This window comes from Zootoca vivipara, chromosome 9 (assembly GCF_963506605.1).
Source record: "Zootoca vivipara chromosome 9, rZooViv1.1, whole genome shotgun sequence".
Classification (NCBI taxonomy): domain Eukaryota; kingdom Metazoa; phylum Chordata; class Lepidosauria; order Squamata; family Lacertidae; genus Zootoca; species Zootoca vivipara.
Genome location: NC_083284.1, coordinates 20,761,310 through 20,815,289, shown reverse-complemented (window position 1 = coordinate 20,815,289; position 53,980 = coordinate 20,761,310). Strand labels below are relative to the sequence as shown.

The 53,980-nt window shown below is 43.7% G+C and overlaps 2 protein-coding genes across 4 annotated transcripts; one reads left to right on the top strand and one right to left on the bottom strand.

Annotated features, from left to right (window-relative positions):
• Positions 1-9,530: 9,530 nt before the first annotated feature.
• LAMTOR3 (late endosomal/lysosomal adaptor, MAPK and MTOR activator 3) lies at positions 9,531-16,944 on the top strand. Of its 3 annotated transcripts, none has more exons than XM_035112011.2 (7): positions 9,531-9,632; positions 12,179-12,221; positions 12,473-12,507; positions 13,962-14,020; positions 15,151-15,284; positions 15,748-15,811; positions 16,586-16,944. In XM_035112011.2, the coding sequence occupies exons 2-7, from the start codon at positions 12,213-12,215 to the stop codon at positions 16,657-16,659; spliced, it is 375 nt and encodes a 124-aa protein (XP_034967902.1). In that variant the 5' UTR covers positions 9,531-9,632; positions 12,179-12,212; the 3' UTR covers positions 16,660-16,944. The 3 variants fall into 3 exon arrangements, with proteins under 3 accessions (XP_034967902.1, XP_034967900.1, XP_034967901.1); XM_035112009.2 differs by having other exon boundaries at positions 9,541-9,675; XM_035112010.2 differs by lacking the exon at positions 9,531-9,632 and adding an exon at positions 9,690-9,796.
• Positions 16,945-18,419: 1,475 nt separating this feature from the next.
• Positions 18,420-49,635, bottom strand: DAPP1 (dual adaptor of phosphotyrosine and 3-phosphoinositides 1). Its single transcript, XM_035112008.2, has 9 exons — positions 49,353-49,635; positions 31,693-31,815; positions 30,607-30,740; positions 25,078-25,208; positions 23,224-23,271; positions 22,422-22,484; positions 21,922-22,007; positions 20,588-20,675; positions 18,420-19,420 (listed from the first exon to the last, which is right to left on the bottom strand). The coding sequence occupies exons 1-9, from the start codon at positions 49,454-49,456 to the stop codon at positions 19,367-19,369; spliced, it is 831 nt and encodes a 276-aa protein (XP_034967899.1). The 5' UTR covers positions 49,457-49,635; the 3' UTR covers positions 18,420-19,366.
• Between the last annotated feature and the right edge of the window lie 4,345 nt (positions 49,636-53,980).

The window sequence follows — 53,980 nt, the reverse complement described above, 5'->3', positions numbered from 1 at the left end:
GGCTGCCTTGAAGTATAAGAGGACATGCAAGATGTTTCATTTTTATGAATGGTGTACAGCTTCATATTATACATTGTAGGTTCTGTGTTTTTTTCTGTAAGTAAACCAGGTATATATTTATTTATTATTTGCAAAAGTTTCTATACCACCAATATTAAATAAAAACATGGCAGTGAACATCATAAAATCGACAATAAAATGGCATCCATAAAACAAATACAAAATACATAAAAAAATCAGTAGATCAGGTTCATACATCGACATATCTGAAACCCTTCTTAAAGCCTGAGTGAGGAGCTGAGTTTTGAGCAGAAGACTAAATGTCAGTACTGTAGCTGTAAAGAATAAATCTTGTCCCTGAGCTGGAAGCCTAACATAGATGCTTTGCTTCTCTATTCAAAAATCCTTTTTGTGCTCTGCATAGACATTTCATTTTTATAACTGACTGTGTAGTTGGCCAGTGAATGCATTTACAAGATACAGCAGAACTCAGTTCAGACCGTTTCTCAACTACTGAGACAAAATTGTGTCCATGCTAATGGACACCTTTGTATCTGTCTGTCCTTTAGCTCCCCTATTATTTAAAGCAAGTTATTTTGAGGGACTTGGAGGCAGCTATGATACAGCAGATGGGACCCAGGTGGCTCTGTGGGTTAAACCACAGAGTCTAGGGCTTGCTGATCAGAAGGTCGGCGGTTCGAATCCCTGCAACGGGGTGAGCTCCCGTTGTTCGGTCCCAGCTCCTGCCAACCTAGCAGTTCGAAAGCATCTCAAAGTGCAAGTAGATAAATAGGGACCGCTCCGGCGGGAAGGTAAACGGCGTTTCCGTGCGCTGCTCTGGTTCGCCAGAAGCAGCTTTGTCATGCTGGCCACATGACCCGGAAGCTGTCTGCGGACAAACGCCGGCTCCCTAGGCCTATAGAGCGAGATGAGCGCCGCAACCCCAGAGTCAGACACGACTGGAGGGCCATTCCATTGTCACGGGTGGGACACTTGGACCATGTTTTTTGGTATTCACACATGTGTAAGAATGTAAATATACATAAAAATTAACAACCAAAATTTGAACTATGTTCTTAATAAGATACTGAACATTTTACTAATTTTTTATTATTTTTATGGATATTTTTGACAATTTTATTAAATGTTAAAGTATTGTCACGGGTGGGACAAAAAAAGGACATGGAGCTTGAGATAAGTTTGATTTATGGAAAAACTCTGTGAGTTGGGAGGTGAATCAATTATAAACTCAGCATATCTGTTTAAATCAATGTTTATTGGTTACAACTATGCAATCAGAAATTTAGGTTAAGAAATTTAATGATACAAAATTAAGGAAAAAATGCTGTCACGGGTGGGACAATGAAATGTCACGGGTGGGACGCGTCTGGCATACACTTGATTTAACATACAATTAAGGTTGTTAAAAATGGAATAATTACAAAAAAACCTTTTGCTATTACTATACTTACTATCTACTATAGCCTACAAAGTATAATGTTGTATTTACTAAAATTAAAATCTATTTAAAAAATATTTTCTTCTAGTCCATCTCTGGGCCAATCAACCACTTTCAAACACATCTACATTTTCAGTAAATTCATAAAAAATGCTCCTTCTGACTCGTTTAACATTAGGTTGGGGTAAGATACTAAGAATATGTTCAAACTGCACATATGATATGTCTTTTTCATCAACTTGAAACAGCTTTCCAGAATTGTTAACTGCTCGCATACACATCACCTTGACTTCTCCATCATCTTCAACATTACTTTGGCATATTGCAGCATATCTATATTTAGTAGGCCTGGTTCTTTGTCTTTTTGTAGTTGTTTCAAATTCAACTAAAACATATGTCCCAATAGTCACTCCATCAACGAACGGCTTCACTCCAACCACCGGCACATCTGTTTCATTTGTACAACTTGCTACACCATCTTGTTTTTCTGTGTCACTATCAGAATCTCTGTAAACATCAGAAACTTTTAACTTGAACAGTTCTGTGAAGACTACGTGGGTGGACTTTTGAAAAGAAGGTCCATAAACTAAACTTCTTTTGTCTTTAGCTTTAAAAAAATGGTTGGACTGCACATTTGGAATCTTCCTCACCAAAGTCCAGCGCTCATCTAGCATCGCCATATTTGCACTGATATCAGTAGGCATTAAAAGGACAAACTTCACTCTCGGTACTGCTTTTTCAGCACATTTAACAAAATCTGAGGCTGAATTGATTACTACTCTCCTTTGTTTCACTGCATTCCAAACTGCTTGCTTAGTTAATCCACCAATCCCATCCACGGCACCCTTGCCGTGGGATGTAGCAAAAAAAAAAAACCCATTCCCCATCAACACCAAAGTCTTCAGGCATAAAACACAGATTGGACAGTGTGTACTTATTTTTGAACTGACCAGCACACCCATCAGAAAAGATTTTGACCTTTGTCAGTCTGTTAAATTCTTTCTTAAGTTCTTCAATTATGGCTTTTAGGCATGCATATACTGAGTATTTGTCGTGGGTTAAGTGATCCGAAACCACGGCAAAAGAACGTACTTTGCCTTGAGTCCAAGCGCAACCAGTAAATACTGTGATTTGGTTGTGGGTCCAGTGTGCACTTTGGATTTCATCTTGCGATGTTGCCAAATAGTTTTCAGCAAAATCCACTTGAAGAATCACCTCATCATCAGCTACTGTGTCCTTCATATTTTTGAAAGCTTTAGCTTGTAATTGCTTTACAAAGAAGTGCTTCTTAAATTTACTAAATTGATTTTGTAGCTCATTGACAGCTTCTTCTATGGTTCCTTTTGCTTCAAAAACCTTAGGCCGGCTAGAACAGTCATCTTTCCATTGCTTCCAGAAAATCTCAGACGACATGTTTAAGTCTTCATCAATTAGGGTGTGCAAATTAAGTACACACTTTTTGCATTCACCATTCATGCACTTTTCATTTTCCAAATCACAACAAGTAAGGCTCAAAAGATCAGAATGTGTGGAAGGGAAAAAATGTCTTTCCTACTTATGGCTTCAATTAGGAAATTGAAATTAGCGTGGTATTTGCAAACGCAAACATTGTGTGGCATTTGAGAAGCAAAGTCAATATTTTTAGGCCTCAGTTCATAAAATTTTGATTTGCTGATTTCAACTGTTGGGTTATCAATCTTAAATAAGGCATAGGCCTCTTGGACTGTCATATTCATATGCCGCTTTTGGATTTTGATTCTTTTTCCACTTGTTGGATCTTTAATAGATTTGACATCCTTAATTCCTGGTGCCTGCCTGTTAATCTCATCTGAATTATAAAACTCATGGACCTTTGAGATATTATCTTGTGAAATAATAGAACTTTTGGTGTTCTGTTTAGGGCTTTTATCAAATAGTGTTTTTGGCACTTGAGGTGAACTCTCATACACAAGCTTTCGTAACACGGCTATTCTTTTCCGTGGACTTAATGGCAACACTCTTTTAACTTTGGTAACAGCCTTTCCAAGAGATTGTGGGCATTTAAATGACCCAATCTCTGGAATAGTAGTGTCGCCAATTGGCCTAGATTCTTTTTCTTTTATCTTTTGTCTGTACTTTCTTTTGCACTCAGTTTCTTTCCGTCTGTATTCCATAAGTGATTTTGCAGACAAATTCTTTACCAACTTCATCTTTTCTCGCCTCTTCTTATCTCTGACCCTCTCCTTTTCTTTGAAGCTTTCACATTTGTTTTTATCTTGTTTTAGTTTTTCACGCAGCTTTCTCATACGTTCTGCAGATGTAGTCTTTCCCATTTTGTGTATTGATTCAAAGGTTATATTATCTGTATTACTGTATGTATTCGCATTAGGGTAAAGTAACGGTAACTGCCTTTATGTTCCAGAGGGAACAGCTACTATTGGTTCATTCAAGCAGCTGCATTTGGCTCCTTAGTCTTATTGGTTTCCACCAAAAGGCAGCTTTGTGATTGCTTGAGATTGTTCCCTCCAAAATGTATCCCTTTCTAGCTAGTTCCCCTCTCCTCAGTCCCTCAGTCTTGTTTGCCAGAATAAAGAATTGTTACATGAGGAATCTGTCTCCTGTCTGCAGAGAGCTGAAATCACTTGCTGAAATCACTAACTCAAGCTACAACATTGAAAACTGTCACGGGTGGGACAGAAAAAGAATTATTAAAATTTCATGGTGTTTACATTAATTAACTGCATTTTTATTATTGATAGGTGTGTTATACTCTAATACATACTCCCACAATAAAACAAACATAACCTATAAATTAGTTTTATCACAAAATAAACTTTTGTACCTTTTGCTGTCACGGGTGGGACACTGAAACAGCATCCCATTCAATAATAAAAATAAAATAGAAATAACTTACCTATTTAAAATTTTTCAAGTCCAATGTGTAGACAAAGTTCTTCACTTTAATAATATACTAACAATGACAACCACAATTTTTGTTTATCTTTAAAAAATAATGCCAACCTAAATGAACAAAATTAAGCTACACAATCAGAAAAGTGATACTGAAACTTCAAGCTCAAATTTCTCATGAAAAAAATAATTTCAAATTCTTTTTTCCTTTGGAATATTGAACTTTAATATGTTTAGTTAATGAAACTATAAGTAAAATAAGTATATTTTAAAAATAATTTTTTTCTTATCAGGCTCATTTTTCACGGAATGGCCCTGGACCTGATGGTCAGGGGCCCCTTTACCTTTATGATACAGCGGCTAGAGGAAAGAAAAAGTACACACTCCTCAGAAAATTATTGGCTGGCATATCAAGATAATTGTGAATGAGAAGGAGGCTAGTGCGTGCTCCTATTTCATTCTGCCCTGCTCGGAGTAATAAACTAGTAGCCTTGGCTTAACAATGTGTGAACCACTGCTTGTTCTTAGGGGGAAACAAGCCTTGATTGCTGGTTTGTATGCCACTAAGCCAAGGCTTTGTTACCTCCAGGCAGAGCGGGACAAAACGAGCAAGTCAGCAATACATGTTTGCACTCTGCTCAATCACATCTTACCATAGGTGAAACAGCAGGTGAAACAGTTGTTGTCTTTCTAACTTTTATAATGCTGGCACTGTAGATCCCAAACTATGTCAGTTTTGCAAAGACAGCCCACTTTATAAAGCAGACATTATAAGACCTTGAGGATCTCTCCTAAGTGTTCTGTGCCATCGATGCTTCTTCCTCCGCTTCAAAAAAAATGCTGCCTTCTTTTCCCCTTCTCTGCTGCAAAAAATTGTGGGATGACAACAGCAGCAAATGTTGCATGGTTTTAGCAGGTAGTTAGGACTCACTGAGCCACTATCCACAGGATGAGTTCATAAGCAAAAGCAGGCTGCCTCTTCTTGGAATAAGATTCATTTAGAGCAGATTAGAATATTTCTTCTAATTTGAAAAGAGACGGGGGGCAATGTAGTTGAGGTGCAGCTGATTATTCATACATAACTATTGCCTCAACCATATTTAAGGGAGTTTTTGCAGAGGTGGCGTATGTTAGGTGGGGCAAGAAAGTTCCATTAACAGCAAACTTTTGTGCAAGTTCAGTTAGCGCTGATGCAATCCATTGGCAGGTCAACCTCATTCACCTCAGTAAGGCTTGTGAGGGTTTTTAGGCAAGCACTATTGAACAAACGAAAGTTGTCCTGTTGAAGTGCCTAGCATATTGGGCCCCATAGATTTAAAGAGCATGTGAATCGTCTAGTTATACTGCAACTACAAATTTAATAAATAAAAAACTTTTTTTTAAAAAAAATTGAAAGGCAGCAGTATGTTCAATGGTCAATTGCCAGTTTAGGTTTTTTATATAAAAATAAATCTTGGAAAAATGTATACCTTATGTTAAGGATTATTTCAAAGTTCCGGGTGGTCTTGAAAAATAATTTGGGAAAGCATCTTGGGATGTGTATTTTGTCCCTCACTTTATTTTCACTCTGCACTAAAGTCTATTGGTTTAACGACTACTGTGTTTGCAAATTACTGTGTGGGACCATTTGTGTGTGTAGATGTGTGCATTGTCCAGCTTCATGCCTCAAACTTGGGTGTAATATTTTACTACTGTATGTTTGCACAGAGTACCACAGGCAGTTGGGATTTGGGTGTCATAATGACAAAAAGCATTTTTGCCTGCATTTCTCTCCCCCCCCCTCCACCTCCCATTATGGCCCAGTGCAGTCATAACAGTTAATTGTGATTAGCAGCAGCCTTTGTTTGTTGCCTGAACTTTAGTTACAATTCCACATAAAATGAAACCCTGGATGTATACAAGAAAAGACAAGCAAGCCGCCTGATAAGAGCTTGGAGAAGGGAGATTATATGTACCTATAGAGATTAACACCAGGGATTTTCAGATAATGGTTTTGTTATTCCAGATACAACTTTGTTTAAATACTATGTCTGCACAGGGCCTGTGTGAGAGGACAATCAAGTTTTCACAGGGTCAAGATTTCAAGGAAAATCCCATGTACTGTTTTCCCCTAGAGTGCGAAGATAAACAGAAGCATTCCTCCACTAAACTGTGAAATAGCATTTGAAATGTCCTAAGGACCAAACAATGTTTCCAAACCAGTTGCTGACCTTGGATGTTCTTCTGATAGGAACCACTGATTTTTTTTCAGACCTTTCGTAAGTTGATGTCAAAAGCCTACAAGCTTAACTTGGAAGTAAGCTCTATTGGCATCAATAAGTTATTTTTAAATAAATGTGCTTAGGGCAGAACTGCCAGACATGTCTTTTGCTAGCTTTAAAAATCTGAAGGAACTTCAGTGTTGGCTCCTGAAGGGCTAAGAGGAGAGCTTTGATGTTTGTGAATCATGCTTTTAAAAAAAATGAATGCAAAGAAAATTCAACTAAATTTACGGTGGCATCTTAAAGAAGATCCTATTTTATTTAACTGTAGATTTAATGGTTAGGTTTTAGAAAAGATCTGATTTGTAATGTACCTAATGTAATATCAAACTTATATCAAAATAAAATTATTTTCAATGTGAATAAAAGACTTTTTACCTGATTATATACCGTAGCCCTATTGCATTCAGGAACTGGCATGTTAAAAGGAAGCATCTACAGCAGGCATAGGAAATCTTTTTTAACCAGAGGGCCACATTTCCTTCCAGGCAAACCTCTGGGGGCCACATACCAGCAGTGGGCAGGCCTAGAGGCAAAAGTGAGCAGAACAAACATAGCTTTTCCCATTGTACTACAGATTAGTTTCTACATACATCCCTCTCTATTCTCCATCCAGGCAAGCAAGAGTTTTAGGATTCATTACAGTCAAGCAAGAACACTCAAAGGCTGCAGAGTATGACTGGGGAGAGTTTCAAGGATCAGACAGATCCCTGCAACCCTTGCTCAGGACTCTCTTCTTATCATCTTATACCCAGTTATCCCGGCAACCTTCCAAATGTCACAGTTGGAATAAGACATATTTTCATTGCACTCTCATAGGAAAAAACTTATAGGTTTGACAGTACCAGTGTAATGTAATATATTTGGGTACATTCAAGTCCTTCACAAACAGATTGAGTACCGCACAAGAGACAAAGTCAGCTTTGCAATGTCTAGTCTTTAGCTTTGACGCCATCTTACCTTCCTGCCATTGTAACAACAGCCATCGTATCCTTGGCCATGTAATTTTCCTATACTCGAGCCAATAATTGTAACGGTAAAGGTACCCCTGACCGTTAGGTCCAGTCGCGGACGACTGCAGTTGCATGCTCATCTCACTCTATAGGCCAAGGCATTTGTCCGCATACAGCTTCTGGGTCATGTGGCCTGCAGCGCACGGAAACACCATTTACCTTCCCACTGGAGCGGTACCTATTTATCTACTGTACTTGCACTTTTGGTGTGCTTTCGAACTGCTAGGTTGGCAGGAGCTGGGACCAAGCAATGGGAGCTCACTCCGTTGCGGGGATTCGAACCACCAACCTTCTGATTGCATACCCACCAATAATTATATAGCATCAAACTCATTTAGTATTTCAAAGCTAATAAATTCTTCCCACATAATATTTTCAGTACCACCTGCATCAACAGACACCAGGCAACAATTACAAATACAGTACACAGAAGAAATTCAATAGAACAGAATCCCTTAGTGTTCATTTTTCTCTACTAGATGCTTCACAGCACTTGTCAGTTTGACACACATGGTTACTCAGGTTTGCTTCTGATGGCCAACAAATTACCGGTAGTTGCATGCACTTGAGCACTTCTGTCCAAGTACTTTAAGTATGATTTTTTGCACTTTCATGAAATACGTTTTGGCATCATAAAAGGCATAGTGGTGAAGTCTGTGCATGTTGAAGGAACAATGTTCAGCTTCCCACATAATGAAAAATCAAGTGCCCCTTAGGCACCATCTTTTTGCACAAGAGTCAAAGTAAGTTAATTTGCATCTACAGTATTAGGAAGTAATCTCCATTGAGTTCAATGGGGCTGACTTCCAGGTAAGTATTTACAGGACTGCAACCTAAGCAGCTCCTTAAAGCACTGCAGTGGAAATTATTTCTAGAGGCAGTGACTGTGTCAGTGCCTCTTCTGGTTGATTGAGTTGACTTATATACTGCTTTCCCACAAATAGCTGTGCCCAAACTGGTTTACAGCGAATGTTCAAAACATCAAAATACGAATATACAAAATATGCCAGTAAATTAAAAAATGACACCCAAAAATGTTAAGTCACGACGAAAGAAGAATGTATACAAAAACTTATGCAGAAATGGCAAAACTTACAAAAAAATAAGAAATCAATATAAACTTTTAAAGAAAAGAATGGGAATAGTTTATTGAATATTTACAAATAAGCTGTAAACAGATAAGAACATCGGCAGGATTATTGTAATAACCTGCAGTTTTTTAAGAGTATACATTTAAAGTAGATGAATTAATGATTAAGTTAATTTGGAATATGCATAAAATACAAAAAATAAATTTAAGGAACCTCAGAAAGAGGGGGAAGGAAGTAGAGTTTAATGTTAAAATGATTGTGACATTATTGAAATGTATAAAATTGAAAATCATAAAAAGTAAATTCAAAAATGACAAAACTCAAGCAATTTTACAATAAATTCAATTATTACCAAAATAATAGTAATCTAGGTTTAAGTACATAAAGACCAAATAAAAATTAGCCGACATTGCAGTTGTCTGGTACCAGTCTTTCTGCACCCCAAGGAGCCTGGCATAAAACACAGTTCAGGGCGGAGGGATCCTCTCACCAGGCTAGACGACATACCGCTGGCTCCCATCTTCTTATTCTAGACGAGGCAAATCCGGGGACGGCAATGCCAGCAACACTCCTCAGCAGCCTGATCGAAATGCACTTCAGAGCGGGAGCCTAGACCACACACAGCTGGAGCCTCGACGCTTTGCGCGCGCACCCACGCAAGACGCACCTGACGCAGCAGCAACCACGCGTGCGCAGCAGCGGACGCCTCCCCGACTTCGAATCAGACACTCTCCCGCCCAACCCCCGTTCCCTCTCCAGACCGGAAGTGGCGCGTGCGTCTGCCTTCCCGCGTCCTCGGCGCCGAAGCGGAAACGACCCGGAGAAGTTGCTCTGCCTCACGCTTGGCAGTCACGCGACCGGGTAGACGGGAGGGGGAGGAGCTCACTTAAAGGGAGACGACGCAGCTGCTCGTTTAAAGGTAGGGCGGCCGTTAAAGGCGTTGAACCCGGAAGGAAGCGGAGGTGCGTATGGGGGAAGGGGGACCCGACAGTTAAGAGGCCTTCGGGAGAGCTGCAAGGGGAAGGGAGGGAAGGCAGGAAGGCGCCGGGTGTTGCCCCTCGCTTGTCGCTGTGGGACCAACAAGTGGGTTACTATCATTATTATAACTATTATTATTAGGGGACGTTTAGTTCATTCCGTATTCAAAAGAGGAGGTGGCGATAAGCCGGCTGCGCTGTCCTCTCCCTTTCCTAATAATTTCGGAGCTGAAGCCGAGAGCCATCGGTCCTTGTTTCCGCAACTGGGTCTGGGCGGCGGCGGGCTTCTGTGACAACTTGAATACAATACTGGGAGGGGAGCTGGGGTTGGGCGAGTAAGCCCCCCCCCCGGATTACCCACCACACCATTTGAATGGCAATACCCGTCAACTTCGAGGGGGCCCGAGCCCTTCAAATATTTGATTGAGGGGGCTGAAGGGACCTTTGCCCTAGAAGAGTCGGCTCCTATGTAGGGAGATAATGATGGGCGGCGATTGAGTCATCAGCGCTGCTGCTGCTGACATCCTCTGCTTCTCTCCCCCCACCTCTCCCCCCCCCCAAATATATAAGTGCCAAATGGTGTGTATTTGGTACATTTTTGCTTTCACCTTTTTCTCTTCGCGTGGGCGAAGTCACAGCCCCACCTTGGTACAGTTACAGGGAAAACAACTACCAGACTTTTAGAAGACATCTGAAGGCAGCCCTGTTTAGGGAAGCTTTTAATGTTTAATAGATTATTGTATTTTAATATTCTGTTGTAAGCTGCCCAGACTGGCTGGGGAAACCCAGCCAGATGGCTGGGGTATAAATAATAAATTTATTATTATTATAATTATTGGTAGACCGCAATAAGATACTGCTGGTGTTGTATCACCATTGACACTTGAGAGAGACAGTGAGATTTTGGTTTCATATTGCTGGTGGTGCACATGACTCCTCCATAAGCCGCAGGAGCACACATTATTATGATTATGATTATTAGCCTTTCACCTGCAGGTTCCAGGGCGGGTTATGACAATTTAGAATTAAAAACAGCTAAAGCAGATTACAATCACAAGAATGGGGTAGGCCAAAGGGTGGGTGGTGAAGCAGAGGAGGTCTAAAGGAAATGACTGAGCTTATCTCCAGCAACTGAAGGGCGGATCTATCTTAAGGTTGCAAAATTAGAAAATATAGTATATGTATCCTGCAATGTAATGTAAAGCACTGAGTCATTTCAAAGGCAGAGTAGCTGTTGCCTGATGGCCCTTTTTTTCTTTTTGCACCAGATGGGGTCAATCCAATTAAGCCCATGTATAAACTCTTCCGCACCACTGGACGTTTCATCCAGCCCAACATTATCTCCCACCAACCCCTTTGGAGTGGGGTTTAGCATTTGCCTGAAGAAGGGTTCTTTTTAGTTGCTCCAAATAAAGGCTTTGGGTAGTAAACAAGTTTTACTTAGAATAGGCCCATTTAAATCAATGGACTTAATAATGTAAATTACTTTCAATGGGTCCAAGTAAAACTTAGTTCAATGCTACACATACTACTACTCTTGCTATATGAATAGGTTCCCCTAATAGATCAGCACAGTAACCCTGGGGTTTTTTTTCTTTTTGTGTGGGAGGGGGCTGTTGAAGTCCTGTAACTCTGTACGTTTTGTGTTGTCTGACTTTTGTTTACCATTCAGAATGGGTTCTAATTACAATACAATGGTGCCTCGCTAGACGAATTTAATTCGTTCCACGGGTCTTTTCTTATAACAAAAAATTCGTCTAGTGAATCCCATAGGAATGCATTGAATTTTTTTGAAAAAGTTTTTTGCCCATAGGAACACATTAATTGATTTTCAATCCATTCCTATGGGAAACCGCGATTTGCTAGACGAATTTTTCGTAAAACGAATTCGTCTAGCGAGGCAACCTCCACTAGAAAAATCCTTCCGTTAAGCGGAAATTTCGTTAAGCGAGGCACCACTGTATAGATTTTCCTCCTCCTGTGTCTGTAGGATCCCTGTCATATAGTACATTAGCACTCCAGACAAATAAGTGGGTATACCTTGCTACTCAGAATCATAGCTGTCAAGTTCTCCCTTTTTTAAAGGGAAATTCCCTTATGCTGAATAGGCTTCCTCGCGAGAAAAGGGAAAACTTGACAGCTATGCTCAGAATTTTTGTGGCTACAGGAGAAACTAAGTCATTTAAAATCATTGCCTTCAGCTTTTCACATACTCTTTTTGGGAGAGTTCTGTTGTCTAGAAAGCCATGGTCCCATGCCTGGGTGTTGGGCTTCACAGATTTGGCTTGTCATGGGTTGGAATTGCTATGGGTTGACATTTGCCAATAGCAACTCTGCATTGGGTGACTTTGAGAAGAAGCTTTGCTATGCAAGGCAAAGCACTGTGAGTGCTAAGTGTAGCAGGGGTGGCGTTGTAGAAACTTGTTCTCTGCTATATTCACATAGAAGGGCAAATCGTTTTGTCACAAAAACTTTTTCTCCTCCAAAGGGTTTGGACTGTTCATTTGAACACTTCTGACAACATGGCAGATGTAAGTATAATTAGCACTATAATGCACATTTTGAAGTGGCTTGTTGAATGTGACAGAGAGCTGTGTACCAAAGTATTATGCCTAACAGAATGGCTATTTCCCCTGCTTTCAGGGAAAGCTTATGGTGTAATGGAGGGTTCCAGTGAGTGATGAGTGTGAATGGAAGAGGTAGTTAATTGTCTAGTACATAACCTCTTAATGTGTGCTGTAAGTGACTAAGGTAAACAGTTTCCTTTTCTTTCCTCTTCTAGGAATTGAAAAGGTTCCTGTACAAAAAGCTCCCAAGGTAAGGGATTTACATTCTGTAGATTTACATTCTGAACTTTTGAGTTTCACATATCAGGAAACCTGTGTTGACATTTCAAACCCAGTGCTAAACCTATTCTCTAAATGAGACTTGGGAATAATTCTCATTTATCTCAGTGCAATGTCCTTCTAAGTCAGTAATGCTTATGGAGTTAGTAGGATTTAATGTGTTCGCGGGTGGCGCTGTGGGCTAAACCACTGAGCCTAGGGCTTGCTGATCAGAAGGTCAGCGGTTCAAATGTGCAATTAGATAAATAGGTGCCGCTACAGCGGGGAGGTAAATGCCGTTTCCATGCGCTGCTCTGGTTCGCCAGAAGCGGCTTTGTCATGCTGGCCACATGACCTGGAAGCTGTACGTCGGCTCCCTCGGCCAATAACGCAAGATGAGTGCCGCAACCCCAGAGTCGGTCACGACTGGACCTAATGGTGAGGGGTCCCTTTACCTTATGAATATTGTACCTTGAAAAATTGTTGCTTTTGGGTACCTAAATTGGAAAGCGTGGGGGGGGCTGTGCCCCTCCACTTATTGAGGAACTTCATACTGAGGGCTGTAGGAGATTGCATGGAGGTACACAGCTTAAGACAGGGAAACTTGCAACACATACCATGTCAGCAGGAAACTAATGTTATCTCCTCCCCCCCCCCTCTCACACACGTGTCTGTGGCTCCCAGCCTTGTCCAGTTGCGAACGACTCTGGGGTTGCAGTGCTCATCTCTGACTGACAGAGGGAGCTGGCATTTGTCCACAGACAGTTTTTCCTGGTCATGTGCCAGCATGACTAAGCCACTTCTGGCGAAACCAGAGCAGCGCACAGAAACGCCATTTACCTTCCTGCCAGAGCGTTACCTATTTATCTACTTGCACTTTGACATGCTTTTGAACTGCTAGGTTGGCAGGAGCTGGGACCGAGCAACGGGAGCTCACCCCCTCGAGGGGATTTGAACCTCCAACTTTCCGATCAGCAAGCCCTAGGCTCAGTGGTTTAGACCACAGTGCCACCCGTGTCCCAGCCTTGATTTAGTAACCTAATAATTAGGTAACCTAATATCAATATTAAATGGTTCCAAAGTTTTGACACTACAAACCAAGACATAATACTTCATTAGACTTTTATCATCCTTTATCCAAGTAGTTTCAAGTAGAATATATGCATCTGCTTCGCTTAAAAGTTAGGTCTGTATTTCCCATCAAATTCTTTTTTGGACAAAGAATGGGAATAATTTTTTGAACCCTTAAATTCTTCACATGGATTTGAGAATGTTGCAGGTTTTGATTGAGGCATTAATACAGTACATTACTGCTGTAATTGTTAAATTGATTAGTTGATTAGCAGAGTAAGGCTAAAAAAAGATGCAGCTGGCACCATCAATGTGAAATAGTTGACAGTATTACTGGTTAGGTTGCTAAAAATTCTACCTATTTTACTTTTCCAGTGTTGAGGGACTCCATGCTATTGTAGTGTCAGACAGAGATGGTGTACCTGTTATCAAAGGTAAGAGATAACCTGTGTATTTATCTGGATAGGATATTTGCATCAATTTAATGGCAATATAAAATCCTTGTTTGCTCAGAAGCAAGACATATCCTCCTACCTTGAAACAGACAAAAACATGAAATCATTTTCACCTTTTAAACTCTTCTCTTGTGCATCCTGATTCCTAAGGGGAAATTTTAAATATAACTAAGCACACATATCCACTCCCTTTCACCCTAGTCTTCTGTTGGCTTCCAGTGTAAACATGAGTCAGCAGAGATCACAATGCCTATTCGTCAGCTGTGATGCACTTTCCTGGATAAAATAAGTGGAAGAAAATAATAACTGTTTGGGGAAGCTGTGTGTGTTAACCACTTTCTTGGTGCTTTGATCTTTGGTAACGGTGTGAACTGGTTTCCTCCCGAATTACATTAGAAGAAAAAGCTGCATTCAGAGCTATGTGCACTCAGTCCTCAAAACTGCAGTCTTTATTGCCATACTATACTGCATTAACCAGTGTAAAATGGCAAATGGTTGCTTGATGTTTACATGCTTTGTATATTTGTGCCTTTACAAATATAGTTGGTCTAGAACTTCCATCATCCCGGACCATTAGCCAGTGGTGTGGGATAATGTAGTCCAACATCTTATTTGGTCCCAAGCTTCAAAAAGGCTGGTATATTGCTTGATGATTTAATTTGTATACTGCCTTCAATTCTATTTTGGGGTGGGGAGTGGGGGAAGTACAGTTTAGGCAAGGAAAGGATGGGTATCGGATTTGCTCTTGGGTAGTTAGAAGAGATGGAATTCAGGAAATTCTGCCTGAAGCAGATGGATAGTTGACCTTGGAGGGCACTTTAACTCCACTTGCTGAGCATTAAGAACCCACTTGAACACACCTTGGCTTTGTCAAAAAGTTCTTTCTTTCACAGTCATGACTGTTGACTATTTTTCTTTTAAAAATGTTAACTGTGCCATAGTATTGCAATATCTTTTGGAATTGCACTGTGCTTCAATCTCACTACACTTGCGAGGACTAGTCCCTTGAGTTTGGGCTGCTGGTTCAACTAATAAAATGCCTGTTATCTGTGCAAAATGTGTCTGTTAAAATATTTGGAGACCGGCTACAGAGTGTCCTCTTGTTCTAGTTGCCAATGATAATGCTCCAGAGCATGCTCTTCGACCAGGTTTCTTGTCAACCTTTGCACTCGCAACAGACCAGGGCAGCAAACTTGGGCTTTCAAAAAACAAAAGCATCATTTGTTACTACAACACATACCAGGTAAGATGTATTGCCTTCCTTCAAGAATTGGCAAAGGAATGGATTTTGCAAGTAATGTAATGAAGCATTGTATTGGAATGGGAGGAGTGGTGTTCTGTTTCAGCAAGCAATCTGTTTGTGCCTAGCTGTTTTGGCTAGTATTCAAAATCTGGCAGGATGTTTCCTTTACCTTTTTAATTAGTCTAGAAAATTATTGTTAACAGCACTACATTGCTGATGCATTGTGTGCAAGTGTCTTGTAAAAATCTATTCTCATCCTTACCCCACCAATGGCTGCCAGTAATGTTCTGTAATGATGGGCTCCAACTGCCATCAGCCCCAAGCAACATGGCCAATGGTAAGGGCTGATAGGAGTTCAGCAACAAATGGAACCTGGTTAGAACCATAAGAGGCTAGTGAACCCCCTGCCAGAAAACATTTACTGTGTGCTGGATTCTGAAATGAAATGTCTTGCTTCTTGTAGGTGGTTCAGTTCAACAGGTTGCCTTTGGTTGTGAGTTTCATCGCTAGCAGCAATGCCAACACAGGTACGTCTTCAGGACTGAGAGGCTTTGCTGCCTTCAGCACCCATTCTGCTAGATTTAAGTTGTAATATGTGGGTACACTTGTGGTTTTTCAAAAAGCTCTCTACTTGCTTAAAAGAAAAAGGCCAGTTGCATGAAATTGGCAGGCAGTTTCCTCTCCAACTCCCAAATTGTGGATAATATGATAGCAGAGCTTTACACCAAAAGTCACAGTGACAGGACAGCTCAGCTCCACTAGTCCCCTCACCTTGAAAAAGCCACATGAGATTTTCCTAGGGCAGGGGATGGGCCAACTGGGAGCAAGGCACCCCTCTTTCTCTCTTCCTCCTTGCCCTGTGGGCTGTGTGGGAGTGAGGAGGGACAGTTTGCCCTTGACAGAGGTCTAGGTTTCCCCCACCTGCATAAAATTATGCAGGAACACAGGTTCTCCACTCCTGTTAAGGGATGGCTCAGCAGAGGTGATTGTGTATACTGCTGCTTTGGCGCAAGGAGCAGAGTGTGGTCTCAGCACTGGAGCAAAGGGAATGAAAGCTCTTATGGGCCGGGACCAGACCCTGTGTTGCCTCTGCAAGTATCTAGTTTATAGTCAGTGGCAGTGAGAATGTCCTCTCCTTTGGTGCTTGCTCCTGTGCCAAAATGTTGGCATGAAGTTCAGTTTCCCCAAATAATTTATTGACAGGTGATCAGTTTGCGTTTACAAATGGATCCCTCTAGTATGATATATAAACTTTGTTTTTCTATCTCTTCCCTTCCCACTTTATATATGTGTTTGTGTAGGGCTGATCGTAAGCTTGGAAAAAGAGCTTGCTCCCTTATTTGAAGAGCTATGGCAAGTAGTGGAAGTCTCTTAACCTGGCACTTTATCTCCAGAGTGAAGCATCTCTTGAATGCTGGACAGGAGAGGTTGATTTCTTTTTTCCAACCCACTGCCGTGTAACAAGTGTCTTGGAGCAAATGCTACTTTCTCTTGTTTTAAATAATTTAAACAAGTTGCATATAGAGCAAAATATAGAATACGATGGGGAGAAGGGGGTTCTGGCTGCAGGTTTATTTGTTAAAACTACAGGGTATTGTGGAGACCAGCTGATGACTCCCATGGAGTTATATTCTGCATGCCTGAAGTTATTTCATAGGGGGGGAAATTACTGTTTGTTCAGAATTGGCCACCCCCAGCTCACTTGCTGTACAAGTAACGGGTGTGCCTGTCTTTGAACTACCACTATATGAACCGTGCAAAAATATGTTTTCCTTTCCCAGTCTTGCAATGAAGACTTCCTAATATTTGCTCACATTGTGAGGGGAAGCTTTTCTAGCATTGATGTGCAATCTGACTCATGGTTTGTTTGGATAGAGAAATACTAATGGCCTGGAAGTTTTTATAAAAAACAGGTACATGCTAGTTCTCTTCAGTACAGCTACAGCTGAGCTCGCATCAATCAGTGTTCGTTTGCATATATTTGTAAAACAGAAGGATGAAATTTCTTGTTTTATCCCATTTCTATTTGAGTTCATGTAATTATGTTGCTTTGCTGCTTCATTTTACCTTTTTGCATGTCCCTAAACAGATTGAAATAAAAGTGTGTGAATAAGATATGTAGCCTGATTATTACCAGCGAGAAGAATCTTGCAAAACAGCATTCTGGCTAGCTTCCTTAGATTTGGATAGTGTTGTTTCTTTGGTGCAGATGTGGAGAGAACTTTGGCCTTCCATATGATGTAGAATTACAACTTGCTGGGGCTGATGGGACTTATTGTTCAACAGCATCTGGAGAACCCTCCTGCTTTGATGAGGTAAAATAAAAACCCGGGCAAGGGTGAACTTAGTTGGACACTGTGCAGAGAGAATAACAGCACGATCCCTGTTTATTTCAGTGTTGCTCATTCTTAGCCCAGGTATGCAGTTGTAACCCCACTTAGCTGTGAGTAAGTCCTGTTGAATTCAATCGGGCTTCTGAATAGGCAATGATAGGATTGTACTGCTATTATCTCTTTGCACTGTACTACCTGTGTCCCAGGGGGAGAAGTGTGTCTCAAATTCCAGGAAAGGAAGGAAATGCTGCAAGTATCTGAGCATTGCACAAACATTTGAGACATCTGACATTTCCCGCTAAAAGATGCTTTAAAAAAAACAACAGGTCCCTACTTGCGAAGCTGTACCCTGTTACTCTAGAATACAGACAGGATGTTCTCTTTTCTTTTTATTAGAAATTTTACAAGAGATACAAAATGCATGAAATTGTTCCAGATACAGCCTTGAAAAGCCTTCATTCGTGTGGTCCTGTTCTCTACACCTACCCTGATTCCCAGCACTCACAGTATATTTTGAAATGTTCCTGCTGCTAACACAGAATAATATTAAATAATAGAACACACAGAGAATAAAAATGGTTGCGTTACAGGGTTAAAAAACAGTAACAACTAGTACAGTAGGCTGGTCCCAAGTTATCTTACCTTACAGTAATTAGAAGAGCACTTTGAATGCTGTTGGTACTTATGCTCATTAACACACACATATAAAAAGGACATTTCACTAAAATATATTGGCAGTCTGCTTTTGCATGCCTCCATGGTAATTTTCTCCAAACCAAGTGTTGTGACTTTATGTATTGAGCTTGGTTTCTAAAGAGCATGTGGGAGAGGCTTAGAATTATTGGCATTGTATGCTGAACACATCCCCCCCCCTCACGCTGCTGCTGGTGTGTTTCCATAAGATTTGGCTGGCCACCATGGAAGATAAAAAGCTGGACTAGATGGGTGTCTTGTCCGATGCATTTGCCATGATCCAGCAAGTGAGAGAAATAACTTCCTAATGTGGTTTTCCCTGCTAGACCAAACACTGCATACGTGTTAAATGTATGCAGATTTTATTGCTGGGTGCACATTCCGACACACAAGTTCCATTTGAATTAGCCAATGTCGATGGAGATGAATCTTTCCATCTGTGGTGCAATGCACATGGGAGCAAACATTCTCAGACACGGTCATGGGTCACTAACAAATTGCAGAAGTCTGTGTGGGACCAGAAGTCCACTTATGCTATAGTACATGGTGTAAATGGCTGAGAAAACAGTCCATGCCAGATGTGTAAGGATGAACATCTTCAGAGGTAACACAATGACCCATGCTGTGAGAAGATCCAAGACATTTAAGCTGAAAGTTCATTCATTTGGTGCAGCAGGTGTGTGGAAATCACACCATAGGAAGTAGAACCTTAGACATCAGCGTATGAGGATCAGCTGTTAGTGAATACGTATGATGGCTTTTAAAGAGGGTTAGACAAATTCATGGAGCATAGGCCTTCAGTAGCCATTAGCCACAATAGCTAAAAGCTGAATATCCATCTTTAAAGGTCGCATTCTTCTAGTTATCAAATGCTGGGAACAAAGATTGGCATCTCCAACATGCCACCTTTGTAGGTTTTCTTTGGGCATCTGGATGGGCTTGATGGGTTTTTGCTTTTAACCAGTGCAGAAGATCTTATGTTCGCAATGACAGTTTTGATGGAGCATTAATTTGAACCAACCTGGGCCTTTGTGGCAGATCTTGCTGAAGAAATAGCTACGGCCTGAATGTGCCTGAGTCACGCTGGCGTGCTTGTCTCCTTATCTGCGACTACAAAAAGAAAAACCTGGTATTTATATAACACAGATGAGCTTATCAAATGGGATATTTTTTTCTTTATATTAATCTCCATTAAGGTGATGTTCTTTTTGATTGTCCCCTAATCATCCAGCTTGGTAGGCCTGCACTGGCAGGTATCAGAAGTTAACTGGTGGCTGCGGTGCAGATAGTTGGCCTGGTTTGTTTATCACACTAAACCAAACCATAGCTTATTGCAAGTATGTGGGTTCCCGGAAGGAAGGTCCATGGCCTCTCTGGGCATTCTGCTTCTGGGCTGAGCTGTCAAGTTTTGGCTTAGAGTGACATGCAAAACAGGCTACTGTTTCCGTTATGTGCTGCACAAGAAATAACTGAGCCTAAACATGTGCAAATACTAGGCTTGTAATCCTTTCCTCTGGTCCACTGCTGCCGCCACCCATCGCCTCCAGGGCTGAACAGCTATGTCCTCCATGCCTTGTCCAAGGAAGCCCCCTCACTTCTGTTGCCCTCCTTCCTCAGTACAGTATAGCTATGCCCCATCACCTCAGTGCAGCGGGACTAGATGCCCACACCCTAGTGCACACTAACAAAGAAACCGTGGCTACAATTCAGCCTGTGGAGCAGGGATTCAGAGTTATTTCCTCTCTTGTGGTTTTGTCCCCCTTCACCAATGAAGCTCGGGGGGGGGGGGTGACTATGGAAATCCTCTCTGATGCAGTGCAAAATAACAGCAAATAGAATGGAAAACTGGGTCTCTGCTGCACAGAAGCATCATGACTTCTGCACTGGCTTTCGGATAAGAAAATAGGAAGTTGCCTTACCCTGAATCAGAACATTGGCCCATCTAGCTAACTCAGTGTTGTCTAAACTTTATGCTCTCTGACAGTGGCTCTCCAGGATCGCAGACTCACTCCTCTGTGTGGAGAGGCTGGGTACAAAATGATATTGTTTAGGTAAAAGTATGTGCTCTATATCTCTGAGCTACAGACCTTCTTAGTTTATATACTTGTTTAAAGGCTAGGGATACCACTTTCTCTTTTTACATGCATAGTAAGGCCAGTGAGGAAATAAAGGGTTCGGCATTACACATTTTTAACATGAAATGTTTCCTTTTATCTTAAATGCACCAAGCAAAAGTTCAAACACTCATCTGATCTTGAGGGATAGGCACTTCCTTACCAGTTTCCATTGCAGTATTTTAATCCATTCGTCTGCTTCTACTCCAGTCTTTGCATAAAGGTAATATGTTCTCAGTGGGAATACTAAACTGTAAAAAAGAAAAATTGTAAAAATACTTTGTATCACAAGCATAAGCAATACTAGCTGCAGCCAACACCCATACCACATTTTACCAAATAAGAATTGAAGCTAAAGGGAGGTTTTAGTTTTGGTTTGTTTTATAAACAAACAAAAACCGAATCCACTTTTACTCCAAGTAAGAATTCAAAGCAGCTAACATTAAAAAAACTGAAAAAACTGAAAAGAAGGGTCAAAATGCTACCGTAAAACACAGAGCCAGTGGCAAAATAAAAGCAGCTGAAAAAGACATTTCCCCTCTGTCACTTCATCAGCATACAGAATTAACTTAGGGTCTTCGGCAGCAATGCTGGCTGGCTACATACACACAACCAGTTTAAAATGCTGCTAGGTCATTCTCTTTTCTCAGTTTGGATCAAAGCTGGTTTGTGGAAAAACATGTAAAAATACAGTATATTTGCTAAGAAATTACAGGATAGATACAGGATATAGATTCTGGATAATGTAGATTCAATATACTGCTATCCCAGACCCACAATGGGAACACACTGGATGCAGAGTAAACAGAGGGTGTACACACAGCCTTGAAGGAGAACTGGAGATTTCTCATGTGTAAAATGCTGGAGGAGGGTATGAGTGGTTAAAAAAAATAAGAACATTTTAAAGTACAAGTATTATTAGCATATTAATCAACAGAATTTTGTAAGGGTATGTGCTTTGGGGCATTCTTGAATAGCCAAGGTTCTGCATGCAGAAAACAACAAATGTGGACCTCAAAGGCTGCCTTGGTTAAGAATAAGCTCATTCATAGACACAAAGGAAGTTGCCTTATACCCAGTTGAACCACTGGTCCATCTTGCTCAGCATTATCTGCACTGACAGTGGCAGCTCTCCAGGGCTTCAAGCAAGCGTCTACCTGGAGATACCCTCTGCTAGCAAAACAGATGCTCTGCCACTGAGGGATGCCCATTCCCCCATGCTAAGCCACAGTAAGACAGAAAGCAAGAAGGAAAGAATAAAGTCAAGGAAAGGGCAGCTGTAGTGTAAAGCTGTTGAGACGAGACATCAAGGACAGCAGGAAAATCACTCTGTGAAGTTCAGAGGTGAGGCTTGTAAATTGGAAGAGTGGGCATTCACTGGGCTGCTGAGAAGACAGACTAATAATTTTATTGTCTTCATTCATGATAGTTCACGAGTATTCAGAGCCATTTGAAGTAATTTTACAAACGGTAATTTTTATCTAGGTCTCAACTTACCAAAAACAATTGACTTTGTCCTGTGAATAGTCGAACTGCACAGCTGAGCATTCTGTTAGGTCAAGCGCTCTGATTGGCTCTGTGGACTTAAAAGTAAGTTATCTTTGAAACAATCATTCTTTCCCCTCCCCCTGTAATGAGCAGAACCCCCAACTCCCCAGATAAAGATGCTGAGGAATAAGTGAGGCCCTGTCTGCACAAGCACTATTACCCACATATGTACTGGCACCCACCTATATAATAAAGAAGCGGTGCTTGCGTCATCCACCCACTCCCCATGTTGACTGAACTGACAAGCCACCGGTAGAAATGATTAAGACTTCCACAGGGTAATGTGGAGCGTGTGGGAACCACTGGGAGCCATTAGCAGGAGGGCGTTTGCTTAGAGAAATTGCCTTCCTTTGGCCCACATGGTTTGGAAGGATCTCAACACTCATGTCCATATGCAGCAAACTCAAGGGATTGAAACATGGTCGCCCAAGTTCAACTTGCCAACTCACCGTCTGGTCTTTGTAATATTTCAGCTCATTCCTGTGCAGTGTAAACCACCTGGTTTTCCAATTCTGAAAGAATAAAGTTGATATTAGAGGAACTTAGACATTTGAAAAAATATAAGAATGAAAATGGCAACACATGGTATCTAAAGTAAAACTTTATTTGCGTGGCCTACAGGCCATTGCAACAAAGGATTCATATTACATAACCTGGTAAAAAAAGGAAAGAAAAAAGAAAAATGCTATATATAACAATAAAATGTGCTGTCTCGGAATTCAGCACAACACAATTAAAATGAAACAGATGAGATCTTAATTAGATGTTCACACAGGAGGGGCTATTGTCCTTCAGCTGGCGGCCCTCAGTCTCATGGCCCTCTCAGTAAATCTGCACATGGTATCTGAAGAAGTGTGCATGCACACGAAAACTCATATCAAGAACAAACTTAGTTGGCCTCTAAGGTGCCACTGGATATATTATATATATCTAATGGCAACACAGGCATTGAAAATGAGCTCCCTTTCTTCTCTTCTGCTTCAGAACATTTATACAGTACTGACAACCCTATATTTGTTGCTGTGCAGATCAAATATATATTATTTTATTATTATTACTAGGGCTTTTTTCAGCCAGAACTCACTGGAAGTCAGTTCTGGCACCTCTCAAGTGGGCTCCATTGCCATTTTATGAGAACAAGAGAGGTGTTCCTAGTGAATTCCGGCACCTCTTTTTCAAGAAAAATAGCATGGATTATTACTATTATTTATTACATTTGCATTGGAATGCAAGGAGAGGCACACTTCTTACCTTAACTATTCTGCCTTGTTTCGTCAAATATCCTTCTTTTGTGCCTAACTGCAATAAAAAGAGGTGAAGGTTAACCCAAACGTGTGGGGGGGGGATGAAGGCAGGAACAAGTAGGCTACACATTCGTTTTGATCATCGTCATTACACAAGCTGGTGAAACGAAACACAGCAGTAGCTTTTATGACCTCATAGCTGTCTGTTCATTTTATCCTTAAAACTGGGCCACTGTGTTCTCTGCCAAACGTATGGGCCCCTGTCTACACCTTGTGGGAATGTTAGGGATGTGGATTAGGATATATTATTAGATCCTATCCAAGCTTGTGTTATCAGGCTTCCAATATCAGCAGAGTGACATTCCCCTTTTGTGCACAGCAAAAGTGAGTGTTAGGTTCATTAGAACCTATACAACAATATTATACTTCCTGACAAATCCCCTTTGTCCCTCTTAAAAGAAATACACAACACAGTGTTCTTTACTTACAGGTTCATCCTGAGTTAACAGCATAATCTCAGAAAGGCAGGCTTACGTAGAAAAGTTACAAATATGTACATCTGGAGTCTACTTAGTAAAGTGAGGCTCCATCTGGTCTCTCTCTTGGCAGCAAGCCGAGAGGGAGAACCATCCTAACTGTAGATTCTCTTGAGATGTGTTACCATTGAAGAAGAGATGGCTAAGAGAGAGAATGGCTGCTGGCTAGGGGCTTTTCTCTGCCAGCTAACCCATCTCATCTGCATGTCTGGAGGAACAGGAAGCTGAACTTAGTCAGGTGTCCCTCCAGGTGAGTTCCTCTTGGTGGACACTCTAGGAACTGTTGTGACTTGTCTTAATTCTGTTGGTTCTGATGAAATGACACCCTCTTGTATCACAGATTAAACCAGCCACTTGTCATGTTCTTTGAGGTATATGCTGTCAAAGGGCACAGAGGGTCAAATTTAAAATAAATCCTACGGCAATTCAGCATTGTTTGACTTCCAACAATGTGTTTATTGAATATGTGCAGTAATGTGGCACTAAAATGCTGAACTAGGCCTTGATGGCTAACAGCATGATGTGTCTCAGATGGTCAAAGACCATTAATGACACAGGCAAGAAAGCAGAAGTGGGTTTTTTAAAAAGCAAACAAACAAACCCTTCCAGGAAATGACAGCCCTTGTTCTCTACAAAGACTATTATTAATTATTATTATTATTCACTTTCATTGGTTTCCTCTATGAAGCTTAAGGCAGCATACATGGTCCTTCTCCATTTTTTCCCTTCACAACAACCCTGTGAGGTAGGTTACACTGATAAGACTCTGACTGAAGGTCACCCCATGAGATTCATGGCTGAGTGGGGATTTGAACACTGGTCCCACGAGTCCTAGTCCAACACTCTAACAACGACACCACACATAGCCAAGCTCAAAGAAAGAAAGAAAATACTGTGCTTTTAGTAGGGTTGCCATATTTTCAAGAGCAAAAAAAGAGGACACATTTGCCAACTTCTACTTTTAACTTTGGATCGCTATGACAACTCTACCCATGAAAAGGAGGGTGTGTCTTGGAAAAAGAGGCAACCCTACTATGCATTATTTATAATACCTCAAGGATCCTAGAATGAACCTATCAGCAGCCTGAGTCTGGGATCACTTAATGAACTAATGACTGAGATAAGATTCGAACCAGGAACCCCTGACTCACTCCACACACCCTAAGGGCCAATCTAGATGCAATGACAAAGATGCTTTTTGCAAATTGGGAGGAGAGGTGACTAGATACAATCAGGACCCAGATTGCAGACCTGGAGGAAAACTATAAATCTCCCCCAAGCTGCTGCTACTGAACAGGGAGTAACACTTAAAAGCAGTGACTCACTGACGGCGCGTTGGGGACAAGGTCAATTTCCGTCTTTCCGGTCTGCATTGCCGTGTGAACCCGCACAGATTCGTAAATGGAAGGCTCTTCCACCATCTTCGGATATGGGTTCTTCAATATAATCAGGGTGCCTAAAAGAAAGTGAAAGCTAAGTCACCTGTACAGAAAAGGGAAATGCAGCCACTACCCTGCAGGAAGCACTCAAAAAACCCAAATGGCAGATGAGCTGGCAGAAGATCAAGCAATAGTTTAAAAAAGCCACAGAATCAAACCAATTGAGAGACCTAAATGGATCATATAGTCTAGACCCTTACCCTTGACACAGGATATTTATTAGAGTACAGTAGGCACACAACTTACGTGGGGATCAGGGGGGGGGGGTTGTGTGCAAAGGCAGAATTGAGCAAAGTCATGAAGACCCCCGGAACCATAGAATCATAGAGTTGGAAGAGACCACAAGGGCCATCCAGTCCAACCCCCTGCCAAGCAGGAAACACCTTCAAAGCATTCTTGACATATGTCTGTCAAACCTCTGCTTAAAGACCTCCAAAGAAGGAGACTCCACCACACTCCCTGGCAGCAAATTCCACTGTCGAACAGCTCTTACTGTCAGGAAGTTCTTCCTAATGTTTAGGTGGAATCTTCTTTCTTGTAGTTTGAATTGAAGCAGCCCTGTGTGACTAACCCTACCTCATTGGGCTCTGGGAAGGGAGTGCGAGGCCTCTGCAAAGCCTTCCAGAACTTTGATGTGTGCCTCGGAAAGAAAGAGGTGGTTTCATAAGCTGGGTATCACAATGGAAAAGGACCAGCTCCAGGTTGTCGTAAGATGGGCCTCAGCAAGCTGTGGCACAACCAAAGACCTTAGCTCATGGGCAGATGAGGTCTATGTGTCCCAGCACATCTTGGAGCGCCACACCCTGAGATTACGTACCACTTTTTTGGTACCTTTAAAAACATTGCCCCCCTCAAGCAGACCTTCGGCTGAACCAGCCACTGATCTGCCAATGTGGTGCAATCTTCGGTCAGGCAGTTCAGTGGCGGAGGAAGTTTCTCGGGCACCTGGTGCGATGTGCCGGGGGGGGGGCGAACCGTTCGGCAGTGCGCGCAACACCCAATACTGATGCACAGGCGACACGCAGGGTGCCCAGTATGAATGCACAGACAGTGCCGCCGGGCCTCAGCCACCCTACAGCTGGGGGGAAGGCAGCAGGCGGACAGCGTGGAGCCTACGGGCACCCGAGATGCATGCCTGCCATTTTGTTCCCCCCCCTCAGGGTGATGCCTGGGGTGAACCGCACCCCCCTTCCTACACCCCTAAGGCAATTTCTCCTCTTTGTGGCTGTTATGACAGGCAGCAGCCACATTACCCTGAGTGTGACCTGCTTCACCTTCCACGAGGCAACAAGAGCTTCACAGAATTTTAATTGGGCAAAGGAAGGTTTGAGATTTGTAATCTATTGAGCCGTTTTTTAAATCTCCCAGGCTTTGTGGAATTTGGATTGCTTGCGTTATGAACTTGGGAATTATTTAGCTCAAGTGTCAACCTTCTGTTCCTGAGTATTGTTTCACAGACGCAAGCAAGGTGGAAGTGGTGCTGTGAAGTTCAACGCCTGTTTTCCAGCTGGTGGCACTGTCCATTTTAGGCACATGAAAGGAGCTTCACAGAGCTCGCAGAATCTGATTAGGGGAGCTGGTAAGCCACTAGGCAAGTCTGTCATTCAACACTGGAGATCAGATTCACTGATCTCAGGTAGCATTAACTCCTTAACTGTTAATGGATCTAGCAGATGGCTGGGGAGTTGGTGGTGGGGAAAGGATGGAAGAACAATCGTGTGCAAGGTTAATCAGAAAAGAATTAGGGTGTATAAGTGGGATAGGCATTCATTCTGTTGTATTTTTAACAGCTTACAGTGAAGGTGGGATGAAGGATTTACATTGGGCAGGGAAGTATCATTTTTCTGTTTCTTTTTGTGTATATATATTTGTTTGCTGAATACTGTATACTGAAATGATTGTTCGTTCTATTTATATTGTGGTGACCTATGGGTTTCAGCAATAAAGTTTTATTCAGTCATAAAATAAACCAATTATAAACTTTACAACTTTTAAAATAATAATGATTGGGGGGTGTTATATATTTTAAACATTTGTTGGCCACCAAATCAACACGGTACAAGTGGTTCTCACAGGGTTCAAACAATATACAATTAAAGCACTGAAATATGCTCTAAAACATTTCTTTTAAGCATTGTGTAATCCAGCTTTTAAAATCAAGCTGAAATCAACAGCTCCAAGATAAAATAACATAGTTCTAAAAGGCCTGGGAGATTAAATGCATCTTCACCTGATGCTAAAAGCATCTTAATGCAAGCACAAGACAAGTTTCATTGGGGAGGGCATTCTATAATCTGGGCACAATCAGCAAAAAGGCCCTCTGCTAATAGTCATCCACTTCACCTCTTTAGGTAGGGAAAACTGGAGAAGGGCCTTTTATGTCCAGGCAAGTATAATAGGGGCTGGTGTTCTATCATCCACCCACAACGGGTTGTATCCGAAGTAGTCCCAACTGCACAAAGACTTGTGCAATTGAATTTACCCTCCCTCTCCTTTCCCAGCATAACCCCCAAATCTGTTTGAGACTTGGGGGAAATCCCAGAACATGATTTGGGGTTGGGTGGGGGAAGCAGGGAGAGAGAAGTTCCACTGTGCAAGCAGAACTCCTGTGAATAGGATGACTTTGATGGATACTATGCAAGTCTTTTATTTGACCATTGATATCCCATCTTTCATCCACGGAGCTCAAGGCAGTATCTACAAGATTCCCAGCTGGTCTCTCACCCAGATACTGTCCAGACTCACAGCTACAAACAGCAAAGATAATGTTGCACTGATTTCTGGCCATGTCCTGAGTCTCTTTGGTTTTATTTCTGGAAGCAATAAACTTGGGAAGCTTTGAGAAAGGGACTCATAGTTGTATTGTTGATTGTTCTTCCTCTCCAGCAAAGAAAAGGATAAATGACAGGAAGGTGAAATCACTCCTTACACATAGGACTTATGGTGGTCCAGACCATGCAAAGTCAGGAAAAGACAGGGCTGAGTAGAGGACTGGAGTAGAGTTAGGGCATGCTAAAGCAGGTCATTGGTTTGTATATGTCCCACATCCACCAACCTCTCACCAAGCAAAGGAATACTTAGATAGATCTTTCCTTGAACCCCAAAATCTGAACAAAAGTAATGCGGGCATGTAGGGAGCTGATTCAGAAAAGGATACCCCTGAACAAAGGCCACAGGGGCAGGATTCTGTCAAAGTATGAATTAGAGCCCAGGACTGCTCATAGTCCATGACCAGCACTGCTTCTTTCAGGTTAGCCAGATATTTTAGTGCTCTTGAATTTCAGTCCCCATAAATCTTATTTGCCAGCTAATCAGTTGATAATTGGAGCCTTTATTTTCCATCTGGACCAATACCAAACATTGGAGGGGGGGGGAAGAGGACCTCGGTCACCTCTTGTGTTAAATAACAAACCTATTTAGGAGCTGTTTAACAACACAGCTCAAGTTTCAGGGCACTGAGTCAGTCGGGGCCAAGTCAATGGGGGTTTAACACTCATGTCAGGAAATAGATATGACACTTCAAAGAGATTAAACCCTTTCTGGCCTGGAAAGCAGTAGCTCTTTAAAACAGCACCAACACCAAACCCACGGGCTACTCTTGCTTCTCTATTACCCCTTTCATCACTAATCTGATAAGATCTATTGAAATGTGAATATTAAGTAAGGAGGATAAATTATTGATCCAAAATGCAATACATACAACAATGCTTGTAAAAAAAAACATCAAAAAAATAAATAAAATCAGACCAACTGTTGCATCAGGAATATACTGGCAGCACAATCCTATACTTCTTTCTTCTTCTTTGGTGATCACTCGTATCCAAGTAAGATTGTCTTTCATAAACACAGTTTTAACTGTGGAGGCCAATTCTGGATCCACACATCCTTCCACAGTGGGGACATTGGTTTCCGGGCGGGGGTTGATCACGGTGTGGATTTCCCAAGTGCTCTTAGCACGTTTCTCCCTTGTGTCCTGAGATTGAGTGTCTTCAAAGCCCATGACACCTTTGGTAAAAGCTGATCTCCAACTGGAGCGCTCGCAGGCCAATGTTTCCCAGCTGTCAGTGTTTATACTACATTTTTTTTAGATTTGCCTTGAGACAGTCTTTAAACCTCTTTTGTTGACCACCAGCATTACGCTTTCCATTTTTAAGTTTGGAATAGAGTACCCTGTTTCTCATATTTTAAGACATACCCATAAAATAAGCCATAGCAGGATTTTTAAGCATTCAAGGAATATAAGCCATACCCCGAAAATAAGACATAGTGATAGGCGCAGCAGCAATGCTGGCCACGGCAGGAGGAGGAGGAAAAAAATAAGACATCCCTTGAAAATAAGCCATAGTGTGTGTTTTTGAGGAAAAAATAAATATAAGACATGTCTTATAATATGAGAAACACGGTAGTTGCTTTGGAAGATGATCATCAGGCATCTGCACAACATGACCAGTCCAACGAAGTTGATGTTGATATTGAAGAATCATTGCTTTAACACTGGTGATCTTTGCTTCTTTCAGTACACTGATATTAGTTCACCTGTCTTGCCACTAAGAAAAAAACCTATGCCGACGCTAAAGCTGAGGTTCAAAGAAGAACCAGAGAACTAAAAAACACCTGGTGGATAAAAAAAAAGCTCAAGAGATCCAGCACTTAGCAGACAATCCTATACATTGTGAAGTGAACCCCATAAGAAAACCCCATTGATAGGAATGGAAATAAACCCCATTGATGTCAATGAGATTTGTTCCCAGGCAAATGTGCATAGGGTTGAAGCCTTCAGAAAACTCCCCCACCCACTGCAGTGCAGTGTCTACTATTTTATTTTTTCATCTCATTTCATTTCATTTTTGATGCCACCACCGAATTAGTAGGATCTTGGGGTGTCAGAAAAAATGAATGCTTGACCTGGCCCCCAGGGTGGACCTTAGCCACCCCAGCTTCAATGCCTAATCGATTATTTCTTACTCTACTGTGCAAAATAATATCACTAGTGCAATGCCTGAACACCAAATGCAGTCTAATATAATGTAAAACAGAGATAGCCCATGTGATTTTGGGCTGCAACTCCCATCAGCCTCAGCTAGAGCAGAGATGGAAAGGGATGGTGGACATTGCAGTCCAAAATACCTGTTGGCTATACCCTGATATACAACATAAGGAAGCACAATCGGTGGATTCTGTCATATCCTAAAAGAGGGAAGAAGAACAGAACTAATAAAACAAAGGAACATCCAAGTGTATAAAAAGGTACTGAGCTCCTACTCAGAATTGAACTCTTGAAATTAATGGACATGACTAACTGAAATCCATTCATTTCCATAGATCTTCTCTTAACTTAGGTCAGACACAACCCAGGTAAACAAATATCTAAAATATTTTAACAGCTAGATGGATAGATAAGCAAATGTAAGTTACCTGTCTCGCTGCCAATTAAAGGCTGATTTGCAAAGTGCATGATCAGGTCTCTCAAGCTTAGAAACTCGTTAAAACCAAACTTGTATGAAGACCCAGTGTACTCCACATGAAAATGTTTCACAGAATCCCTTGCTCTGAAACAAAAATAAGACTGTTGAAACATGAAATGTGCATTCTTCTTAGCTCAGGAAGGATGGTAAATTTTATGGAGATGTCAAGACACCAGGTGAGCTATCAGAGAAGACAACCCTTTGTATGCATGAGCAGCTTGTTCCTACTCTGTCTTTACAGCCTCCCTCCATCTGCCCATTGCATCCCACCAATCACAAGAGTTTGTTAGTTGCCCATTCTCAGCAAGTCCAGTTTCATTTTCTGTTGTCCCTTTATTGCTGTTCCCATGGCATACAGAGCAACCACAGTGGAAAGTAGATGGGGGCTAGATGGGGGTAGATACAGAAGCGATAGGTATATATGGGCAGGCAGGCAGGTAGGTAGATGGATGATATCAATATCACACCAGGCTCTCAAAGCTACCCAGCGCAACACTGAGCATTCAATGATGGTATCAGGCAGATCTCATTTGGAAGTACAGTGGTACCTCTACTTACGAATGTTTCTACTTACGAATGTTTCTACTTACGAATGGAGCTCTGTCCGCCATCTTGGATGCGGTTTAGATAGGATTTTTTCTACTTACGAATTTTTTCTCCCAATGCATGCCTATGGGATTCGACTTGCAATTTTTTTCTACTTACGAATGTGTGTTTGGAACGCATTAAATTCGTAAGTAGAGGTACCACTGTATATTGAATAGTCACATGCCATTACGGTAAACCCAGACACCAAATATACAATAGAGATGGGACATCATCATCATATTAACAACAACAACAAATAAATTTCTTATATCCTTTCCATCTGACTGGGTTGCCCCAGCCACTCTTGGCAGCTTCCAACAAAATTACAGGAAAAACAGCAGCAGCAGCAGCAGCAGCAGGAGGAGGAAGAAGAGGAGGAGGAGAGGAAGGTCACAACTGTTGATCTCAACAGTATGGGATGACGTGAGGGATAGTGAAGATACTGTACCTTACTGAGAGAGAGTAAAGATCAGCCTTGCCATCGCTCTTCCTTAGGAGGTAGCTTCCATCACTACCATTGGAAAGAAGAAGCGCCTCCGCTGCATGGCGAGTAAGACTGTCATGGTACCACCTAACAAAACATCAAAGTTCAGCATCCATTAGCTGCTGTATTGTAAGCTATAGTGGCGGGGGGAAACTTTTCTCTTATGAAAATCTCATAAGATCATATTTCCAGGGGGATAGCTGTGTTACTCTGTTACAGCAAAAAGCAACAGAGACTTGAGGAAGATTATTAATAGCATTTATTATGCCATAGGTTTTCATGAGCCAGTGCCTGGGAAACCCAGCCAGATGGGCGGGGTATAAAAAATAAATTATTGTTATTATTAGGCATGGAATGTGATCTGAAATAGATAGATAAACAGATAAGGGGAGGAGAACAGGATCTGACTGGGCTGAATCCTGAACTTCACCAACTCCCCTACACACACACACACACACCGTGGTGACTTGGCATCACCATAACATCTAAAGAACTTCAAAAGAAAGCATTGGGAGCACATTCTAAGTGCGCTCCTAATTGCTCATTGCATGGGCAGCTTGTGAGCTGTGTCTGCAGTGGAAGATTCTGCCCCCCCCCTTTGTAGTTTCTGCTGCCCTTCATTCCAACCCTCCCCCCCCCAAAAAAATATATATATAGGCAAGCATTGGAACACCGGGAACATCTCTCACCGCTTGGAGATTGGGCTGGTGTGTAGAAATGTCTACCATATAGACACTACTGAGCAACTACACAAAGGACATCTAAGGACAGGGGTCAGCAAACTTTTTCAGCAGTGGGCCGGTCCACTGTCCCTCAGACCTTGTGGGGGGGCCGGACTATATTTTGGAAAAAAATATGAATGAATTCCTATGCCCCACAAATAACCCAGAGATGCATTTTAAATAAAAAGACACATTCTACTCATGTAAAAACACCAGGCAGGCCCCACAAATAACCTAGAGATGCATTTTAAATAAAAGGACACATCCTACTCATGTAAAAATATGCTGATTCCGGGACCGACCGCGGGCCAGATTTAGAAGGCGATTGGGCCGCATTCGGCCCCCGGGCCTTAGTTTGGGGACCCCTGTCTAAGGATCACTTTAAAGGAGAAACCTGCCAACCGCTCCACCTGGTGCATCTTCCACCCATCCACTATAAAATCTATTGTTTACAGCCAACAAATTGTACAGTACGATGACATCTGTGTGCCTGACCCATCCAACAGAGACTTCCACCTTAATGATTTATACCAGGGATTTCTTAAACTACCGTACAAAACCTACCCCAATGAAGTGGAGAAGCTGGTCGGCAAACCCAGACTGGTACCCAGGAATACCGATACTAATAATTTTATCTTTGTATTCATTATTCATCCTCCCCATGAGCCCCCCCAAAATTTATACAAAATAATATACTTTTCCTGACACATAATATAATAATATACTTTTCCTGAATGTCTGAATGCCCTTTTTGCAGGCAGTGGAGGAGTAAGAGATTAGATATATAGATACACAGAGAGACTTTATGATATCCCTGTCCAATATTGTTCTGTTCGCCCCACCACCACCACCCCATGGGTATGCTTTTCCATGTGCAAAGTTCACTATCATTCTTATGTCGCTTATTTTATCAGGTGGGTTAGGCTGAAAGAAAAGGAATCTGCCAAGAATAGTGTTAAGAATTTGTTCAAGGCATTTTGCTGCCCGAAGCACATCCTGCTACTCGCCTCCCCACCCCCACCCCAAGGGAAGCTGTGTGATGCCCAAGACTGACCAAGTCATTTTGGCACCTGAGACAGAAAACCCTACAAGCGACTCCCCAGCCCACATATGTATTTTCCTGGCTGCAAAATGACAACAAATACCTAACAACCTGCTACCTTTTCAAGACACCCTAAATCAGCTGCCTGGTACAGCCACCTTTCTCTCTGCAACGCTTGGGCCGCTCCTGGTTTTAATTATTATTATTATTATTATTATTATTATTATTATTATTATTATTATTTATTTATTTATTTATTTATTTATACCCCGCCCATCTGGCTGGGTTTCCCCAGCCACTCTGGGCAGCATCCAACAGAAAAATGAAATAAAGTAATCTATTAAACATTAAAAGCCTCCCTAAACAGGGCTGCCTACTTATTCATATGTTTCCTTATCTACCCCAGTAACTCCAAGGCAGGTTACAGCAATGGAAGATACAATTATAGAAAGAGATAAAACTGTTATAATGATAAAAACCAGTACTGTATGGTTCGGTGATTAGAGTGTTGGCCTAAGACCAGGGAGATCAGAGTCCAACTCCCCATTCGGCCGCGAAGCTTGCTGGGTCAGTCACAACCACTCAGCCCTCCCTCCCAGGGTTGTTGTGAAGATAAAATGGAGAGGAGCAGAACCACGTATGGAAGCTTGAGCTCCTTGAAGGAATGGTAGGATACAACTACAACAATAAATAAATAAATAAATAAATAAATAAATAAATAAATAAGCAAGCAGGGCTTTTTTTCAGCCAGAACTCACTGGACCCCAGGTGAGTTCTGGCGCCTCTCTCTCAGGTGGGCGCCATTGTCATTATAAGAGAACAAGTTCATAGTGAGTTTCGGCACCTCTTTTTCTAGAAAAATAGCACTGGTAATAAGTAAATTTGTCCCAAGCGGAACCCAATAGTATAAACTTGGAAAAAGAGGTGGAGATGAACGAAACAAAAATGTTTTACCTGTCAAAGGTCGGGTTAAAGCGCCTTCTGTGCATCCATGTGTAAACCAGTGGTTTCGACTGCACAAGACATTCTCGAGTTTCTAAATCTGCATTTCCTGAAGTCTTTTTTTTCCAGGAAGCCATCTTATTGTTACACTTCCCCTTTTCGACAGATGAAGCATGCCATAAATGCTGCTGTGCTGAGCTACATATATACTTCACACGCGCCTCTGCATGCAGCCAACCTCAATATCACCTCAATCATCTACTACTTATTACATGTACAGTGGTACCTCAGTTTAAGTACACAATTGGTTCCAGAAGTCTGTACTTAACGTGAAGGGTACTTAACCTGAAGCAAACTTTCCCATTGAAAGGAATGGAAAGTGGATTAATCCGTTCCAGGCGGGTCCGTGGAGTACTTAAACTGAAAGTACTCAAACCGAAGCGTACTTAAACCGAGGTGTGACTGTAGTAGACATCTAGTGACCCAAGCTAGGCATTTAATGCAAGATGTTTTAGATATAAAACCAGTGTAATTGAGCTGTAGAAACAGAAGGAGGGACCAAAGTTGCAGTAGTGCTCATAAATATCAATCTTTTGCACAGGGCATTAGCAATCTGAGGAAGATCTTTACAAATATTGGTATCTTATATACAGTGGTACCTCTACTTACAAATAACTCTACTTATGAATGTTTCTACTTACGAATGGAGCTCCATCCGTCATCTTGGATGCTGTTTAGATAGGATTTTTTTCTACTTACGAATTTTTTCTCCCAATGCATTCCTATAGGATTCGACTTACAATTTTTTTCGACTTATGAATGTGCATTCGGAACGCATTAAATTCGTAAGTAGAGGTACCACTGTAGATATATAATAACCCCTTGGTCAGGGGTTCTGGTTCTGGCTCGTGTTCCGAGGCTGCTGGCTGTGCCAGGGCTGTCTGGTCTGGCGCCACTGAACCACTAGGTTGTAGCTCTGGTTCCGGTGTCCTTCCAGCCTCGGGGCGCCCCTCTGTGCCTACTGCTTCTGCTTCCCCTGCCCACCCCTCTCGCTCTACAGGCCTCACTGCCCTGCTGTCCCCTTGGGACCCCTCTGTCCCGCTCTCCTCCTGGGTTCCTCCTGGGAATCGTCGCCGTAGCTGGTCGCAGTGGCGGCGCCAACATTGCCCCCCTTCCGTTAGTACCTCGTACGACACGGGACTGGTCACCTTGGTGACTGTTGCGGGTACCCATGCTGGGCCTGCCCCAAAATTCTTTGCATACACTGGGTCCTGGGCCACAAATGTCCGGGGGTTCCTGCCTTTCCCCACCACTACCTCATCCTGAGCTCTGTCGGGGTGAAGTCGGTCCAGTCTAGTTGCAAGGCGCCGGCCCATTAGTAATTCAGCTGGGCTCCGGCCCGTCGTTGTGCTTGGGGTGCTGTGCTGTGCTAGAAGAAATGCGGCAAGGCGGTATTCCCAGTCCCCTTGTGTCATGCGGCGGAGGCTGTCCTTGGTGGTCCGCACCATGCGCTCCGCTTGGCCATTGGTGGCAGGGTGGAATGGTGCTGAGCGGATGTGGCGGATGGCGTTCTGCGCTGTGAAGGTCTGGAACTCCTCTGACGTGAATGCGGTTCCATTGTCCGAGACGAGGGTGTCAGGGAGCCCGTGGGTCGCAAACAGCTTACGTAGTACCCGGATGGCTGCCGCCGTAGAAGTGGATGGTACCAGTGCGACCTCCAGCCATTTGGTGTAGGAATCCACCACTATGAAGAATGTTTTTCCCTGGAAGGGGCCAGCGAAGTCCACGTGCAAGCGTGACCATGGATGTCGGGCGGACTCCCAGGGCTGGACTGGGGCCCTTGGGGGATCCGGGCGGGATTCTTGGCAGGTCTGGCAGTGTTGGACCCAGGCCTCTATCTCTCTATCCCAATCCAATGGGTCGGTCGGGAAGCAGCTCCAGGGTCATAACCTCTTGCGCAGGCGCTGGGTCGGGGCCTGTTTCTGGTAGTGGTAGCCTGCTGAGGGCGTCTGCGTGGCCCATCGCCTTCCCAGGGCGGTGGATTAGTGCATACTGGTAGCCGGCAAGGAAAATTGACCACCTGAGGACACGTGGAGACAACACTTGGGGGGTCTGCTTCTCAGGGGCAAACAGGCCAAGCAACGGCTTGTGGTCAGTCACTATGGTAAAGGGCCGCCCGTACAAGAAATCATGGAATTTTTTTACGCCCTTCACGATTGCCAGACCCTCCTTGTCAATCTGTGAGTAGTTTCGTTCGGCTGCAGCAAGCGTCTGGGAGAAGTATGCCACCGGCACCTCTCTTCCATCCGGGAGTTGGTGTCCCAGGACAGCGCCGATGCCATAGGGAGAGGCGTCGCATGCCAGCACCACTGGCAGCCTCTCGTCGAAGTGTGCTAAGACCGAGTTCGAGACGAGCAAGTCTTTGACTGCCTGGAATGCGGCCCTTTGTCGCTGGCCCCACACCCAAGGGGCCCTTTTATCTAGGAGTCTGTGTAGGGGCTCCGCTACCGCTGCCTTATGGGGAAGGAAGGCATGGTAAAAGTTCAATAGTCCCAAGAATGACTGAAGTTCGGGCTTGCTCTTGGGCGCTGGGGCCTCACAAATGGCCCGTACCTTGTCACCGGTTGGATGGACCCCTTCTGCGTCCACCTTAAATCCCAGAAAGTCCACCTGCGGCACTCCCAGTAAACACTTTTCCCGCTTCACCTTGAGGCCCGCCGTCTGGAAACGGTGCAGGACGGAGCGGAGGCGATCCTCAAATTCCTCTGGTGTGGGCCCGGCGATCAGTACATCATCGAAGAAGGGGGTGACGCCAGGAATCCCTTTAAGGAGAGAGTCCATTAGATTCTGGAATATGCCTGGTGCCACGCTAACGCCAAATTGCAGCCGCTTAACTCTGAATGCCCCTCTGTGCGTCACAATCGTCTGAGCCTCTGCTGTGGCTTCGTCCACAGGCAACTGTTGATACGCTTGGGCCAAGTCCAGTTTGCCAAAGATTTTTGACCCAGCCAGGGTGGCGAGGACATGGCTGACCACTGGCACTGGGTATGCATGGGCCGTGAGAGCCTTGTTTATGGTGCATTTGTAGTCTGCACAGATGCGGACCGAACCGTTAGGCTTGACGGGTGTGACAATTGGAGTTTCCCAGGGGGCGTTGGGCACCGGCTCCAGCACTCCTTGCTCCACGAGCCGGTCCAATTCCTCGTCTATGCGGGGTTTCAGGGCGAACGGGACCCGGCGGGCCTTGTGCCTGATGGGTCGTACAGCGGGGTCCAGCTGTAGGGCAATGGGGGGTCCTGTATATCGTCCCAATGCCCCATCGAAAACCCCTGGAAACTCTTTGCATATGGCGTCCACGTCCACTTGTAAGCTAGTGCGGTTCACCCCGGTAATGGCTAGCCCCAGAGGTCCAAACCATGCCAGTCCCAGTAAGCTAACGTAGGGGCCCTTAACTACCAGCAAGTCCAATTGTTGCTTTCGCCCTCGATATTGCACCCTGAAGGTCCCCACCCCCATAGTAGGGACCTTACGTTTCTGGAAGTCCCGGAGGGTGAATGGGGCCGGCCTTAGTTTGGGACCCCCATTAGGGCACAGTTCCCTTAATGTTCGGGCCGAGATTATGGATAGAGTTGAACCCGTGTCCAGCTCCATGCGGCATGGGGCTCCCTCTATCTGTACCTCTATATAAATTTTCTCTGTGCTGGGATGGGGCAACTGGAATACCTGGTAGTCCGTGATCTCCGTCGAGTTGCCTTGGTGCATGGTGCCGTGTGACCTGGGGCTCCTGGGTCGGTCATCTGATGCTTGTCGACGGGTGAGTCGAGCCCGACACACCCGGGCGATGTGTCCCAATTTTCTGCACTGCCTGCACTCTGCGTTGCGGAAACGACAGGTCCTCCTCTCGTGGTTCTCCCCGCAGCTTGCACAGTTCCCTCCTTCTCGTCGAGGCTGCTGTGGTGTGTGTGCTGCTTGAGTGCGCCGCTGTACTCGGTGTACTTCCTCCCTGTCAGATTCGGATTCGTCGGTGAGGTCTTCGTGGTAGACCCTCGGTTGGGATGGCGGGGCCGGTCGTGCCTCTTGCGTTGACCTCTCGGCGGCTTCGGTTGCCAGGGCTTCCTCCAGAGCAATCTGGAACGTGAGGTCTTTTTTGGCGTAGAGGCGTCGTTGCAACATCTCGTCCCTCAGGCCACCGACGAGGCGGTCACGAAGCATGTTCTCCAATTCTGAGAAGTTGCATAACCGGGCGGCTTGGCGGAGGGAGGTCACAAACCCAGTTATGGTTTCCCCCGGGGCTTGCCGCTTTGCGTAGAAGGCATTTCGGCAAGCTACCACCGAGGGCTGTGGTGAAAAGTGCTCCTTCAGCCGTTCCATTATTGTTTTGTAAGAGACGGTAGCGACATCTCTAGGTGCAAGGAGAGCCCGGGCGATTTCAAACGTCTCCTCTCCACAGACGCTGAAGAATGTCGCCCTCTTCATGGCATCGTTGGTGACTTCTTTCGCTTGCAGGAGGAAGTTGAAACGGGCGGCGTACCCTTCCCAGTCTCCTGATGCTGGTTTGAATGGCGAGAAGCTGCTGTCGGTTGCCATTCTGGGTTCCTTGGGTCCTGGAGCTGAAGCCTGGATGCACGGTGCGGTGCAGCGGTGCAGCAGGTGGCGGTGCTGCGGTGCAGTGCGTGGTGGCGGTCAGCTCAGCAGGATCCCATCCTCGTCGCCAGTGAAATATACTCAGAGTCAAGAGTGAATTTCATGCTCTTTATTCAGCTCATAGTCATCAAGGAGGAGAAGAGAAGACGAATCGCTCTTTTCCCCAAACCATCTGCTTATATACATTATTTACACAATGGGCCTTGCGTGATTGGCTACTTCAGGGCTACACCTGTGGGCCAATTATATTATGGATTGACTTCTGCCTGCAGCCTGATTGGCTGCTCCTACAGGCCAATCAGGTAGCAGATTCACTTCTGCCAGCCGCCTGATTGGCTGCTCCAGCAGGCCAATCAGGTTGCGGATTCACTTCCACCTGGAGTTGGATTGGGTAGCTCCCGCTAATTCTGAATCCTATTGTTCTAGGATTCAGCTCAGTACATAACAGCCACCTCATGAGAAGAGAAGACTCTCTGGAAAAGACCCCGATGTTGGGAAAGATTGAGGGCACAAGGAGAAGGGGACGACAGAGGACAAGATGATTGGACAGTGTTCTCGAAGCTACGAACATGAGTTTGACCAAACTGCGGGAGGCAGTGGAAGACAGGAGTGCCTGGCGTGCTATGGTCCATGGGGTCACAAAGAGTCGGACACGACTAAACGACTAAACAACAACAACAACAACAATTTGAAATGATGAAAATAGAGTGAGAGTTATTAAAGTAATAGTGAATTGGGAATTACAAGACGAAGTTATAGAGTAGGGGAATCTCCAGAAGTGGTTGATGGAAGTCAAAAACAATGTATAAAATATGGAAGATTGTTAAATGTTTAATGGATATATATGTTTAAAAAAACCAATAAAAATATTTTTTTATATATAATTTATTCCAAAAATGAAAACTTCCTCTGGTTGTAAATATTAAGATTATACCAGCAAGTATGAGTCTTTCGGGGGGGGGGGAGAGATTTAAATCAAGTCTTACTGACTAGTGATTTAAATCGTGATTTAAATAGATTTGATTTAAATCAAATCCACTCTGTAGGAAATGCAAAGGGACAACACATTCTTGCAAAAACAAGTGCCCAAAACATATAATGTTGCAGTCATAAGCATATTTATGTGGGAGTAAGTAAGCACCAGTAAACACACAGTGGAGCTTTGCACTGAATAAACATGCATTGTCAGGAACATTGCCAGCAGAGTGGTGCCACCTTAGGCTATATATGTGGGACATAGGTACACCCAAGTATGTGCATTGGATCGCAACCTTATACAAGCTGGCACATGCATTTGAATCTATCCAGCTCCTTTGGAGAGGGCATGCAACTGGGGAGCTGCCTAGGCCAAAATTATCAACTTCTTTCACACAGTAACAATGTACAAATTAGAAAACAGGTATACAGTGGTACCTCGGTTTACAAACACAATTGGTTCTGGAAGTCTGTGCTTAACCTGAAGCGTACTTAACCTGAAGCGAACTTTCCCATTGAAAGGAATGGAAAGTGGATTAATCCGTTCCAGACGGGTCCGCGGAGTACTTAAACTGAAAGTACTCAAACCGAAGCGTACTTAAACCGAGGTATGACTGTACATAACCCAAAATAAAATTCGACAAAAGGAAAACAGGAGCAGAATTGGCCAGTTCTCTCTGGACAGCTATTCTGATAAAACAAAGGTCATCCTTCTTCTCAGTACAAATCAGCCACAAAATGCATTCAACAATACAGTGTTTACTTGCACTTGGCAACTTCGCTAAGCCTTATTGCAGCTTTAAAAGGAAGACCAATAAGGTGTCTGATGATGCAACTTATTGGCATCAGGTCACATCAATTTACACCGATACCAGTAAGTTAGATCAGGCACCTGACTGGAGAATGCAGTAAGTGTTGGTGTGGAATTGAGATTGCTAGGAAAGTGAGCCACTTTGCCCCTTTAGAAGGAAAACGCCTGGAAGAAGAGTTTCAAAGTAACAACAACAACAATTTCTTATTTGTACCCCACCCATCCGGCTGGGTTTCCCCAGCCACTCTGGGCGGCTTCCAGCAAAGATTAAAATACATTAAAATGTCACACATTAAAAACTTCCCTAAACAGGGCTGCCTTCAGATGCTTTCTAAATGTCAGGCAGTTGTTTATCTCTTTGACCTCTGGTGGGAGGGTGCCACTACCGAGAAGGCCCTCTGTCTGGTTCCCTGTAACTTGGCTTCTCGTAGCAAGGGAACCGCCAGAAGGCCCTCGGAGCTGGACCTCAGTGTCTGGGCAGAATGATGGAGGTGGAGATACTCCTTCAGGTATACTGGACCGAGGCCCTTTAGGGCAGGCACCCCCAAACTGCGGCCCTCCAGATGTTTTGGCCTACAACTCCCATGATCCCTAGCTAACAGGACCAGTGGTCAGGGATGATGGGAATTGTAGTCCAAAACATCTGGAGAGCCGAAGTTTGGGGATGCCTGGCTTAGGGCTTTAAAGGTCAGCACCAACACAGAGACAAGTAGAAATTGTGTGTCAACAGAGCTGTTCTAAAATACCAACATAGAACATGGAAGATGGGAACATAGAAAGCTGCCTCATACAGAGTCAGAGCATTGGTCCATGCAGCTCTGCACTCTGTATAGACATACAGACTGGCATTGGCTCTCTGGAGTTTCCAACTGGGGACACCCACAATCAGCCACTGTAGACTGAAACAGATCTTCTGCATGCAACGTATGTGTTCTATAGCCATTATGTCATGGACAAGGCCTATATATACCAGGTCAGAATTTTACTCCACCTAGCCAAGTATTGCCTGTCACTGATGACTCCAGATCTTTGGGCAGGTATTTCCTAAACGCGATCTTTTAAACTGGAGATGCCAGGGCTTTAACTTGGGGCATTCTAGAAGTAAAGCTTGTACTCTACCACTGAGTACACTGTACTCTACCACCCCTCTGCACAAGTTGTGATGCTGTGTGGGGAAAACTTAAAGGATTTCTCTCCCCACCCCCACCCCAAGCATTCTGTGTTCCCCATGGAAATTTTTCCATTGCATAAGTTCATTGGTAACAACGAATGGATGCCAACTGCAGATACGCTATTAGGCAAGCTCGGCAGCTTCCAGGTTTTTTGCTTCGTTCGCTGAATACAAGTAAAAGCACGCCAAGCTAGGTCACCCTTTAGGGCAATAGAAAATTTTCCCAGTCCAAACAGAACATTTTCTGATGCAAATTAGCCTGTTTCCCAGGAAACCCACATCACTGAAATTGCGTGATCGTTTTTGACCAGGATAGATGGGGCAATCCTGGAGTATCTTGGGCTCCTTGTGGCAGGAACTCTAGGGCTTAAATCAGAAAATCTGGAGTTTGAGGCTGGTCCTAATGAGCTACCAGAGGCTGTAGTCACATCCATTTAAAGCGCATGACTTCTCTCAAAGAATATTGGGAAGTGTTTGTTAAGGTTGCTAGGAACTGGAACTGTGTGAGGGGTGAACTACAGTTCTTAGATTTCTTTGGGGGAGCCATTGCTTTAAATGGATGGTGTGAGTATGACCAAAGTAGGTTCAGGCGCTTCTAAGATCCCTTCTAAGGTGTAGACAGAATTAAGACCCTCAACATCTTCCCTGCAAATGGCAGGTATTGTGAAGCTTCTAGATTGGTGAGGCCTTCTCCTCGTGACTAGTCAACAAAGAGTACTTTCTGCATACCAGAGTTTAGCCCCCAAAATCAGGGACCCTGAGCTGGAAAACACACTCCCAGATCTATATTTGGATATAGCCATGCCCTGATATTCTGTGGAATTTAATTGTATCTAAAAGAGACACGTGCATGTTAGATTCTGCAAACATCATAGTTTGAGCAGCCAGATTTCTGAGCCTCTTGGACCTGCCGGTTGGAAGGTCAGCGATTCAAATCCCCGCGACAGAGTGAGCTCCTGTTGCTCTGTTCCAGCTCCTGCCAACCTAGCAGTTCGAAAGCATACCAGTGTATGGTAAGTAGATAAATAGGTACCACTGTGGCGGGAAGGTAAACAGCATTTCTGTGTGCTCTGGCTTCAGTCACAGTGTTCCGTTGCGCCAGAAGCGGTTTAATCATGCTGGCCACATGACCCAGAAAGCTGTCTGTGGACAATCACCGGCTCCCTCGGCCTGAAAGCGAGATGAGCACCACAACCCCATAGTCGCCTTTGACTGGACTTAACCATCCACGGGTCCTTTACCTAGGTGATAAATATATGGTGTTGAGTTGAACCATTTCTTATGGTCCAGTTGAGTGGTTCCCAAACTTCCCCCCTGCCATGGGCTAATGGAAAATAATGATGGACAACTTAATGCTTTCTTTCTGCTTGTTGCAGAAATTGCAGTTTCATGAGATTCAGATTGTAATGCAACACAATACAACATAAAAGTGAGAAGCAATTAAAAAGCAATTAAAAAATCAACATGACTGTTCAATGCAATTGATGTGCTGTCTCCCATCTTCAACCACAAATCCACAGACATGCCACGGACCACCTGAATTAAGCTCACTGATGGTCCATGGAGCACAGCTTGGGGACCCCTGATCTAGTTTTATGGTGCAATGACAAGAGAAGTAATTGATTGAGGGTAGGCATATCGCCAGACTCTATCAAGTATCTTCATTACATATGATACCAGAGACAAACGCTGATCTTAGAGAACCCTCCACATTGACAGTATTTGAGAGTCAGCCAGAGAGCAAAGACGCCTGTACAAGTCTTGGCATATAACTATAGACGATACAATGGAAAGAGAAAGCAGCAGTGCCACTAATTACATGGGAGTAACATGGCACACTTTTAAAATTATTGCTCGTCTCTGAACATATTGCTAAGACCATCTATGACTCATTCACAGTGTTTACATGTGCTGTTGAAACTGACTTGTGAAATACTGTAACGTGTTTGTGGTTGTGCCTCTGAATATTGGCCAACATCTCTTCACACATACCTCTCAGGTCTCATCAGACAGGATGGTGCCTTAAGCCAATTCAGTTTCATCTCCTTTTCTAACCTACGTTGGTCATTATCTGCCTTGCAGAGCAATGCTATGTACCTCTTCTGGTTCAGAAATCTCACTCTGGCAACCATAAAACCAGAGTATTTTTAGATATATTTTACTCATGACCTTTCCTGGCAATGTATGCATGTGTATATAAACACACACACACACACACACACACACACACTCTACCAGTCAAAATGTGCCTGTTTTCACCCCTGCATGTTAGTCTCACATTGTGCATGACTGTTAAGGTGACCATGTACACATTCTACTTTACAGAGGGAAATCCCTCATTTGAAGGTGTCCTCTCTTTGAAGGGATGCCTAATCAACGTGTGGTTTAAAGATATAGGACCCTAAGAAGAGAGGGCAGCAGGGGTCTTGAAGTATATTTTGTGATGTAAATTGCAGTCAAAAGTGTTCTATACATACACCAGTTAATGAATGACGGGGTGGCAAGGCTAGCATGTGAGTGCTTGTCTGGTATGATTCTAGTTGTTGATTAAGTGGACAATATTTTTTTAAAGCCAGAATCTTAATCTGTGAATGGATGGTCATTCTACCACTTCTGCTTTCAATTCAACTGACAAAATTAACAAAATATAACCATAGATGGAAAACTAAGCCCCAAATGGCTATCTGCTACTTCACAGGAAAGTTGCTGAGGCCAGGAAGATGATTGTCAGCAAGGTTTCATAGAATTTCATAGAGTTGGAAGGGACCACGAGGGTCCTCTAGTTCAACCCCTGGCAAATGCAGGAATCTTTTGCCCAACTTGGAGCTCAACATGTTTAGTGTTTCCTCATTTGGTCAGTTCTGCCATTTCTACCCACTGACCAAAAAGAAACAGAAGTCAGCCTAGATGGGAAGTTCAGTCCAAAAGCAGCTGTGGAGATCAACCCTCAGCTAAAGCATTACTGGGAGATACTCGCTGCTCTACAGAAAAGTCACTGAGGCCAAGATGATGTCACTGCAGTTTCTAAGAAGATTTTAAAGATTTCCTCATTTTAGAAACAGCAGAATAGCCACTTTCAATTCAGCTTAGCAAACTAATGAACATTTGTGTCCAAAAGCAATTGTGCCATGCACCCATGGATATAAAAGAAGTCTAAACAGAGAGGCCAGAAGTCCAAAAAACACAGCCTGGGACATTTCTATGCAAAGCTAAGCACACTAACTGCTTACAGCAGCAATAATTGGTGATAACGCGATCCACCTAGAAAAAAAACCTGGTCTTGATTGAGCCCTAATCTTTATCCTGAGATTCCTTACATTGAATGTATGAAATCCTCTTAACAGCTTGTGAGCCGTTTAAATATACTTGTTTCTATGAACCATTTAAGTTGACACTGGAGATGGTACGCATACCACAGGAGGTGAACACTCTCACAAAGAATTCTGTGTGACACCTTCAAGACAGATGGATTTATCATTGTGTAAACGTCTGAAGATTAGAGCCCAAGTCTTTTTAGTCATAAAGGTGTCCCAAGACTTCTGTTTCTATTGCCTTTTATGAGAAGGTGTTGGAAATTTCTGTTTTCCAAATTACTTACAAGACAACTAAGACCGGTGGCTTTACACAAGCAAATACCTGTGACGTTTAATTACATTGCCATTATTTGCTTGTGTACATGACATGACATCTCCTTAAAAGCTTTCCCCACACAGGCATGTTCAATCCTTCTTTGAAGGCTGGAATAAATATATGAGAAATAAAAGCATAAATAAAATGTTCTCTTAGCTCATACAAAAGACACAAGTGCCCAGACTCATGAATGCCTAATTATATAGTAACTCCCTCTTCATTCCTAAGATCACTTAAATACAGCCTTTATTTCTCTCTGGCTTTTACAGCTCCACATTCCCATAGTATCTTCTTGTTAACTTTGTTCCCCCAGAAAAATAGAGAGCAATTTCTGCCCACTGTGTAATAAAGCCAGTCTGCCATTAGTTGAAGCAGGGTTGCAGTGAGATCATAGAAGTGTAGAGTTGGAAGGGACCCTAAAGATCATCTAGTCCAGGGGTAGGCAACCTAAGGCCTGTGGGCCGGATGTGGCCCAATTGCCTTCTCAATCCAGCCCACGGATGGTCCAGGAATCAGCGTGTTTTTACATGAGTAGAATGTGTCCTTTTACAGCGGAACCTCGGTTTACGAATGCAATCCATTCCACGGAGGCGTTCGTAAACGGAGGCATTCGCTCCCCGAAAGGAACGCTTCTGCGCGTGCGCGAAGCGCCGATAGAGCGCTTCCGCACACGCGCGTGCTGCGCAAATCGCTTCTGCGCATGTGCGAGCTGCACAGAAGCGAGCTGCGCATCCGACGCCGCGGAACCCGGATGTAAACACTTCCGGGTCCGTGGCGTTTGTAAACGGAGGCGTTCATAAACAGAGTTAGGTGTAAACCGAGGTTCCACTGTATTTAAAATGCATCTCTGGGTTATTTGTGGGGTATAGGAATTCGTTCATAATTTTTTTCCAAAATATAGTCCGGCCCATCACATGGTCTGAGGGACGGTGGACCGGCCCACGGCTGAAAAAGGTTGCTGACCCCTGATCTAGTCCAACCCTCTACAATGCAGGAAGATGCAGCTGTCCCATATTGGGATTGAACCTGCAACCTTGGCATTATCTGCACCATGCTCCAACCAACTGAGCTATTCAGATAAAACATAGTCTGTCACTTCTAAATTCTGGGCACTTCCAGACTGTTGATATTAACAGGTGGGATCCAATCACAAACCAACTAGTTCAGGTTGCACAGTTTTAGGCGATTCGGAGGTCTTGTGCAACAAATCTGCTTCCCCGAAAGCTGAGACCTTTTGCAAGAAGGGATGGGGAAATGCACTAGAAAGTGGGAGATAACACTTGTTTTGACACAACATCAAACCTCACAAATAAATCAGGCGAATGCTTATTAAATAGCCTAATCTCATTAAGTCGCCTAATCTCCTTGCAAACAAATCAGGATGAATGAGGTCTCTTGGAAGCTCCCTCTGTGTCTTTTTATGTACTGTATACAACTATACAGTGGGAAACCACCTTGTGTTTTTCAACATGGAAAACCAAGAGTGTTGTGAATAACTGCTGAATCTTAGGAACTTCTGACCCACAGACTTTTATTCCCCTTTCTCTTTTCACAAGAAATCACATAATCACATGCTCATTTATGGCAGAGAGAGAGAGAGAGAGAGAGAGAGAGAGAGAGAGAGAGAGAGAGAGAGAGAGAGAGAGAGAGAGAGAGAGAGAAAGAGAGAAAGAAAGAAAGAAAGAAAGAAACTTTAATGTCTGAGACAGTTTAGCATCTCAGTGAGAACTATATTTTAGTTTTACAAGGCACAATGTGTCTCCTGTACATTTTTTCGGCTGGCTCCATGGCAAATGTAACTTACTTAAGACTCAGGCCATCAGCACAAGGGAAGTAGATCTGATGTTGAAGAACACACATACAAACTTTACCTTTAGGGATACTGTTTGTGTGGCTTTAGCTTTTAGTGCTTCACTTCTTTAGGGGTTTATTAATCCAGGCAAACACAATAAGAGCCCAGCTGCTTCTGAATCAGAACAAAGGTCTAGCTAGTGACAAGACCACAATCAGGACAATTATTATCCCTCACTGTTGCCTTCAGCAATTGGTATTAAGGGCATTTAGTGGCTGCAGAACATTTGGGGGGGGGGTAGAGTGATTTAATTCAAATGACTTAATTCAAAATGACAGTCCACATCTCCCTACCATTGTTTGGAGATCAGGAGTGTGCCACAAACTCCCATACCCTCACACCACATCCTACCCTGCTTTGTGCTCTGATTTCCCTTTCTCTTCCATAGTTATCTAGAACCATAGTTTAGTGTTCTGACTCTATCAGTCGAGCCATGGTTAAAGCCAATACCCTCCTAACTATACCTTGAAACTAGAATTTCAGGTGGGTTTGAAAACAAATGCTGTAGGCAGTCCTGGTTAGCTCAAACCATATTTATCCTAGATGCAAATGTAACATTAGCAGTGGTTATAGCCAACCATGGGGATAGATTATAGCTTGGTGGTAGACTACATGCTTTGTATACAGAAGGTTCTAGATTCAGTCTTAACATTTCTGGTTAAAATAAATAAACCAGGTAGGCAGCAATATGGAAAAGCCTGGAGACCTGTTGACAGAGTACACAATATTTCTCAAAATGGACCAGTAGCCAGAAATGGCACAAAGTTGCTCTCTGTGTTTGTGGGAGCTAAGTATTCACATAGGAGACTAGAGAGCAGAAACCCAAACTATGGACTGGAGATAGGAAACAGTGGTTGTTATTCAGCTGTTGAAGGGGATCCAAATGTTTTCTCATCAAATAGCACATCTCTTGTAGAGAAACTGCATTCTTGCAGCATCGAACGAGAATGTTTTGTCATGTTATCTGAAGCATGTGTGCTTAGTTCTGAATACTTCATATAATTGGTCTGTAGGCTGAATACACAATTAAACTGGCTGACTGAATATTTTGCCACTGGGGGAAAGCAGTATGGGATGCTAGGAGTGTTATCCTGTTGGATAATGCTGCAATATTGCCGATAACCAGTGACACTGCATTATTTCATTTAAAGAACAATTGAGGGACTTATTTTGAGGCTGAATGCATAGTAACCTACACTGCAAAAGATGGTTCTTGAAGGAGTTTCAAGTAAATAAGTATCCCTAACTGAACACTTTCTCTTATCCCTTGCCCTTTCATAGAACTGTAGAATTGGAAGGTACCCTGGGGGTCGTCTAGTCCAACCCCCTGCAATGCAGGAATCTTTTGCCCAACGTGGGGGTTGAACCCACAGCCCTGCAATTAAGGAGGAGGAGGAGGAGTTTGGACTTGATATCCCGCCTTTCACTCCCCTTAAGGAGTCTCAAAGCAGCTAACAATCTCCAGTCCTTTCCCTTCCTCCCCCACAACAAACACTCTGATGTGAGTGAGGCTGAGAGACTCATGCATTTTTAAATTCAAGGCTCAGAGCTTCAACTACCAGCACAGAAACACACCTGCCCTGTTTACTTCCAAAAGGGGGGAGAGGAGCAAACAGGAGTGTCAGTTTGCAATACAACTGTTCCTGTCCGCCTAGCCTATTGCACGATGTTACCATGTGAGTTAGCACTAAAGAAATAAAGCAGACAAGGGTCAGCAGGAAAGGTACCTCTGGTGTCATGCTAATGCCAGCAGGCTTTCTCAGCCTTCTCAGAGCTTCCCTGGGAATGGAGGGTTCCTCTGCCTGCTGGAATGACGCACAGCTACTTGTTCTCACCCTAGATTCTGGAGCTCCTCTTCTACATCACTGTGCTCCAAGTGGCGGCGCTGATCCTGCTGGTAGCTCATCCTCCTCCTTTCTTCCATCTCGGCTATGCCCATCCGTAGCACCTGTTGTGGCTCCTTTTCAGGGCACCATAGGCCAGAGGAAGAAAGAGGTGGGAGGCAGGAGGGGAAAGGGGCATCCTTTCACTTCGGCTTCTGCCTCCCTTCTGTGGACAACAGGAAATCTCTACAACGCAAGCATGCCAGCAAGCTGTTTCTGCTGCTGCTGCTGCTGCTGCTGCTGCTGCTTGGAGTGAATGAGGAAGTGAAAAAAAACGAGTCCCTCCCTGCTTACACCAAAGTGCCCTCCCTTGCCTCTCCAGTTCAGGCAGAGAATGCCGCCCGGGCTGTTCCGCCTCTCCTGCTGTCATCACTCACTACAATGCTGGGAATGTGTATATACGGAACTAGCATCGCCTGAGCAAGTATTTGTCTCCAAGACTGTGTGTGTGCACATTCATGTGTGAAAGAGAACATTTGCTGCTTTGCATAACCATTTGCGCCTCCTTGCATGTATGGTTTTGCTGTTGAAGAGTCCTGGAAGGTAAAATGTCAGCCTGGATTTTGTTTTGTTTGTTGGAAATCATAATATGTGCAAACAGTGAAGTAATTGCCTGATAGTGTCGACATACAGCCTGTCTCACTCAGCGCTCTACTCAAGACCATATTCCGATGCTCCCAGAGTTCTGCAACTTGGATGTCACACTGGGAGCAAAGCAGCTTGAAGCTTTCTGAAGGGTTTCTTTTGCACTATTGTGGAGAACTGTCTGGAGCCAGGTTGGCAAATGAGATGCCCTCCTGTGCCCTGAACCCCTGGCCTACCTGGCAGCAAGTCACCATGCCAAAGTTCCAAGTCCGAGGGCCAATCCACACAAGTCCAAAGGTCAGGAAATGCAGTTCAGGGTCAACCCAAATAGCCAAATCTGAAGTCTAGCAGTCAGGATACAGTCCAGAGTCAAACCCAAAGCACAGTCCCATAGAGGTCCAGGAACACCCAAGCCAAAGTTCATCAACATCAGCAGTTGAGCAGACCAAGCACCTGCGCTCTGCTTCCCTTTTGTACTTTGCATGTTGATTGCAGCATCTGGGCTTGTTGAGGCACATGGTCCTCACCTGCTCCAAGTCTACTCCAGTTGAGGAATCAAACCCCTCCTTCCAGAGCTAGCAAGTCCCACCTGATCAACTAGCGAGCTGGGCTGTGGGCCCTTGCCTGCCTCAGCCTCCTAGAGCACCGCTGCCATTGCTCTCTACACCATGTTCATGGAGACAGGGGCCCCTCTGGTGATGGGTGCTGCTGCTCTGATTCCTGTGCATTGACCCCCATCCCCTCGCCATCTTCTGTCACCATCTATTTCCTTCTCCATCCCTTGCTTCCCCCAGTGTGTTCCAGTTCTAGTGACACCTCTTGCTGGGATCCTCTTCCTCCTCCTCCCCATCACCCTGCCAGTTCATGACATCTGGATGTTGAGCTGCAGCTTCCATCATCCCTGATCATTGGCCATGTTAGCTGGGACTGAGGGAAATTATAGTCCAATAACAACTGGAGGACACAACTTTGGCTATCTCTGGCCTAGAACGCTATGCTTGGATCAGAGAAAACCAAGATTTAAATCTATGCACAGCCTTAAAGACCATGTAGATAGCCTCAGGCAAGCCATAATCTCCCCACCTATTCTACCTTGCAGGGTTGTTTTGAGGATAAAAAGAGACGAGCTTAAGAGTGCCAGCATGAAACCATGGAAGAACAATGGGATGCAAATGCATTAATTCAAGGAAATGGACTTTTTTGTGTGTGTTTGTGAGGCTCTGTGTAAGACCAAAATAGCCAGTATGGATGCTTCTAGACTGAGAAATTTTGGGGTGTGCCAGGCATGCTAATTCAGCAACCAGGCATACCGCATGAGGATCAAACAGCTCAAAAAGCAAAATAAAGTGGCACAGCAGGAAAGAATGACTCTGGTAAATGAAAGTGGCACATTCTTCCCTGCCAACTTGGAATTTGTGTTCCCTGAGGTACCTTCATCTTTCATTTCTAGTTTAGCACTTTAACTTTCTTAAAAGGAATGAGGAACAAGCCATAAAGTTTCTGTCTGCCAAGATGAGGTCTCATTAGCATATAGTCTCCTATTAGAGAGGCTGGCCTGGATTGGCGCTGTTTAAGCCAGTTGATGCCACAATGTTAGGTAAGCACGCACTGTCTCTTAGACTGCTGCCCACACTTCATCTCCTGCCTTGGCTTTCTCTTCTGCTTTTGAGCTCAGTTTTTATCTTATGACCTGTAGCTCTGGTGGGCACCGCTCTTGTTTCAGTCAACACCCACAGTGTGCTCCCTCAGGTGAGCTGCTAATTAAGCATTGGACCTGATTTCCTTACAGCAGAGGTTCTCAAACTGGGCCACACTTTTAGCAGAGACACTTTCAGAATAAAAATTTCTAATATGTGTTTGGATCTCTCCTGCAAAATACTGATGGTCTGGAGTAGACACACACAAGAGTCTTAAACAGAGTCAAACATAACCCACCACCAAGTCACAAGCAGTCTGCAGTTTAAAACAACCCAATTCCATTTCACATTTCTAGGGTTTTCAGGGTGTTTTTTATGGATTTTGTTTGTTTGTTTCTGTTTATTTTAGGTGATTTAATTGTGCTTGTGACCCATTATGTTTCCAGGGGGATCTCCAAAGCCATAGTTTTGGTTTTAGTACAGAGAGAAAGTCCAGATTAGGGGAAATATAAAGACTTACTAGAAGAAAAAGAAGGGAAGCTGAAGATAAAGGAATATGAAGAAATAAAACATTTACTATCGGGTTGGATCCAGTTCCATCAAATAAATAGTAAATTTAATAAAGATAAAATGCAAAAAGGGTTTATGGAGAGACCCTCATTATTAGAAGAAAATTTGCTTCAAAACAACAACAAAATTATATCTAAAATGTATTGTGATGGGAATTTCTTATGAATGAATTTTTTTACTTAATTTCGCTATTTTGCAGCTTTTGCTTAACGTACAAATACAAACAAATAGCATACATCATAACGTTTACGTTACGTACCAAGCTCAATATCATAGAGAAGAGGATGATCACAATGAATCAATGAACTAAAAAGTGTGACAAAAATAAACTCAGCACGGCACTTATAAGCTTCAGTAATAATGCACAACTAACTCAACAGAATGACGTGGGGTGACTGACAGGCACGGCAGTGGACAGGATTGGTTGCGGGATGAGTGATGATGAGTCACCGGTTGTTTACGTCTTGCTCAAGTACAAACTGCAGAGACAGACTTTGGCGAATCAGTGGACAGAAACACACACACACCCCTTTCCTTATCCATATGCTTTCCACTACACAGCGTCGAGTTCAGCTGCGTTTTGTTGACTGAACTAAAAAGTTTCAATACGTATTATGTTGACTTGTTGAGGTTAATTAAATATCAGATGAAGTTATTAAACTCGTTTTAAATAATTTTTTTCCCAAAAAAAGTATCGTGAGCCCCCACTTTTAATTGTAAAAACACGTTTTTGCCATTTTGTCACCAGAGCCATAGCTATGTGATCTTGTGCCCCTGGCAGAACCGTCCAGATTGCGCCCCCTAGTCAAGGCCACCCCCACCCCCACTCTGTAAGTCCTCCTGGCAGCACCGGCCCTTCCTTCCTTCCTTCCTTCTTTCTCTCTCCCCCCTCACCTTCCTCACAGAACTAACCCCCCTTTCCTCTCTCAGTAACACCAACACGAAAACACGTGCATGAGGAAAAGTCTCTCACTCCAAAAGAACTTCGTTGGGGGGAAGGGGGAAGAGAGAAGGGGGGGGAATAAAGGTTTGCTGAGGGGTCAAAAGGCAAGGAATTTGAGTCTGGTCCTTCCACTGGTTGGGGAGAAGGATGGGGGAGGCTGTCCCCAATCTAAGAACACGATGGCTCTTCCCTCCTCCTCCTCCTCCTTCGCTGTCCCCTCCTGCCGCTACTGTACCTGAGAGCAGCTTGTTATGGGTCCTGAGGAAGGCAGAGAGGTGATGGGGAGAGGAAACAGGACACTTTTCTCCCCCTCCCCTTTCCTTGGGCAAAGCCAGGAGACCCAACAATGCCCAAACTGAGACCAGGGAAACTTTTATTCTTAGGAGAGTGAAGCAGCGCCGGAGCGCCTGGTGAATGGCACAGGCACATGCTCTCCTGCCGCCGCCGCCGCTCCTGCTCCTGTCTCGGCTTCTTGGCTTCCTTATCAGCTCAAGGCATCCAGACGCCGCTGGAGAGAAAGATGGAGGGGGGGGAATGGAGGAGCCTGCCGCCGCGGCGAGAAGTGAGAGTGCTCCACAAAGGGGAGGACAAGCTTGGCGCCCCTGGCGGGGACCTTCCTCACCACCCCCTAGCTATGGCCATATTTGCCACCCCCCTCAGTGGTGACACCCGTGGTGACCAGCACCAACCGCACCCCCTTCCTACGCCACTGTCCCAGCCTAGTCCAAGACTAGGCTCGCCCCAGGTCTTTTGTTCTTCTGACATCATCCCCAGATGGAAAAGAAGGGGAGAGCCTGCCTTGCCCCTTAGCCGACCTTCTGGAGGCTTCTTCATCTCATAGTTTC

What these genes read in the sequence shown, in the direction of transcription:
- LAMTOR3 (XM_035112011.2), top strand. An exon ending in CTGTACAAAAAGCTCCCAAG is followed by an intron (nt 12,508 to 13,961) that starts GTAAGGGATTTA and finishes TTACTTTTCCAG; the next exon opens with TGTTGAGGGACTCCATGCTA. An exon ending in TGGTGTACCTGTTATCAAAG is followed by an intron (nt 14,021 to 15,150) that starts GTAAGAGATAAC and finishes CTCTTGTTCTAG; the next exon opens with TTGCCAATGATAATGCTCCA.
- DAPP1 (XM_035112008.2), bottom strand. Translation starts at nt 49,456, where the DNA reads ATGGGCATAGCCGAGATGGAAGAAAGGAGGAGGATGAGCTACCAGCAG. An exon ending in TTTAATTGGCAGCGAGACAG is followed by an intron (nt 25,209 to 30,606) that starts GTAACTTACATT and finishes ACTTTCTTTTAG; the next exon opens with GCACCCTGATTATATTGAAG. An exon ending in AATATTACAAAGACCAGACG is followed by an intron (nt 22,008 to 22,421) that starts GTGAGTTGGCAA and finishes CTTACTTTTAAG; the next exon opens with TCCACAGAGCCAATCAGAGC.